The 72,089-nt window shown below is 36.0% G+C and overlaps 1 protein-coding gene and 2 long non-coding RNA genes across 6 annotated transcripts; all 3 read left to right on the top strand.

The window, feature by feature from the left end:
• Positions 1-22,900: 22,900 nt before the first annotated feature.
• LOC131622994 (uncharacterized) lies at positions 22,901-26,098 on the top strand. The gene is made up of 5 exons (XR_009290066.1): positions 22,901-22,973; positions 23,157-23,309; positions 25,083-25,365; positions 25,719-25,819; positions 26,012-26,098. It is a non-coding gene; the product is annotated as an uncharacterized LOC131622994 (long non-coding RNA).
• A 21,117-nt stretch (positions 26,099-47,215) lies between these two features.
• Positions 47,216-50,767, top strand: LOC131622993 (uncharacterized). 4 transcript variants are annotated; one of them, XR_009290063.1, is made up of 9 exons: positions 47,216-47,241; positions 47,942-48,018; positions 48,753-48,828; positions 48,912-49,007; positions 49,363-49,422; positions 49,524-49,602; positions 49,711-49,841; positions 49,949-50,171; positions 50,334-50,767. It is a non-coding gene; the product is annotated as an uncharacterized LOC131622993 (long non-coding RNA). The 4 variants fall into 4 exon arrangements; XR_009290064.1 differs by lacking the exon at positions 47,216-47,241 and adding an exon at positions 47,475-47,842 and having other exon boundaries at positions 47,948-48,018; XR_009290065.1 differs by lacking the exon at positions 47,216-47,241 and having other exon boundaries at positions 47,891-48,018; positions 50,089-50,171.
• Positions 50,768-51,769: 1,002 nt separating this feature from the next.
• Positions 51,770-53,132, top strand: LOC131623083 (uncharacterized). Its single transcript, XM_058894107.1, has 3 exons — positions 51,770-52,057; positions 52,160-52,469; positions 52,747-53,132. Exons 1-3 carry the CDS (start codon positions 51,770-51,772, stop codon positions 53,130-53,132), a joined length of 984 nt encoding a protein of 327 aa, XP_058750090.1.
• The last annotated feature ends 18,957 nt before the right edge of the window (positions 53,133-72,089 follow it).

Below are 72,089 nucleotides of genomic sequence, written 5' to 3'. Positions count from 1 at the left end.
GTTGTATTCTGTTGTCAAGATCTTTGGGATCTTGTAAATGAAAGGATAGAACCGCTTGCAGAAGGTGCGAAGGAGGAAGAAAAGGCCGCACATAAAGAATTGAAGAAGAAAGATTATAAAGCCCTCTTTATAATCCATCAATGTCTGAGTCCAGATAATTTTGAAAAGGTTAGTGATATAGAATCTTCAAAAGAAGCTTGGGAGATTCTTGAAAAATCTTTTGGAGGTGCAGAAAAAGTGAAAGAGGTGAGGTTACAAACTCACAAGAGAACATATGAATTGCTTCAGATGGAAGATAGCGAAAGCATAACTGATTTCTTCACTAGGGTTACGAAACTAGTGAATCAAATCAAGATATGTGGAGAAGTGTTAACAACAAAAGCTGTTGTTTCGAAGATATTGAGGTCTTTGGCCCCTAAGTTCGACCACATCGTGGTAGCCATAGAAGAGTCGAAGGACTTGTCGAAATTGACAAAAGAAGAGCTTCAAGGGACGCTTGAATCTCATGAACAAAGAATGGCTGAAAGAGCTGCGGGCAAGTCGAAGAGCGATGTGGCTTTGCAGGCTCAGTCAACAAACGAAAAGAAAGGTAAAGGAAGCTGGACTGGAAATAAAGGTAGAGGTGGCTACAACAATTCGACTAGTCGAAATCAGCAAGAAGGAAATTGGTTGAATCAGAGAAAACCCTCATATCAAGGCAACCAGAGAGGTGGTGCTGCAGGTAGAGGAAGAGGTGGTGGTCGAAAGCCTGACAAGAGTCACATTCAATGTTTCAACTGTCAGAAGTATGGTCACTATTCGACAGTTTGTCCAGAAAAGAATAAAAGTCAAGAAAGTGATGCAAAGCTTGCAAAACAAGAAGAAGAAGAGATGTTGTTGATGGTCACAACAAAAGATGAAGATAAATTCAAGGACCAATGGTACTTGGATTCAGGATGCTCATCACACATGTCTGGAAGAAAAGATTGGTTTGTCAACATAAGACCCTCGATGAAAAATATGGTGAAATTTGCAAATGACAATACTCTAGCAACTGAAGGTATTGGTGATGTAATGATTACGAGGAAAGATGGAAAGAGGTCAGTAATTTCCAATGTGTTGTACACACCAGGCATGAAGAGCAACTTACTCAGCATTGGGCAGTTGGTCGAAAAGAACTACAAGGTTTCGATCGAAGATAAGATGATGAGAGTTGTTGATGCAAGTGGGAGGTTAATCTTGAAGGCTCCTATGTCACAAAATAGAACCTTCAAGATCGAACTCAATGTGATGGAGCACGAGTGCCTTACAACTGCAGCTAGCAGAGATGAATGGATATGGCACTATCGACTAGGCCATCTCAACTTCAATGACATCAGAGAGTTGAAAAGAAAGAATATGGTTTCAGGACTGCCAGAAATCGACATTCCAAACGAGGTATGTGAGGAATGTGTGCAGGCGAAGCAGCACAAGAATAGCTTCAGCAAGGATGCAGGAAGCAAGTCGAAGGCAATCCTTGATGTCATATACTCTGATGTATGTGGTCCTATCCAGGTGGATTCGAATGGAGGTAACAAATACTTTGTTACATTCATAGATGATTTTAGTCGAAAACTATGGACTTACCTGATCAAGAAGAAAAGTGAAGTGATCGAGGTATTTGCCAAGTTCAAATCTATGGTCGAAAGACAAAGTGGTCGAAAGCTCAAGGTTTTGAGAACTGATGGTGGTGGAGAATATGTGTCGAAAGACTTCGACATGTTATGTGAAAAAGAAGGGATTGTGCATGAGGTGGTGCCACCCTACACTCCACAGCAGAATGGAACTGCAGAAAGGAAGAATCGAACCGTCATGAATATGGTAAGAAGTATGTTAAAAGGCAAGCATTTACCTAAAGAATTTTGGGGAGAAGCAGTGTCGACTGCAACATACATTCTAAACAGATGTCCGACAAAGAAGCTAGAAGGAATTACTCCAGAAGAATGTTGGTCTGGTGTGAAGCCTAACTTGAGCCATCTGAAGGTATTTGGATCTATAGCACATAGACATGTGCCAGATCAATTGAGAAGAAAACTTGATGACAAGTCGAGGCAAATGATACTTATAGGATATCATTCGACTGGAGGATACAAGTTGTTCGACCCAGTGAACAAGCAAGTAGTGATCAGCAGGGACGTGATCATAGATGAGCTTAAAGAATGGGATTGGACTGAAAATGTCAAGAAGGATTCAGTGAGAATTCTTTATGACGAACCAGCTACTGAAGTCGAAAGAGAAGAAGTTCGACAAGAAGAAGTTAGAGGTGATGCAGGCTCAGGCAGACCTCAGAGAACAAGACACATGCCTGCAAGGTTGCAAGAATGTGTGATTACATCAGATGATGTAGTCAATGATGAAGGTGAGCTGGTACATTACGCTTTCTACGCAGATGTCGAACCTGTCAATGCAACTGAGGCATTGAAGGATTCGAAGTGGGTGAAAGCTATGAATGAAGAATTGAAGTCCATCGAAGACAACAATACTTGGTCACTTGTCGAATTGCCTCAAGGCAAGAAGGCAATTGATGTGAAGTGGGCATACAAGGTGAAGTGTAATCCCAAAGGTGAAGTGACTCGATACAAGGCAATGCTTGTGGCAAAAGGATTTCTTCAGAAGGAAGGAATTGACTTCGATGAGGTCTTTGCACCTGTTGCCAGGATCGGAACGATCAGGTTGGTTGTTGGTCTGGCGAACATGAACAATTGGCACATGTGTCAGATGGACGTTAAATGTGCATTCCTGAATGGACCCTTAGACGAAGAAGTCTATGTTGCACAACCAGTTGGGTTTGTGAAACATGGCGAAGATAGAAAAGTGTACAAGCTGCATAAAGCCCTGTATGGGCTGAAGCAAGCTCCAAGAGCTTGGAATAAGAAGATCGACAGTTTCCTAAGGGAGAAAGAATTTGTGAAGTGCACAACTGAACATGGGGTATATGTAAGAAGAAGCAAGAGTGAATTGCTTATACTATGTCTCTATGTCGATGACTTGTTGATAACAGATAGCTGCAAGAAAGAAATCGAAGGCTTTAAAGGTGATCTCTGCAAGGAATTCGAAATGTCGGATTTGGGCGAAATTTCATACTTCCTTGGCATCGAATTCTACAAGAGTAGTAGAGGCTTGATGATGCATCAAAGAAGATATGCAAGTGAAATTCTCAAGAGATTTGAGATGGAAGAATGCAATTCGACTTCGACACCTGCTGAAACAAGATTGCAACTGTCGAAGAACCCAGATGAAGAGGATGTCGACCCAACCCAATACAGAAGACTTATTGGGTCATTGAGATACCTTTGTCACACAAGGCCTGACTTAGCATACAGTGTAGGTATGATAAGTAGATTCATGCAGAAGCCAAAGGTATCACACCTAGCAACGACGAAGAGGATACTGAGGTATCTGAAAGGAACTCTCGACTATGGCATTCTATTTCCTGCAGCTGATGAGGGAAAAGAATGCAAATTAGTGGGTTACACCGACTCGAGTTGGTGTAGTGATGCTGAGGATCGAAAATCCACAGCTGGTTATGTGTTTATGCTAGGTGGTGCACCAGTTGCTTGGAGTTCGAGAAAGGAACCAGTAGTGGCACTATCATCATGCGAAGCAGAGTACATAGCTGCTTCTCTTTGTGCATGTCAAGCAACGTGGATGGTGAACTTGGTCGAAGAAATAACAGGTAAAGATCATGGAGCAATTACCATGAAGATCGACAGCATGTCAGCTATCAATCTGGCGAAGAACCCGATAGCACATGGTCGAAGCAAGCATATTGAAATGAGGTTCCACTATCTTCGAGAGCAGGTAGCTAAAGGGAAGATGAATTTGGAACACTGCAGAACTGAGAATCAGATTGTAGATATAATGACAAAGGGAGTGCTGGTTGAAATATTCAGAAGACTAAGAGCTATGATGAATGTAGATAGCTTAGACACAATGAATTAGGTGGTGTGTTAATTTGTAATTCCTTGTGTCGAAGCTGTTACTCGAACACAAGGTGTGTCGAAGTGTGTAACAGTTTGTTACACAAATAGTGTGTAACAGTTTGTTACACATAAGTTTGTTTTTAAATCTAGACTAGATAGATTTGATTTAGATTTAAAATAGATTAGATTTGATTTAGTTCCAAAATAGGTATTTTGAGCTTTTATAGTTTTGGGCTTTGGCTTAGGGAGAAGGCTAACCTAAATCTATAAATAGGGAGTAACCCTCATTATTTGTAATCAAGTCATTAATCTTGTATTCACAGAAGTTGCAGTTGCAAGTGAATAACAGAATTTCCACAGTTTGTGGGCAGAGAGAAACTCTGCAGAAAATACTTTCTTCTTCTCTTTTAATATTTCCGCAAACCCTAATCCTATTTTTCTTCATTGTCATCTTTAACGATAAGGAATTACTCAAAGGTTTGAGAGTCTAATTCCAACAATAATAATAATAATAATAATAATAATAATAATAATAATAATAAATATTTGATTATTTAATTTTATTTTAAAATTCACCTTGTGTTTTACAAATTTTAAGTTGGTCTTTGAGTAGAAAGGAGTGAGTGACGGATTAAGGTGAAAGTTTAATTTGTTTATTTAGGAGATGCTTCATTCATCTAAATCCATCACCTAAAAGACTTTTTTATTTATTTTGAAAAAAGTGAGTGACAGATTTAGGTGAAACCCTCTCCTAAATTACTTATATAACAATTTGATCCCTATATTTGAACTTTTGTAAGTTGGCATCCATATCATTTAAAAATTTAAAAATTAAATAAAAAATCACAAGAAATGTCACCTCTTTTTTTATTTTGTTGTTTAATGAGGGTCAAAATAGAAGAATTTTTATAACATAAGAAGCGAATACAAATTTTTATCAGAGGATTTTTTAAATTTCACGTAAATACTAAAGAGAAATTAAAGGCAAAATTATACGCAGGGTCCTTTATCTTATTTTTTTGTAACAAGGTGGTCCTTTAAGTTTATTTCGCTACAAAGTGGTCCTTTATCTTAACAAACGTTTGCACCGTTTACCTTTTCCACAAACTCCGTTCCAAAAACGCTTATGTGGCAGTAACCATTGCTGATGTGTCATTTAACTCTGGTGAATAGATATTTGTCACATGCAAAAATAGGATTATCCCTAATTTCAGATTAAACCTAATTTCAACTTGGTGACTGAACCCAGAGCTTGAAGACGAAGACGACAAAGCGACTGGAGACGAACACGAAGCGGCTGGAGACGAACACGAAGCGACTGGAGAATCATAACTCGTGTGAGCAAACGAAGCTGACCTAGGTAAGAAAGCTGCATTTTAAGTTTTTATTTTGTGTGTTTGATTGTATGTTTAGGTGTAATGTTACGTTGATAGTAGCTTTGATGTGTTGATGTTAGGGTTTGTTGTTTATTTGATTGTTGGGTCTGGAATTTCGTACTGTTAACAGGTAATGGATCGGTTCAAGAAAGGGGCTGCCAAACAAGTGCTCAGTATGTGGTATGTCTGGACACAACAAAGCATCTTGTCCAGCTGCTCCAAGGCAATCCCAAACTGCCACCAATGTGGAATCCCAAACTGCCACCGATGTTGAATCACAAACTGCCACCAATGTGGAATCATAGACTGTCCAATCTCAACCAACCCAAAGAATGCAAACAAGACAGTCATCTTTAATCCAGCCCCAAGTTGGTGAAACCCCAACAACAAGAGTTCAGAAACGACAAAACATCACAGTTGCTCATTTGCTTGCAATGAGAAGGGCAAGACAAGGACCAACTGCTGCATTTCAGCCACCAACAAGCCAGAAACCAAAGCTGGCCATAAAGAGAAAGGGAAAATAGAATCTTGTTGGATTGGTGTTACTGCATTCTGTTGGATTGGTGTTACTGCATTCTGTTTATTTTGTGTTTTTTGGTGAAAATTGGTGTTGCATGATATCTTTTGAGCTGGTGTGTTTGAGGTGTAATTTGTAATAGAAATGCTGTACTGATGTAATCTTGTTGGATTGTTACTTTGTATTTTGGATCTAATCTTGCTGTACTGATGTAATCTTGTTGTACTCATGCTAGAGCTTTAATTTTGAATATATGGTTCTTATTTTGGAGTTTGGTCCTAATATGGATCTAAAACATATATGATTCTTATTTTGTATTTTGAGTACTGTATCAATGTATTATGGATCTACAACATTGTGGATGTGTTTCAATCTATTAAGTTCTTCTTTAGGTTATTTTTGAGGTACCAAATATATGAAAAAAACCTGGAAATTATATTTAAGATTGTAACAAATCAGGACTATTTGTTTTAAATTTGTAACAACCAGGTCCTTCTACTTATATTGTAGTAACATAATTCGTACATTGGTCAATGCAGAATGTTATACAAATACAACACAAAATATGCAGAATTGATATAATCATTAGCTTCATGTTTTACACTGCAGTACAATTTGGTTATTCATTCACCATTGCTTGATCAAAATAAACATCAACCCTACAACAAGCATAACTAAAAACATAATGACATAGACTTGTAGCTTCATCATTTTTATCATATTCTTCAGCATCTCATTGTCATCCTTTGCAGAGGCCCTTCTAAGCATCTTTATTTCTACATCTTTTTCTTCACATTTGGAACATTTGGAAATTACTGAAGCATGAATCCCTGGATTGGTTTCATCATTGTAATAGTTCTCATACCACTCAAAAAAGTTGCACCCAACATTATCAGGTTCACTCTGTTAAAAAAACATGAACAAGTCAAGAAAATAAGTTAAATATGACTCAAGAAAATAAGTTAAACTTACCACAAAGTATCTACATCCCCAAAATAGCTTCCCAAGGTTCCTTCCTTTCTTCTTAACTGTTCTAATAACTGCTTTGGCTCCACACGAACAAGTGGGTGCAATTTCATATTGAGAAGCACCTGAAATGAATGTATTAGAGCTCTGACTTCTTCGATTTGGACCGCTGCTACCATATGAGGCCATTGATTGAATTTGGGGAAGTTAGGGTTCTAAGCAATTTGAAATTGGGGATGTTAATGCTACGTATTTCAGTCCTAATATAGAATAAATATTATAATTTATGCTTATTCAGCACAGTTAAGTGACACATCAGCGACGTTACTGCCAAATAAGCGTTTTTGGAACGGAGTTTGTGGAAAAGGTCAAACGTGCAAACGTTTGTTAAGATAAAGGACCACTTTGTAGCGAAATAAACTTAAAGGACCACCTTGTTACAAAAAAATAAGATAAAGGACCCTGCGTATAATTTTGCCGAAATTAAATGTCAACCTTAATTATAATAATAAAAATTTTAATATAATATATTAATTAATAAATTTTAAATATAATTTTATGGTATCTAAAAATAAATGAAGTGACAACCACCAAAAAGTTAACTAAGATTAGGGCTGTTTTTGGACCATTGGAATCGAGATCCACCCGAGAGCCGGTCCATTGGACCGACCGAAACGTGATGTGGTCCGAGAATGGATAGTTTTTAAATCTGATAACCGAATTAAGAATCGGCCCAATTATCTAATAAGTAACCGAATGCATCAATATAAATTCTATTTTTCTTTCATTTCCTCACTTTTTCTCTCTCCTTCAATCACTCTCTCCATGTCTCTTCCTTCCCCGCCTCCGACGAACTCCTCTTCCCTTCCCTCTTTTCGATCAAGCCAAAATATTTAGATTATCGTAAATGTGTGATTTTATCTGTTCTTGAATCTTGGTTGTGTGATATTATTTGATAGAGACTTAGAGTGAATCATTCAAGCCAGAATCTTGTAATGTTTTCAACCTTTATTTTTTATTTATTTTTGTTATAGTAATATTTACCATGTTTGCATGTTTGAGTTGTTGAATCGTTATATATTTTGTTTCAATTTTGACCTAACTTTTGACCTAAAATGTTATTTTACATGTTGTGAACTAAATATATTTTGATTGTTGTGATGCATGTTACAAATTTGACTTGAGTTTTGCGTTTTGACATTTGATTAACAATAATAAAGAGGTTGTCTTATGTTGCTGAGTTTTGATTTTAATAAGGATTCGACTTGGGTTTTTAATTGGGGGTATTATATAATAATTGCCAAGTATTATGTTCATAATAAAGAGTAGAGCTTGTGTTGCTGAGTTTTGTTCTTATTTCATATTACATTATTGTTTGATTGATATTGGATTTTCTTTCATGTCTTTTCAAGATTCCTCACTGACTCTAACCATGGATGATCTTATTGATATTAATATGTTGCTTGATGGGATTGGGGAAGATGAGACAATGGATGGAGGAAACATAGAGGTTGGCGAGATGATTGATTTGGAGCTTCCAGTTCCAACTAAGAACACTACTCAAAATACTACTACTACTCAAAATACTACTACTACTATTACTAATGGGTCAACCCCTCCAGGTGACCAAAAGATCAGAGTTCTCAAAGTCAGAGAAATGCATTTGGTAAACCTCCTGGTCCCAAAAAATTTGTTGTTCATAATGAAATGCTACTTATTAAACAACCTGGTGGCATTAAGAAGTGGAAGTATAAATTGTGTGGGGTAAGCTTTATACTTATGATGTGAACCGGAAAAGTACAATGGAGGTGTTGAAAAAATTATTCAATAGTTGAATAGTTGCAATGGAGTGTTGAATGAAGTGTTGAAAATGATATGAATTAATTTGTGTTGAAAACATTCAACATGTTGAATGAGGAGGGAGTGGGGGCCACTATAATACTATGCAAAATCTTATTGGTTGTTGTAATTGTTTAGATTTTTATCTCACTTTAATTATTTGAAATTAATTATTTTCTTTTTAGTCAATTTTTTATTTATTTTTATTTTCATCAAAATTTATTATTTTTTCCTCTATAAATAGAGACTTGGTTTATTAGATTTGGACACGGAAAAAATTGAGATTTTTCTCTCTAATTTTTCTGTTTAGCCTAAAGTAAAATCTTGTTTGTAGCACTAACAATCTTTTTAGTAAAATAGATCCCCATAATAACCTTTTAACACCTAAAATTCTACTAAAATATAAAATTAGAAAAATAAAATTCAAATAAGTTATTAAATTAGAAAAAAAATTATTTAACTCTTAATTATTTTAATTTAATTTCAATTGATAATTGTTATTAATATATAATTACAAAAATAAAAAACATAAAAGAAAATATGAATATGAAATAAAAGTGGTGGGGTAGGGTGTTGAATTTTATTAAACAAAAATCATTGTAGTGAGTAAAAGTTGAATGGATGTTGAATTATTAGGTGAAAGAGAGAGAAGATGATGTGGAGTGTAAAAAGTGAAAAATTAGGGTGTTGAATCCATAAACCATTGTACATAGTCTAAGAAACATTTAGAAGCTTGTATTCAGAGAAAGTTAAGGTTGAAAGGTAATAATAACAAAGAGGTTGCACAGTCTAGGTTAAATATGGGTGGTAGTGATAATACTCCTATTTTGGCAACTTGGACATATAACCATGCTAGGGTTAGAGAAGTTGCAGCACATATGATTCTTGGTCATAAATTTCCTTTTTTTGTTAGGGAAGGTGTTATCTTTAATGAGTTTTTAAGAGAGATTTATCCCTGAGATAAAAAGATTACTAGGCAACAGGTTAAATTTGATTGTGAGACATTTTATGAGGCTGAGATACTTAAGATGAAAAGTCTATGTCTTTGATTAATAAGACCAGTCTTACAACTGACTTGTGGTGATTTGGTGAACGTAAAAATAGGTTATATGACTGTGACTGATCATATCATTGATTCAAAATGGCAACTTCGAATTTTTACATATATGCCATGTTTTGAAATATAATGTTTCAATATGCCACATTCTGAAAATGAATTTCCAATATGCCACGCTATGATGTTTTCGTTCGGCCATTGCATGGACGAGCTCGTGATGAAGAAAACGTGTCGTGTAGGCTCGGCCAATGGATGGTCGAGCGCATGAAGAAGCAATTTTTTTATTTTTTATGAATTTAAACATTTTAATTATTATATATTTTATTTTAATTAATATTAATATTTATAAAAATGGTTTTTAATATTTAAAAACTTTAATATTATTTAATAATTATAATAAATAATATTTTAATATAATATAATAATATTTTAATTAATATTTTTAATTGTCTTCTTGTTTGAATATTTTAATAAATATAATATTAAAAAATTAATAATATTTTTTACTTGCACCTAGATGTTCGGTCATTGTTTGGCCGCATGGTTGTCAAACTCGCGAGTAGACTCGTACAAGTTTACGAGTCTAGGAAGAATAAACGAGTAGACTCGCACATAGAATCATTTTTTGATAGACTCGAGTAGACTCGGGTAGACTCGCCTATGTAACACCCTTCTAATACCCCGCATAAATAATAAACAATAATCAGAGTAAACATGAAAAAGGGCATTACAACTTCCAAATAATTAAACAATAATACTCATGTCATGCCATAAAAGAGAACGTCAACCAAATTTATTCAGATCATCATGTTTATCACAGCGGAATTATCTTTAACATCTGAATAACAAACAGCCAAGTCACAGACTTAAAGCATCAACATAAAAATCCATCCGAAATAAAAAGAGTTTAACAAGTAACTCTAAACGATGCCCCCAGTGTTACACGACCAGAGCATGACACGGACCCAACTGACTCTAACGAACTACTTGACGAGCTAATCCTCACCAAGTACGAGAGCTACTCCTCAATCTGAAAAATAACAACAGTAAGGGTGAGTCTCATTCACATTTAACTAATGTTATAAGATATAGATAATAAAATATCATTTCACATGCCATTCACCCAATCACAGTTATGATCAGATTCAAACCATACAATCAGCAAGCAACAACCAAATTAACACATATTATAACATTGGACAATCTTCCATTCGTGTTATAATAGCAAAACAGCCTAATGCAATGCAACTACATGCATGTGGTACCAAAAATCTGGGATAACCCAACTCACCGACCCACCATCGTCAAGGATACGGTAACACCCACTCACTAATTCCACACAATGGGAATTAGCTACCACTGATCCACCATCGTCAAGGATCAGCCACAAAATGATTATGAATGCATGCATCAACCATAACATGCTCATCACCCACATACATCGATCAATGTCATAATCATCAATAAAACACATATTTCATACCAACAATACATGTATAATAAACACCAGTTATAACCACATCATCATACAGGTAAGACATTCATTAGTGTACCTATAAGCATATCCCACCACAACAAATAAGATCGAGTGTTTTAAAAATAATTCAAGCCACAACTCAAAACACCATTTGATTATATAAATTATTTGATTAGCTTCACTGTACTCGAAACGGCACCAAAATCCGGCTTACGGTTTAAAAGTTACACATTTTTAAACTTTTCAAAACGGCCTGTCGCAACAACTAACAGCACGCGGCGCCACACACATTCGCGGCGCGGAACGAATCGGAACAACGCCTTCGCGGCGCAAACAAGGTTTCGCGGCGCGGAACGAGAAGAAACTACGCCTTCGCGGCGCGGCCATACTCTCGCGGCGCGTACTGAGCACAACAAGAATTCATGGCCTTCTGCCAAGCAGTTCGCGGCGCCAACTCCTGGACGCGGCGCGAACTGGCGATTTCCAGCGCTCCGAATAGCAGAAAACAGCCTGCGATTTCGTCCCTCTTTCACCGAATCACTACCAAACCAAACTCACTCCAACCAGATTTCGCATACAGTGAAATAACACATATTATAACACATTTATAATACATTCAACCATCCAATTATCACCATACATGATCAATACAATTCATTATAAATCAATTCTCCCAAAAACCTAACATTTCCACAATCTAAGCATAACCCAATTGATCCGAATAACACGATCAAATTCTATCATACCACCTATAATCCCATAATAGAAGATAAACGGAAGAGTCCCCCCTTACCTGAAGGTTGATTATTCGCTCTTCCTCGCGTCGCACTTCTTCGCTCTTCTCCTCTTTTCACGTTCAGACTTCTTTTCCCCAAAATGCTGCAACCTTCTCTATTCCACAACTCCTCCTATTTTATTAAAATTGGAATAAAATTGTTTTAATTAGTAATAGGGCCTACCAATGCACCCCCTTCCTTACTAACCACAACTCAAGCCCAATTGCTCAATTCCTCATAATCTTCCATGATTCCAAATAATTCTCCATAATTCAATTAAATTAATTAAATTAAATAAAGAATTTTATGGGGTGTTACAGCCTAAACTCGTATAGACTCGCGAGTCTATCATGAGTTTACGAGTCTATAAGTTTTTATTTATTTATTTTTAAACCAATAAAGGTCCAAATTCCCCTAAAAATTTTATTTTTTTATTTTTCTAAAAAATTCTTATTTTGTTTTGGTTGTACAAGAATTAGAAAGTCTCTCTCCCTCTCTCTCTCTCTCTCTCTCTCTCTCTCTCTCTCTCTCTCTCTCTCTCTCTCTCTCTCTCTCTCTCTCTCTCTCTCTCTCTCTCTCTCTCTAGTATGAGATTTTTATGGGAATATGACTCCAGATTAAAGAGGTTTGCAATTCGTGTCCAAAGCTTAACTTCTAGCTCCTCTGGTTTTGAATGGAATTGGAGTAATTGTTATTTGTTTGTTTCTAGACTTATTTTTTATTTTTTAGAAACGTTGAGTTGAATTAATATTTACTTTGCAATTTCATTCAAAGAGAAGAAATATGTTGCATGAAAAGATATTCATTCAGATGATGAGTGGATAATTGAAGATCCTGATGAAGAAAATGTGCAAACTGCAATTATTGTTGAGCAAGATGATGTTATTGTTAACAATGTTGTGTATGATGGTGTTGTTATTATTAATGTTATGCAGTGGTGGGGTGACAATGTTGAGTTAGGTGAAAGTGGAACTTGAAGCAATCCAACAATGGTTAATGATGAAGTTGATTCATCTGAGGTAGAGTTTGATAATGATACTCAAGATACCGATGAAGAAGATGGTGATAATATCCGTGATGATGATTTCACTAGAACTTTCGATGATTGAAATTATTAGCATATCTGTTTTGTGATTTTTTATTGCTTTATGTAGTAGCCAATTAAAAAGATATTAGTACTTTAAGTCTTTAACTACATACTCTACTATTTTATTTGTTTTATTTTTGAGTTTTTTGCTAAGAAATTTGTTATAGAGTATGAAATTTAAATTTTAATGTTAATTGGTGTTCTATTTTATATATATATATATATATATATATATATATATATATATATATATATATATATATATATATATATATATATTTGTGTCATATATGAGGTATTTACAAGTGTAAAAATTTAGGAGTGTGTCATATATGTGTCACCTATAGGTTTTTGAAAGTCATTTTATATTTTTCATAGACTCGTACGATTTTGCGAGTCGAGTCTACGAGTCGAGTCTATGGACCCTTTACGAGTCTGAGTAGACTCGCGAGTTTGACAACCTTGTTTGGCCAGCAGTTGTAACCAAAATGCCACACTTTGAAAAAATGTTCAGAGCATGCTAGACCATTCATTGGACGAGCAGATTAATATTTCATTAATTTTTTGTTGTCTATAAATAAGAATGTTTTGCTCATTTGGTAATCACATAAGTTACATCCAAAATCTTCTTTTAACTCTTGAAGAAATGTGCAGGCACCTTTCCAACGTTTCCAGTTATGAAAAGAGATGCAAGACTATTTTTCCGACAACAAAGTCTCTATTTATGATCAAACTCTAGAACCCACAGGCATTCGATCATTTTCAAAAGCACTTAACTGTTGGCTAGACAGAAACATTCTTGATTGTGAAAAAGATAACTAGAATTGACAGGCAAGTTACGATGTCCAACCCAAATGAAGTAACTCGTCCCTGGAAACTCGTGACAAATGACGTTGGTGTCCTTAAGATGATGCTTGTACCAAATGATATTGTATTGATGGTTGTAATCTCCTAGATATGTTGATGTGTTTAGTCGTTTTATTAGTCTATCGTGTTGTTGTTTTATGAGTGGTTGGCTTTATTTCGATCTACTCAAATATTGTATTATATTTTAAAATTGAAAACAAAGATGACTTAAAAAGACATGATATGGCCTATTTCACGATGAATTAAAAAGACATGATGTAGCAACCGGCTTAAAATATGAGAGTCGCCACCATTACTTTTTATCCTAAGAGGAAGGGAAGGTAACAGATAACCCTAATGGTTAGAGATTATAAGTCCTTAAGTCTATTAAATAAAGGGAAGGTGTTAGTCACCATTTATTTTCCTTGTACTCAAGGGGACCCCTCTAGGTTTAGGTTTTAATGAGTTTTAATTTAAGTAATCTGACGATAGACGCTAAGTCGACCAATCAATTATTCAAGGATACGGTGAATGTAAATCCACCTATATCTAAATATTTTGAAAAAAGGGTATTGGGTTATTAATGTTTTGATTTTTATTATGTTAATTCCATGTATATGTAAATGGTTTAATTTTCTGATTATGGGATGAGGACTATGCTAGACGTTAGTTTTTTGTTAGGTGACTCGTCTTTGATTTTGCAACCGTGTGCCTACGTATCTTCATCGAGAGATGAGAGAAATCAGAGCCTCGTAGTTCTACTCAAGGTTTGTTGGTTGATTTTAGTTTATGAAAATATTATTGACTTTATTAAGTTAGTAAAAAATAGTTCTTATTAGTTAGGCGAATTTTAAATGTTTGACTTGATTGTGAAAAAAATTGATTGTGAAAAGAATTTTGATTTATATACAAGATTTTGTTTTTGTTCCATATAGATTATTGACTTATTTACAAGTGGTGGGAATAATTTAATTTACAAATATGATGAATGCTTAGATTTAACTAAGACAAATCTACAATTATGTACAAAAGGAATTAAGAGCATATTTTGGTGTTTTTGATATTTAGATAAAAGATTCACATATATAAATAAAATGAAATAGCTAAATTAAATAAAATCAATTAAGCAACAAGGAGAATTAACTAAAATAATCTAAGTGAATTAGAGGGGAATTTAAAAATTATGTACAAAAAGGCTAGTCCTTAAAAGATCACAAAAAGAGACGAGTTGGCTAAGCGAGGTGTTATTACAAGTGTGCATAGTCTTGTTTGTCTACTTTATTTTGGTCTAGAGGAATCTCACTCTCATCCATTTCTTTAATGCTCTATTGTAATAGATGTTTAATACTGTATACTAGACTGAGCTGGTTTGCATAGATTGAGTCGTTAGATTGATATTTCTGATCATCTGCTACTTTTTGACTCTCCCATGCATGGATAATCGAAGAAGAACCTATGAATTCTCATCTAACTTGGTTGTTGTTAGGGTGGCTTAACCTAAGACTTTAGCTTGAGACTAGTTCAGAGCTAGATATAACAATCATTTTCTTTGCACTAAGGACAATTTGTCGAAAAAATCCCTAGGTAGTTTGTACTAACACATTATATTCCTTCCTTTTGTATTACGGTTGGGTATCCGTTGTACTCACTTTAATATAATCTTTGCTTATAAAAAAATATTAACAATCCTAAGCCCTCTAACAATGAGATTAAAACGAAAAATATGGTAGAAATTCTAAAAAAATAAAAATTTCATAAGACTATTAAGTTCTAAGAATCCTCTCCATTTATTAAAAAAAAAATTTGAAGATGTTCATTACTAATATTTTGAATGTATAAAATTTTAAAAAAATATGTGCACTGATTTATTAAAAATATTAGTAAAGAATCTTTTAAGAAACGGAGAGGGTGCTAACATCTAAACATTAATACTCCCTCCAATCATAATTATAAGAAAAAATAATTATTTTTACATTGATTAAGAAAATTAATTAAATATACGTAATTTTTTATTTCATTTACAATTAAAGTAAAATTTATTATATTATTATTAGTTATATTTGATGAAGAAAATTTCTTCACCCACCTCCTAACCTTCTTGCTCACTCCTGGTGAATTTACAACATTACCCTTTGTTTCGGAAGTTCATTTCCGAAACGGTACTTTTTTTTGGAAAAAAGGTGTTTTCGGAAATGAACTTCCGAAAACGTGTTTTTTTTAATATAAAATATTGGTTTCGGAGATGCATCTCCGAAATAAAGTTACATTATCAGAAAATGTGGTGTTTCGGAAGTTCATCTCCGAACGCACCCCCATGATGGAATTCGGAAATGAACCTCCGAATTTATGTCTGGACAGAAGAAAAATGAAAAACAACAACGATTCGCTTTATTTAATCGGGTGAAGATTACAACGATAATATTACTGAAAATTAAAGTTACATATTGTTGAACACGGGTAGGTGGGGATGAGTCAACATTTTGATAACGTCGTCCGCCGATCTTTGAAGTTTGGCGTCCAACTCGATCGGGCCTTTCGAAGAAAATCGGTCGAACGTTGTCCACATAACCGCTAAATCTTCGTCGTTCTTGATCTCAAAAGGTGTGAACTTAATGCCTCCCTCGTCGTTAAGCGATGGCGAGCGGTACTCGAGCTTGACAACCTTTCGATTCTCGGGATAGCGCAAAAGCGTGTTGAGCGACGGTATCAATTCCGCAAACGGCGTGTCGCGCGAGAAGCGAAATTGGAACGACATCGAGTAGCCGGTTTCAAAGTAGACGAATGCTAGGTGGGGGTAGGTTTGTGTCATTTGTGTTTTGTGATGTGAAGAGGATGAAGAAGAGTGTGTAGTATTTATAGACTTATTGGAGCATTGATGGCCCAACAAACCTTATCCTGCCTCAGGGGACATTTCGGAAATGAACTTCCGAAAATAGGCTCCAGACATGTATATTTCGGAAGTTCATTTCCGAATTATGCAGAAACAGAGGTGAATTTTGCATTTTGTGCATTGCATTCTGTTTTGTGTAAACAATACCAAAAGCATACAAAATAGGCATAAAATAGGCAATGACAACATAAAACATACTTATATTATATATGTATTGAATCGGTCCGATTTTACATGATAAACAACAATACATACAAAAAATGATCGTTACAAACAAAAACGATCCGGAACGAACTAAAATTCACCGAACCAATCGGTGGATCCTAAGTCCAAAATAGGCACGTTCTTCGACCGCTCTCTATTTTGCTCGCGCTCTTTGCTCATCATTTCTTCAAACTCCGCCATCCTCGAAACGAACGGATCCGGCCAAGTCTCCGCCTCATTTGAACGATGTGCCGTCCATTGATAAGAAGTAGCCGGTATAGGACAACCCGGTTTCAAAAACACTTGAACGAAGTGCCGCGATCGTAGATACCCGATGCATATGATGCGGCCCGACGCGTCCAACGGCGGTCGACTATGAAGTGGAAAGAAAGTCTCACTTAGTCCAAACCTCGTCAAATCGATACACACCATATCATACGCACTTGCTATTAGATGACCCATATCGGGGAATGACATCCACTTCGAAACCGGAGCGATACCGGTAAGTGATGGAACAAGTGCATCATGAATTTTTGCAAACTTTTCTTGATTTTCATATAGTCGGCCGTAGATGTCCCGATACGAAGTCAACTCCGCAATGAGTTCCCGTCGGACTAAAGTGTGATTATTTTCCCCTTTACCGAGCAAACCCGCAACGGCCCGATATCCACAATTGCCGTCGCCTCCAACATCAACGATGTTATCGATATATTTGTGCATAAAAAGTGGCATCTCATCAATGTAGACAATTGGTGATTTTTTGATCGGCGGTGTACGAGGTGGCTTCGAAATACGGGCTCCTTTGTTACCACTACACTTAGACTTCGGTGTCTCATGAATTTCCGGGAACGATGCATCAACATGTTCAAAGTAGGAAGGAGATCGTTTTGTTGACGTGTCATCTTGTGTAATTTTGGACTTTTTCGGTGCACCTTTCATTTTAACCGGTTGAGATGGCGGTTTCAAATCGGTGGTCTCCGGAAATGCGATCTTTCGCAATTGTTCTTTTATGTGCATTTTTGTTGTGTCGTCCGCTTTAGCAAACTTCTCCATTATACTTCCAACTCGTCGGAGATGGTGATTTTGGAGTCATTTTCTTTCGGCGGGTCAAAATTATCAAAACGAAGCTTCTTCCAATGGTCGGCTACCTCATCCATGCGTATTGGTGAATTCAACTTCTTCTTTTTTGCAAGTATACAAGCACATGGAAGGCCGTATGTCTTTCTAATGGTGCACCCACATAATGAACTATCGGGCCCCGTGGTCTCCGACCGCTTAGCTTCATGAAACAAAAAATTCAAACCCGTTCGAGATATGTTGTAAATCAATTGGGAGAATAGAATTTGGCCCTTATACCGGTGTTCCATAACCGTCTTGCTCCGACCGAACGATGTTTGAATTTCATTGTGTTGATTTTCAAGCATTTGGTTCACGGTGTCCCATCCCCGACACAAATCTCCCTTGCTATCACCCAACCACCTCTTGAAGACCGCATGTGCGGATTCAACACGGTTAGTCGTGGTGCAACCAAGATGTCTAACTCGATTTGTCCAAGCGCACACGACTTTTTCTCTAACTTTGTCAAGAATGGTGGATTCGACGTAATGACAAAATGTCCTAATGGAACCACACAAAGACCTAAAGTGTACCAATTTCTCGGTATACATCTCTTCGGAGTGTGCATCCAAAATTTCCTTCCATGCCGACATTATCCTTTCAACCACAACACCGGCTTTGACAACTTTACCGTTTTCATCCGGCCTATCTTTTGTCCCAACCGCGGGTTTCAACTTGCTTCTCACGTTGCAAGTTATGTGATACCGGCAAAGTAACGCGGTCGATGTCGGGAAGACGGTATCGACCGCATTCATCAAAGCATTGTCTCGATCGGTGACAATGACGTTTGGCATAACCTCTTGATCAACTAACAAAGACTTGCAAATTCCCAAGGCCCACGTAAAGTTTTCTTCTTTTTCACACTCCAAAAAAGCAAACCCCACCGAATAAGTCTTGTCCGTCGAGGTCACACCGACGATCTCTAGAAGAGGAAGCCTATACTTGTTTGTCTTGTACGTCGAATCCATGACTAGAACGGTTGGAAATGTGTTGAACAATTTGATACTTTCGGGATGAGTCCAAAAAATATCACGCACGGTAACTTTGTCCTCGGAGGTTCGGAAGCTTGAAACATAATTGTTATCGCCTAGAAGTTTCAAAAGTTGTTGCATTTCCGACCGAGGGCCCATATTCAAAACCTTGAGATTGTGCCGTTCATTGTAAACTTGCTTGATATTTTAAACGCTATCCGGTTTCTTACGCTTCAAATCGGCAAGTATGTTGCGAGGCGCCACTTTGACTATCGTTAGGTCCGATATCACATTTCTCTCTTCGCGGGACAAACGAAACGCCATTGGATGCCCGTGTAACTTGACATCCAAGGCATGATTATGCATTCCACAAATTACGGTTAACCGCCACAAATCATCAACCCTCCGAGTGGCACGCAACTTAAACGGACACCCGCACTTTCTCGATCCCGTGTCCTCGTGTTTTAGCACCCGGTTTGATTGTACATATCTACCACCCCGTTCGCAATTCAAAACAACGAAAGCTTTCCGCCTACTATTTCCGTTGTCCGACCTTAAAATAACAATTCCAAATCCATGTTTGTTAGCTTCCTTCCGAACCCAATCAATCAATTGTTCTCGACTACCGAAACTCTGATCATTTGTAAAATGTTGCCGAACATTGACCGCATTGATCATGGGAGTAGCGTCAATAACCGGATCGTTATTAACGTTGACAATTTCCGGATTTAATACTCCATCGTCTTGCACAATGTTGTCCGGATGCACCATACCTAACAAATGCAAAAATTAGCAAAATTGGCCAAAACTGTTTTTTTTTAACTGCCAGGGCATACTTCGGAAGTTCATTTCCGAAATTTATTAGGTGATATACTTCGGAAATGAACTTCCGAACCATATCAGTTTTCAGCATAAATTTGTTGAATCAATGTAGTGAAATAGGGGATGAAATGAGAGATGTTTACCTGAAATTGTAGCTTTCTATGCTCCCTTTAACGTGATCAACGGTTTGAAACTTGATTTTAGGGCGAAAAATTGATGGAGATTGATTGGGTTTTAGAGAGGGTTTTGAGAAGTTTTGGAGAAAAATGATGAAATAGTGAAGGAGGGAAATTTGTATATGCAGAAATATTTTCGGAAATGAACTTCCGAAAATATTCACGGTTTTGAATTTTTTATGACTTCGGAGATGCATCTCCAAAAATACCAAAAAAGTGGTGTTTTCGGAGATGCATTTCCGAAGTCAAAAAAAATCAAAAAAAAAAATAACTTCGGAAGTTCATTTCCGAAGCAGGGGCAGTTTTGGGTTTTCGCTAGGGGTGACCCCCCATAGGGAGGTGTGTAAAGAAATTTTCTTGATGAATCAACTACCACCATTAAATATTTTTGAATTAAATTAAGTGTATAATAGTAATACAAACATTAATTAGTTTATAAATTATTGACTTTTGGTTATAATAGTGATTAAAATTTAAAGTCATATTTTAAACTTATAATGTGATTTGAAGGAATATCAATTAAAGTAATTAAATCTAAGTATTCTAAAACTTTTAATTTATATTTTATTTAAAAAATAAATATTATATTATTATAAATATAATATTTAATTTATAATATAAAATAATTGGTCGACCCAACACACAATCTTACCAATAAACTTTGGGTTGTAAAGTGTCAAAATAACTTTCAATGTAAGACAAATGTAAGAAATATTCAAAATAGGTAGAATTCCTTTCTTTCCTTTTTTGAGAAATAATTTAAAATATTTTTATTTTCTCTTATTTAAATATAAGACAAATGTAAGAAATATTTTTGTTTTAGTTTAATGAATTATCTATATAAACAACAATTAGGATTCTTCAATGTATTAAAAATCACTTGTCTTTCATCTTCCTTGCTCCCTTTCACATTCTAATTGCACTATTCTCTTCGAGGTAATATGCAAATCTCTCTTCCTCGTATCTATTTCTTTCGTATGACTCTCACATTTTCATATTCTCTTATCAAAATATTATTTTCTTTTCTTTTTTGGATTTTTTTTTTTGTCTTAGGGTGCTCCTTTGAAGAAAGTTATAAGAAAGGTATCATCTTTTCATAAATCTACAATAATATTATCAAAATAAGTCATTACATGAAATAATGATAGTTGGTTTTTGAAAATAATGGAAATTCTTCTATGTTGGCTACGTTCAATTTTCATGAAACATATTGAAAATTTTATGTGATATTTGTGTGTAGTTCTTTTTTCATTTCTTTTATGGTATTTATTTTTAAGAAAAATGTTTTTCTTTTTAAAACTAGACATTTTGAAATTACTTTTGATTACAAAGTTCTTTTGAAAACATTAAGACTTATTATCTTAAAATAGGTTGACAATTAACCTTTACATTTATATCAAAGTAAATATTTTAAGATTTATTTTTGTTTCAAATTAAAATTATAAAAGAGATTAATTTTAATGCACTTTAAGTGCTTTTTCTTTCTTATACAACCACTAAAGAAAAATAATATCTTTAAGACGGTTTTAATTAAAGTTTAATTGGTCAAACATCTCTTTTTAATAATATATCATAATAAAATATACACAATGGCATAAGTACATTTTATAAATAAAAATGATGGGTCAATAAAAATGTTATATCAACATCAATAAAAATATATTACATCTTCATTTTTTAGTGAAAATTTGAGAAATAAATTAAATTGAAGTGATTTTAAATGTGAGATTGTAGAGGTCTCTTCCAGTTTAACCAGTAGTTTTGAGATTGAGATTGAATTTAACTTTAGACATGTTGTAGTGTTAAATCTCTTGAGAAAAAGCTTTATCGTTTATTATAGTCCTCCTAACTGAAGGGTTAGTCTCTACAGTTGCCCGGAAATCTTAATTATATACAAGTAGGGGATTGAAATGATAATTCAACTTATTAATTAAGATATTTATATTATTATTATAATATTTAAAATTAAGTTAACATTTTAAGTTTTAAATTATATTTTATAATTTAAAATAAAACTAATTATAATATTACTTTATGAAAAAGTCTATTTTTTCTAATAAATAAAAAGAAATCCATAAATATAATTGATTTTTGTTTAATATTACTTTCTACTTTAATATTTATTTTTTAAAATATTTTATGTATAAAGATATTTTATTTTTAATTATTAAAATAATAAAATGTATCTATCTATCTATCTATCTATCTATTTATCTATATTATTATTATTATTATTATTATTTTATTACTATTATATTATTATTATTATTGGCGATTTTATATAACACACACACACACACACACATATATATATATATATATATATATATATATATATATATATATATATATATATATATATATATATATATAAAAGAACTCTGTAAAAAATTAGTTTTAGTTAGTGTAAATATAAATATTTTATGTCGCTAGTTTTGGTTTGTGTATATTATTTTCTTTAAATTTTATATATATTAAAGTTAGTCTTTGTAATATTTAATTTATTAATTATTTTAAACAATTAAAGTTAAATATTTTACATATTATCATGATCAATTATTCCAATACAAATAAATTTCATAGTAATTGAAACAAAAACACCAGATACCAAAACAAAAATGTGGTAGTACATTCGTAAGAATTACAAACAAAAATATTTGAGGTATACCAAAAAAACTACATACATGTGAAAAAAAAATTAACTTCTTTACTTGAATATTTTTCCATACTTAAAGATATAGTTGGAATTGCTTTATCTTTTAATATAGAAAACTTTTGGATTATTTTATAGAGTTTATGGTATATCTTGCAAACAATTTTAATTAAAGTTGACCAATGCAGCCCTAGTAATTACAACTTGTAAGGTGTGTCCTATCATGTCCAACGATGCTAAGGAAAGTGAGGAATCTAAGGTATGTATTCTATGTTATTAAATTTATCCAGTTAGGTTTATTAAATTTATCTAGTTAGAACTCTATTCAATCAGATAAATGTAGTAATATTATTACATGATCATACAAATGAAGAAATATATGCTTTTTCTTTCTAAAACCATATGCATTTAATTGATTTTGATTCTCTTTTTGAATGTTTAGAAGAAAGCATACCTAGTGTTTGAACTTGAAGATGGTTCTGTTGAAGAGATAGAGGAGGAGACTCTGTTCAAAGAAGTGAGTCGTCGTATATTAGAAGAACAAACTCCTGAGGAGATTTCTAAGATAATTGATATGTGTAAAAATATCAAAAAGGTATGTGGTGATATTATTTTCCAATTTTAATTTTATTATTTTTTTAAAAGCTTGTGTAAGGTAGTTGGAAATCAATTGTGAAAAAATAAATGAAATTCTATTTAGTTACTGTTTAACGATGTCAAATATATTATTTAGTTATGATTTAGCAGTAATAAATTTTAGACTCTATGTTGTATACTTTTAAAGACGGTCATAATATTTTAATATGTAAATGGAAATGAGTGTTTTTTATTGATTTTAAGGAGGAAGACTCTTCTGACTGATTTGTGGATGGTATTTATAGGAAACTCGGTTAGAGTTACAAACCTTTTTTTAGATTGATCATTGCGTCGGCAATATTCTCCTCATTTAAGCGTATGTTTGGTTCTGCGGTGCAAAAAATTGATTTTGAGTGAATTAAATATATAAAATTGATTCTGGATAAAAGTGAATTAAAAGTAAACTGATTTACATTTGGAGAAATTTTTACAAAAGAGAGTTGAACAATAAATTTCAGTGTAAAATCCACGTTTAAAAATCACGTTTGATCAAAAGCTATAAATCCTAGCTTCAAGTAAAATCAATTCTGAAAAGCATAATCAATTCTGCTCGAGATCAACCAAACACGTCAAAATCAATTCTAGACATCCAGAATCAATTCTAGATGCTTCAAACGTGAAACCAAACGTAGATTAAGACTTTTGGTGGATGATGCATTTCTTTGTTCACGAAAAACCTATTGTTGTTGATTTCTTTTCGGTCATTCGAGGTCATATTTTTTTGTGGAGAAAGATAAGTGGATTTAGAAGTTTTTTAGGATGAAACTTTCTCAGTATTCTCTGCTTATCACTATCCTTTGAACTCTTTAAATACTCTAAATCTCTCATCTTCTACTGGATTTACATCTCTTCCTCTTATTTGGGGCAGCTAGGCTCCTTCCAAGGTGATTGTTTTTTCCTAGTAGATTCTATTGGATAGTTTTTCTTGTAGAGAGAACTTATTCAAGGTAAAATTAATTCTCAACCCTGTTCTTATTGTTTATCCTTTATGTGGCGATTTTCCCTTACTTGTGATTTAGTCAGTAATATTTGATATATGATTTTTAAATAGTTTGGGTTATAGACCGTCCTTCCTAGGAATCCTAGTTTTCTCTTCGAGAGTTATTTTTTTACGAGGTAGGGCAAAGTCTAGAGTGAAAGGGGAGGAGGGAGAGTTTCTATGATCTAACATGCAGTGATCTAGGCCATTTGGAAGGCTAACAAAGAGATTAAGTGTTCGGATACTATGAACGTGAACAAAGTGGAGGATAAACATACTTTTTTGATTTGAAAATAGTTCTTTCAATGATTAATTGAGAATTCGTATTGGTTTCATAATCTTATCATTTAGATTAATCAACAAATAGATAAAAATTTTGACCTTGTTTAGAATGACTATAACCCTTTCTTCTTTCTTTAATTTGGTGGTTTCTGATCATGCGGTGGTAGTCATGTTGGCTTGTGATCTAGTGCTCCTCTTCTTTGGTATAGTCCTCTATGGGGTGGTGATAGAATATGTATTACAAGTGGTGCTTATTTTAGAGTTTCTTTTTATTTTATTTTTTTTGTAAGCAAGACTTGTTAGTCTTTGGTAGTGTAGTCTTTGATATAGTCAATTGTATTTTCATTGAATACTTTTTATTATTATTATTATTTTTATTATTATTATTATTATTATTATTATTATTATTATTATTATTTTGTCTTAAAAAAATAGTTATTGGTTGACTTAATTTTTGTGAGTTTTTCACAGGAGGAAAAATTGGAACCGGACGTAAACAAAGTTACTGATGATCCACGTATGAGACTTCTCAATAAGTTACATGCTAAGAAAGAGAAAGAACTGAGGAAGAAATTTAAGGTATACTATATTGCAATAGTATTTCACCTATTAATAAATAAGTAGTAATTTTCTTAATTTTTGTATATATAAAATTAGCTTAATGCGTCTAAGGATGATGAAGTAGTAAAAGAATCAAAGGAAGAACCTTCAGTTGATGAGTTGCTTTCATTTATTAATGGCAATGACGGAGAAGGTACGTCTTTTGCTCTAACTATTTTTCCAAATTTTATTAACAACTTTTTTAACTTTATTTTTAATATATGAATTTATTTAATTTTTTAATAATGAGGTACACGATTTTTGTAGTAAATAATTGTGATTTGGGAAGAGGAAATGTTAACTTTGAATAATTAATTATTGTAAAATGATAAAATTATTTTGATATTATTATTGTTTCAAAAAAATTCACACAATTTTTCATTTCAAAAATTTATTATATCCTGTTAACAATTTGAATTAATATAAGATTTATAAAATAAGTAATTTTAATTATAAATATTGCATTTGTGATGAAAGATTCAATCAATTTGTGATGTGATTTGGTAGATACAAAAGGGGCTAGAAGAAACAAGAAAAAGAAGAACAAAGGAAGGAAAGACAATACCAAATGTCATTCTTCAAAGAATGCAAATGAAGATTATAATGAGGTTAGACTCTACAAGTATATATTTTTTAAAAGATTTATTGAAAATGTTTGCATGAAATGTATATTTTCATTCTCATGCCTTAATTAAATGACCATTATTTATTAGTTTTGATATTAAGATTTGTTTTTATGATGTTATATTTTTTCAGAATATTTTAATTTCATGATGATATTTTTTTATTATGCCTTATAGATCTCTACTTCTCAAGATCATGCTACTACTCTTGAGGAACTTATTGAAGATGATTTTGATCCTGTATTGAAGGAAAATCTTGATAGGTTAGAAACATTTACTTTCTTTAACTACTTGAAAATTTGATTAAACCTATGAATATTTCTAATATGAACCTCTAAAAAAAATTATGAATGAATGTTCATATGTCTACTAAAATTATGATAAGGATAGAGTTGTCCATTTAATTGTTGAACATATTTTTCTCTTTAATTTTCCTTGATTAATTATGTTTGTTTTTATACAGGGAGGTGGAAGAATTTGCAAGAATATTAAATTTAGATTGGTCTGAAAGGGTAAAAATGTTTACCTAATTTGGGACAAAATAAAAGACTTGTACCAGTATCAATGAATAACATGTTGTAAGTTTCTACAACATGACAATGGTTCAATATGTAAATTAAAAGAAGGGATAGCTACTTAGAGTTTGGTATTTTCTGAATATCTCTCGAGTGTGATAGCTTCCTTGTAACTTGCAATTAAATTGTCAAACTTATTTCTATATGTATTTTTTTCAATTAAAATTGAATATAAGAGATTCCAGTAAATTATTCAACCTTTTGAAATATTCTGCAAGAAAATCAAGGCATTTTTTATTTCAAAACAAAGGCTTGATAAAATATTATATAAATGATGTCATTTCCAAACCAAAAACCATGTTCTTGTCCTTCAAATACTTCACATTATCTGAAGTATCCGAAAAAATCAAATTGTTTAAGAACTTTCAAATAGACTAAGAAAATTTCTTTACCCACCTCCCTATGGGGGTCACCCCCAGCGAAATTCCCAAACTACCCCTGCTTCGGAAATGAACTTCCGAAGCGCTTTTTTTTTAAAAAAATTTCCTTGATTCGGAAGTTCATCTCCGAAAACACCTCATGGGGGGTGAATTCGGAAGTTCATTTCCGAATTATGCAGAAACTGTGTTTTTTTTATGTTTTTTCTTAAACGCAACCGCATTTTAATTAAACGTTACCGGCAAATAAAATAAACAATAGATAGACTGAAAACACTAATATGATAAATAAACAAAAAAAAATACTAATATGAAAATATTATATACAAACCGAAATAAATAAAAATAGTGTGCTAAATATACAATCCAAAATCAAAAAATGAATAAACCCCACCACTACTGGGTGTGCCTAACCCGCTCACCCTCCTCTGCCGCCTGTACCCCGCCGCACGGCCCGCATCAGTGACGATGATCTCCATCACGGCGACTGCCTCTGGTCCGCCCTGATGAATGACACCTCGATCCAACGCGTCCCGCCCAAGCATCTCTATCCGCTGGCAGATCGGCATGAGATCAATGGCGTGGTCATCCTCGGCCTGCCGGTTCTCCAGGATCTCCTTGTGTGCTGGCCTAGGAGCGCCGGGAACGTCGGGTCTCAGCAGAGGATGGGACACCCGGTAGAACCATGTGACGTACCCCTCCACACTGTGCCAGTCCTGGGTGACCCGCATGCGACGGTACTCCTCCGGTACCACATGATGCTGCCACTCCTCCCATATGGCAGTGAGCTGCACTCTGGTCACTGTGTCAGGAGCAGCCTCGAAGGGTGACCTGGGTATGATCTGCACGAACCCAAACTGCCGCATGCACCGCTCCGGGAGATACCGGACCATGATGCCGGTCCCGCATGCCAACCAGCCTGAATATAGAGCAACCCCGTCGAAGGGGACAACCTGAGCATAGTCGGCGAACGGCCTCCAGGTGACGTCGTCGTGCATCGTGCGGTCCAGGTACAGGCGGTATGGTCCCACCGCATCGTTCCCCCTCTGGAGGGCGTATCTGGCGGCCCTGGGCATGGCGTCAACGTACGCAGGATCGATGTGGAAGCCGTGGATGCAGGAGAAGTAGGAGATGATCCAGCTCTGAAACACAAATACGATAATGTATTAAAAATAAATACGAAACATAAATAAATAAATACGAGAATGTGTTAAAATCAAACGTACCGTAAGCAGAGTGCAGGATCCGACCAGCTGCCTCGTCCTCCAGTTGGAGGCCTCATTCAGCTTCTGGTAGAGATATGCCAGAGTAGCTGCCCCCCAGTTCCACTGGTGAACGGTATCCAGGTCCATGAAATAGCGGAGGTAGGTCACGTCGACGTACCTGGCGCTCTTGTCCACAAAGCATGCAACGCCTACCACATGCATGTACCAGCACCGAAGAGCGCAGCCGCGGTGATACTGTGTGAACAGCTCGTCACCCGCAGCCTCGGCCTCGGCAGCCGCATCCAGATGGTGGTCAAAATAAGTGCTTAGTGTGGTGAACCGGACATGAGGCCCAGAAGTCGTGACGCACTCAAAGTGAGCAACCTCGTGCTCCATGCCTAAGTAGAGCGTCATCCACTCAATGGCCTCCACCCTCTGGATCTTGGAGTGGGTCAACAGCGGCCCCCTAATCGGCAGGTGGAGAAGACACTGCACGTCATGCAAAGTGATCGTCATCTCCCCAACCGGCAAGTGGAAAGAGGACGTCTCCTTGTGCCAGCGCTCCACAAATGCCCCTTGCATGCCGGTGCTGATGGTGGTGTACCCCGTCATGCAGAGCCCGCTGAGCCCTGAACCTCGCACATGGTCGTTAAACCACTCAGCTGCTGGTTTAAACAGACTGAAAATCTTGCGGGCGTGGTTCACCATTTTCAGCGGCTCTCTCTCCTGTTACAAAAAAAAACAAATAAGCGAGAAATAAACGGTAAAATTATAAAAAATGGTGACAAATAAACGGCTAAGTTAAAAAAAATACCTCTCCCTCCCAGATCCGCCGAGCGACGTGATCCTGGTAGTGAATCAGCAGGGAAGTGTCAAAAGGCCCTCCCGGAAAGCTATCCACCTCCTGCTCCTCCTGCTCCTCCTCCTCCCCGACTGGAGGGTCAACATCCGGTATGACCTCCTCCTCCTCCTCATCCTCATCCTCCTCCTCTCGCTGGCGGGAAGAAGATACTCGAGCCAGCCTACTCCTAGAGCCTGAAGCAGATGAACTCTCCACCAAGTCTTGTGGAACGCGGACACGGCGTCCCCGTCCCTGCCCCCGTCCCTGGGTCGACGCCAGATGCGCCGCCGCCCGCTCGCGTCTAGCCGACGCAGTCTGGGACTCTCTCCCCTGTCTGATGCGTGCTGGCTGGTCTGACATGATCCTGTAAACAATCGAAATCGATTAATATGCGAGACAAATGAAAAAACAAAAAAAAAATGAACTTCTGGTACAGTTCGGAAGTTCATTTCCGAAAACTGGGATGGAGGTGTTTTCGGAAATGAACTTCCGAAACACCCCCACGCAGAGCTTCTCTGCAACCTCCAATGGCAGACCCAAAAACCTAAACCAAATCCATTTTTTTGCCTACTAAACATCCTAATATCAGTACTAAGCTATCTTAATGTCATTTTTTCAGATTCTAAACACCCTAATATAGTTTAATCAAATAGATCTAAAACTTGAAAAAACAATGATAAACTTACCAATTAGTGTTTAATGATGAGTTTGGTTGAGTTTGGAAGAAGAGTTTGGCTACTTCACACTTGCTTCTGCAGAAATTTCGCCTATGGAAGTGTTTGATGATGATTAGGGTAAATGATTTGGGGGAGGGGAAGAGTTCTGCTTAATCTGCAGAACGCGTTTTATTTCGGAAGTTCATTTCCGAAATTGTAGTTTCGGAAATGAACTTCCGAAATAAGACATTTTTTTCAAAAAAAAAGGCGCTTTCGGAGATGAACTTCCGAAAACACCTTTTTCATGCATTTCGGAAGTTCATTTCCGAAGTCAGGGGTATAATGGAGTTTTCACCAGAGGTGGACTAGAATATAGGGAGGTGGCCAAAGAGCGGCAAACCATCACTAAACCTCCTCTAATCTTATGCGATCCAACTAAACTAAAAAAAGCCTCAAAAAGCGACATGATACCCTTAGGAAAAACAAAAGACCATCATAATCACCTAAAATTCATATACCACAAAACTAATACTATCTCACAGGTGACAAACAAATGAGGAACTGACTCTGCAATACTCCCACATAAACAACAAGACATCTTATTCGGGTCCAAGAAGACCCCATACTTAAACATGTTCTCTCTCGAAGTGAACTTACCAAGTAGAAGTTTCCAAGAAAAGAAAATAACTTAGGATTGAGCCCAACAAACCCAAATGTAAGACAAAACTCGATCGACTCTATTCTAAGGGAGAAAGATCTAGCTTAGCCCTCAAATAGGGAGCTATAAGCCAAATTAATAGAGTAAGCCCAACTTTCCCACCCCTCAACCACAAACACTAGTCTCTGGAAAAAAGGTTACCCCTATGCAGGACTAGAAGAAATCTATCCACAAACTATTACTCATAAACAAAACAAAATCGCTCCAACTAAAAATTCTACCCAACCAAACCCTAATCAAACACCATTATAAGTGCCAAAATATCGTTATTTTGTGTATGTAATTTGGGCCGCTTATCGGTTCTTTATGTTAATATTGTTTGAACAATCTCCTCTTTGTTTGTAAATACATTTACTTTTTGAATAATTGTATTTTCATGTAATTATGTACCGTTTGATAGTTTTAATGTCTTTTTGTAGGTATTGTTGCGTATTTGGAGCATGAGCAATAAAGGTGTCGAAGACACAACTGCAAATGCACAAGTTTTGAAAGAAGAATAAAGTTCTGGTATAGCGCGCTTAGCGCGGTCTGGGAGAAAATCAGAAATGTTTGGCAGAGTGGAGCACCCGGCGTGGGGTCTGGAGAGCGGTTTGATCTTTTAATGAAGGTGTGCTCAGCGCACTAGTTGCGCTTAGCGCGGTCTGCGATTTCACATTTGTATATATGTTATAAAATCAGATTTTGTTAGTTTTTATCATCTCTTCTTTGACAAAATTGAGCTTTGATCCATTCTCTGTAGTTTAGAAGTTTAAGCAACATCATTGGGTGGTCATCTTGTCGTTTGGTTGCGGGTTGTCTCCGATCGCACCGACAACACGAGAAGTTTCCACTTGCTCTCATTCTTTCTTGTGACACATTCCAATGGTGGGTGTTGTATGGATATTTTTCTCTCATTGTATGTACATTTGTCGATCTTGGGATCATATTTATATTTTCTTTACAAATCATTATCGATGTTGTTCTCGATCTTTTTGCTTTCAGATTTGTGTTGTCATAGACATATGCTTCATAGATCTTGATTAAGATGATATCTATTATTTTCTAAAGTCTAAACATAGATTCAGGGATGATAATCTTCGTGGGTATCAGAGCTTAATGCCGCTTCAACACTACCCTAATGGAAACCTATAAGATAAAGCCTTTGAAAACTATCTCTTAGGAGAATACGCTCCACCCAAGGATTATCCAAAAAGAAGTAAGGAGAACAAACCAAACTTTCCTCTGAAGACCCTCCACAAGTCAGTCATAAGGATTTCCTACATTACACATCAAGAGAGAGAGAGAGACCCCTTTCAACAAGATGAGGCAGAGAAAAAGTTGCAGGATCTTCATGTTGGACAATTGACTTCAAACACAAGAGGGGAGGGGTGAATTATGGAATTCAAAATTCGTGATTAATTTGAAGGTTTTGTTACTTAAGAAACGAATTGTGTTAGTAATATTTAAGATCGAAGTAAATTGAACACAAAAAAAAACAGTTAAGTAAATTATAGAAATTAAAAGATAAGAGTTTAGAGAGATAACACCAGTGATTTATTCAAGTTCAGCAGAACGTTGACCCACTCTTATCCCCAAGAGATCTTCTTAAGAATTAGATTATAAGCTTGAGATTTTATAAGTTATGCCCACAAACCTTGATACAATCTAATTTTGAGATTTTACAATGGTTTACCCAAAACAAAAATTAAATTTTTTACCCAGGTTGAGCAAACAAACCAATTTAGAGATTTCCAAGTTTATCTCAATAACCAAACAAATCTTTTTTCGGCAAAGTTCTAGAACCAAAACAGAGATTTCATGGCTGGTTTATCTCAAGAACCAAATCCAATTTCCCAAGAATATTGCACTCTTGAGAATTTTAACAACAAACAAATATAATTTCTTCCTCACAAGAAGTTTATCACTCAAAAGAACTAAGAAAACTTAAGTGAAGAAAATATTTCTAGAGAGAGGGGAGGAAAATAGGGAAATAAATTCCCAAGAAACATGAAACTTCGGAGATTTGGTGAGAAATGAGAAGGAGAGACACCTTATATATATGGTGGAAATCTAAAAAAGGAAATGATCCATGAGCATTTTTAATGACCCAATCGATTGGCTCATCAACTCAATCAGTTGGATGAGCAAAATAATCGATTATTCTAGCCTATTTTAGATATCTTTTGTTAGTAAAAAGAGAAAAAGAGAAAAGAATAAACAAGAAAAAGAGAAGAAAAGAAAAAGATAAGAGAAAAAAAAGGAAAATTTGGAAGAAGAAGAAGAAGAAAGCTTGCATCAACAAGGATTTCAACTCAATTTCATCATCAATTTTCTTCCTAGAGATTGATTCCTAGTTAGACATAGCTTTGGTGGGGAAAAATTCATGATTTGGGAACTAAGATTTTTGTGTGAAACTTGATATAGTGTGAATTAAATGACGATGCATGTTTTACATGTTGTTTTGTATGATTCACATCATATGTTATGTTTTTTGGTTGATTATTGATGTTGTGGTGATGTCATGAAACTATGTTTTTATTGTTGCTTCTTGATGATTGAGAGATGTTGATTACATGAATTGTGTAGTATATCTTTGTGTGTATATTATGATTCTTAATTCTACAAGTTATTCTCGTCATTTCACACTTATATGTTTGTTATATTGTGATTTAATGCTAAAATGTATTAAAATTATTATGTGTATGTGCTTTGAATAAACTTATTATATGTATGTGTGACTAGTGTTCGTGCAGAGTTGTGATAAAGTGTGTAGCATTCATTGTATCATGCCATCTGTGCGTTTGTTTTTTTATTATTATTATTATTATTATTATTATTATTATTATTATTATTATTATTATTATTATTATTATTATTATTATTATTATTATTATTATTATTATTATTATTATTATTATTATTATTATTATTATTATTATTATTATTATTATTACTATTATTATTATGTGAGTTTTGTAAAAATAAGTGTGTGAAGCTGTTATAGTAATAAGTTTTGCATTTTATGTGCTATGTTCTTTTTGTAATCTGAAAAGTTCGTTGTGCGTGTTTGAAAATTGATACTAATATCCATTTACTATGTATGTATTACAACTTGACCTTAAACATGTATTGTTAAATAATGTGTTATATTATAGTATCATGTTATTTAGCAATACTCATGTTGCGAATAATGTTAATTTCTTGATATGAAATGCTTTAGTATGTTATGAAATGATTGAATATAGTTTGGATGGTTAAAGGTCGAAGAAGAAGGATTTAAATGTGAGACTTAGGGGATTCTGTCCTATCAATCTCGCTGAGTGACTGAGATCCTCGCCTAGCGAGATTTGTTGATATGAGAAATTCAACAATATTAAAAATAACGTATCTTAAGTTTCGTAACTCGAAATGAGATGTGGTCAGATGCGTTGAAAATCTCATTGATCCACTGTCGCGCGCGGATCAAAAACGAGGAACCTATGGCCTAAACGCACAAACACTTAACCTAAGACTCTAAAATTAGTTAATAACGATAAGAATCCCCGGCAACGGCGCCAATTTGATCCGCTGTCGCGCACGGATCAAAAACGAGTATTTTGTAAACGTAATATAGCGACAATGACTCGAGTCGTATCACAAGGATTCTTGTTTTGTTATTAACTAATATAAATAAAATTGGGATTTATGGTTTTAGATCGAGTTATGAACAATAGAGAAAATAAGTGATTAAAATAAGTGATTAATGAAATAAGTTGTTTTGAAAAAGTGATTATAAAATTAAGCCAATCTACTGTTTTCGGTTCCGGCTTATCATGGGTTTCTACCTTACCAATTCCCTAAGCGGCTTCGATCTCTATTCGATTTCAATATCAATTGACAAGCGCAAAAGATATTAAACAGATTGGATTCCTATTCCGAATTAAGCAAACGGATTAATACAATCGCGAATTAAGCAAACACGATATAGAAACGCAATTTAACGACGAAGCGACGTAAACAACGATTAACAGTTAGGAATACAATCATACGAAATTAATCAAAATATTCTACAAAATAACAGATTAAGCAAATGCAAATTTATAGAATATAATTGAAAGAGAAACGAAATTGAATTGATAAAATAAAAACCTCAAAGCTTTTGGAATTCGATTACAGTAGATCGACTCTGGATGTTTAGTTCTCCATTCAAGCGTACAGAGCAAAAGAGTGGAAACAAAATTGTGAATAGTAAAACGTGATAAACAGTAACACGGCTGCTAGACCTATTAGGAATCAGCCAAAAAACGTTTATGACCCAACTGGGTCGAATGACAAAACCAGGCCCACTACTAAACGACCCAAAAACTGAAAATAAAATAGTGCTGCAGCTTCAAACGCAATTCTGGGAAATATAGGTTCCGATTCTGACTTTGACTCCAACATAAAAGTTGTAGCTCTTTCTCTTAGCTTTCCGGCGATTATTAGAACGCCTCAATCGGACTTCCGGAACTCCAGTTATGATCGTTTCCGTGCAGACTGCTAAAGCTGAAAAATAAATACGAAAATCAAATAACAATAAAAATAATTTAAAATATAAAAACATTATAAAATACAAAAATAAGACAAGCAAACCATGGAAATGTATAAATACAACCGTAGAGGAATGTGCATCAAAATGCACTGATCACTCATCGAGAGATCTATCCCATAGTGTAATAAGATAATACTTGTGTACACGTTTTGTGCTTATGATTATCTTATTCCATGCTTATGTTTCAATTATTGGTTGAATATTAATGAGGAACCTTTATTCTGAAAGTCCTATTTGATGAAGAACCTTTGTTTCAAAAGTCCTATATGGCGAGGAACCTTTATTCCAAAAGTCTCATTGGTGATGAACTATTATATGTGTTTCATGTATCATGTTGTGATGTTGTGATGTGTATGCGTGTGAATTAACATGTGTGTATCATGAAACATATTATGGATTGCTTACTTTTGTTGAACATATAAATAATTGAATTAATCCTATGATGTTAATTGAAACTAAACCTAGGTTTTTAACTAGGTGAATAAATTAGAAAAATAGCTTAGGTTAATGGTAAATAACTTAAGTTGCAATGCTCTAATAAAAGAGGTGTTTCAGTGTGCATCCATGAATGATTAGTTGATAGAGATGGATCGTTTCACTTACGAAAAGTGTCAGATGGCATGGATGGTTAACGATGATCCAATTTTGATTTGAACCAACTTGTATAGAAAATTTTATGTATGATTATTATGAACTAATCACATATTGATGATGAGAACGAATCACATATTCAGAAATAAGCCCTACGCATGTTCGTCCCGGTTACGATGCTTATGTAAAGCAGGATTGGGATATACATACTATTATTTCACATTTCTCATAAGTGGGTTCGAGTCCCATAGAGAAGAGATTGCCTCATAAGTGAGTTCAAGTCCCATAGAGGAATATACATCATAAGTGGGTTAGAGTCCCATAGAGGAGTGAATGCTCATAAGTGGGTTTGAGTCCCATACGAGCGATGGTTCTTAAAGTGGGTTCAAGTTCCATGGAGAATCTAAGTTCGCAATGAAAGTCGAATCATGGTACAAAGATCTATGACACGTGTCCATAGTCTTAGACGTAGGATCAGCGGGGGAAAGATGCTTTGGTACTTTTCCGAATAATGATTTATTGAGTTGATGAACCCATGTTTACATTTTTCCATACAAAACTTAAATTTCCTTAGATGCTTAAGTACTTGTTCTATTGTGTAAGTATACACTAGTATGACGAAGTTGAATGGCTTAAGTTAAGAATCAATAGTAGATCCCTTTAGCATCGAGGGGGGCCATAGGATAGGTGAGCTCACTAAGAATATCATCTCACCCCACTATTATTGTTGTTTTTAGGTGATTCTTTACGTGTAATTAAGGGGAATGACAAGCTTGTCTGATGATGTTTCGAAGATTTTTGTTATCGTGATCTTCTGTTGTGGACTATGTGCAAATATGGATATTGTACTTAGATCTTAGATTTTGTTTTGGTACTCTTGTATATCATGTGCCATGGCTGTATATTTTCTTTTTGACATGGATATATAGTGATGTCGTAAGGCACTTGTGTTGTATTAGTACTAGGGGTGGAAAACGGGCCGCCCGCCCGCAAAAAAATAGTAGGGCGGGCAAGCCCGCCAAGTGAAAAAGGGCATAAAAATCTAGCCCGCCCCACATACTTGGTGGGTGGCAGTCTTGCCCGCCTATTTTCTTATTTATTTATTTTAATTTTGTAAATAGATTAATAGGCTTTTTTTACCTTTAAATTGTAATTTTTACTTATTTTTTAAAATAATTTTTGATAAAGCATCTTTTTAACAAATTTTTACTTAAAAAAGTATTACATATATTCACAAAAAATGTATAAAATAAAACCATCAAGAATTTGAATTACTAGAATTAACTAAAAAATGGCGGGCTTAAGGCGGGACAAACTGAACGAATAGGCGAGATGGACTTTGGCGGACGGCGGGTTTTGGTGAGGCGAGGTTTGGCGGTCAGAGGATTTTGGCAGAGCGGGCTTTGGTGGGTGACGGGCCCAAAATCTCAACTCAACTCTCCATTATTTGGCAGGTGCGCGGGCCGACCCGACAAATCACAATTTTTTTATCACCCCTAATAAGTACCAATTAACACTACATATAATGTATTTTCTTGATGTATATTATACGGGATATTAGAGGAGGCTATCCATCGTAAATCTTCATCCACATACCGCCTAAACCATTTGAATAAATATTGATTTCCCACCTCAAGTGTTGCGAGTTGCGAGGGGTAACCCCTTCTATACTTGTTTTTTTATATGCTCTATTCTGAGGGATAATCCCTTGTAATAGTGTTTTTTTAAACTTATTTTCTATTTTTCTAAGGTTTCAGCAAAACACATTTTTTTTAGTGAGGAGTTAATCCCACATAAATAACTCTTAAAAATAGACAAACTTTCTAGTAGTGATAATAATTTCGAGGAAACATAGTTTAGATCCCTTTGAGATTGGTGTGTTGAAATAATAATTCTGATAGCTTTTATTTCCTTCTCTTTGTAACTGATTTGCCTTTAGCTTTAGAAGTTGCAAAGTTAGTTAGGAAGTTGGTTATTTTCTGTTAGTTAGTTACAATTTGTTTGTGGCTCTTTCATTGATTCTCAAGCAACTATATAAGCCTAACTGTACTGAAACTTTCACCAAGCTGATTAATTCATATCAAAAGCTTCAGCCTTTCTTCCATCTTCTTCTCTTTTCCTTCGTTTATCCATGGCTGCCATAATGCATTCATGGTGTTTGTGATTTCTAACATGGTATCTTGAGCCTGTGCGATCTACCTGAGATCATGCCTCCACGTCTAGCTCCTATTGATCCGCAATTGGATTCAACCAGTCCCTATTATGTTCATCCTAGCGATGGGCCCTCCACTGTTAAAGTTACACCGATTCTTGAAGGATTCAACTATCATTCTTGGGCCTGATCGATGCGTCGCGCTCTAGGCGGGAAGATGAAGCTTGAATTTGTGGATGGATCCATACCAATTCCCGATGATGACTTTGATCCTTCTTTTCGCGCGTGGAATCGATGCAATATGCTAGTTCATTCATGGCTCCTCAACTCAGTTTCAGAATCGATTGCTCAATCCATCGTGTTCATGGAAAATGCGCTCGATGTTTGGAATGATTTGAGGGAACGATTTTCACAAGGAGATCTGGTACGCGTTTCTGAGTTACAACAAGAAATCTATGTCCTCAAACAAGAATCCAAATCTGTCACTGAATTCTACTCAACCCTGAAGATTCTTTGGGAAGAATTAGAGATTTACATGCCTATTCCCAATTGTGTGTGCAGGGTTCGATGTTCGTGTGATGCTATGAGGCAGGCTAGGAAGAATCACAGCCTGCTGTATGCTATCAGGTTCTTGACAGGTCTGAATGAGAATTTCTTTGTAGTTAGGTCACAAATCCTTCTTATGGATCCACTACCTCCTATGAACAAGATCTTCTCAATGGTGCTCCAACATGAGAGACAAGGCAAATTCGCACCAGTTGATGAATCTCAAGCTCTAATCAATGCTGTTGGATATAAGAGGTTCAATCCTAAGCAAGGTAATCATACTTCTCAGCCCAATACCTCTAAATCTAAGGTTTGCACTCATTGTGGTAGGACTGGCCACACTATAGAAGTGTGCTATAGAAAGCACGGTTTTCCACCTCGTTTTGGCAAAAATTCCACTGCCAATAATGTTGCTGCAAGTGAGAATGATGACGGTGAAGAAGTTGGTACTCAGCAAGCTGCTTCTACCAGTAGTGCTTCTCATATCACTCAAGATCAGTTTGAAAAATTGGTGCACCTAATTCAGAATTCTTCTCTTCATCAAGCTTCCACCCGTGCCACTTCCAACCAAGTTGGTTCTACATCATTTACAGGTCATTCTTCTGTAAATCACAATGGTAATTCCTACTCTTTTGCTTATAAATGTTACATTTCCAATTCCTGGATCATAGACTCTGGTGCAAGTGACCACATATATTCTTCTCTGTCTTGGTTTCATTCCTATAATGCCATCACTCCTATTAGTGTTAAATTACCTAATGGACAATTCGCTTCAGCTAAATATGTTGGTACAATTGTGTTCTCTCCCACCTTTTTCATCACAAATGTGCTTTATATTCCTGAATTCTCTGTCAATTTGATATTTGTTTCCAAACTGTGTCATAATTCCAGTTACCAAGTGAATTTTAATGACACTCAATGTTTTATTCAGGATCAGCAATCAAAGAAGATGATTGGTTTGGCTGAGAAGCATGAGGGATTGTACCACCCAGTTCTTAAAAGGGAGAATGAAGCTAGCTCCAACATCAACAATACCTCTACATGTTCAATACCTAAGAGTGCCCTATGGCACTTCAGATTAGGACATTTGTCACATAGTAGATTGCAATCTTTAAGTCAAACTTTTACTTTCATTGTTGTAGATCAAGGAGCTGCTTGTGATGTTTGCCATTTTGCCAAACACAAAAAGCTCCCTTATCATTCTAGTTTCAATAAAGCATAAAATCTTTTTGATCTTGTACATTTTGATGTTTGGGGCCCTTTGGCCATAAAATCTTACTATGGTCATTCATACTTCCTTACAGCTGTAGATGACTACAGTAGGTATACATGGATTATCTTAATGAAATCCAAAGCTGAAACTAGACAGAATGTCCTCAACTTTGTTAAAATGGTTGAAGTCCAACATAAATCTCAAATTAAGGTCATAAGAAGTGATAATGGACATGAATTTATAATGCCAACCTTCTATGCTTCTAAGGGCATTCTACATCAAACTAGCTGTGTTGAGTCCCCCCAACAAAATGGGAGGGTGGAAAGAAAACATCAGCACATTTTGAACATAGCTAGAGCTCTCCTTTTTCAGTCCAATACTCCTAAAAAATTTTGGAGCTTTGCTGTCAATCATGCAGTTTACCTCATGAATAGAGTCACTAGCCGTATTTTGAACAATAAATCACCTTACTACCTTCTTTTTAATGAACTACCTGATCTGCAAGCTTTAAGGGTTTTTGGAACCTTAGCTTATGCCTCAACCATCCAATCTCATAGGACAAAGCTTGACCATAGAGGTAGAACGTGTGTTTTCTTAGGTTTTAGACAAGGTGTTAAAGGAGCTATTCTCCTTGACATGAATAGCAGTGAAATCTTCTTGTCTCGAAATGTGGTTCATCATGAACACGTTTTTCCATATCAACCTAATTGGCAGTATCACACTAATTCACCTGACAAGTCCCTTCCTGCCATTACTGAACCAATTTCACTAGACCCTACTATTTCACAAAATTCACCAGCTACCCACGAATCACCATCATCTCCTAACTCTGTACCTGAACCACTGTTACCTGCTATCCATCATGACCAAAATCATCGACCAATTAGAAACAGACATGCTCCTCACCACCTTAAGGACTATGTGTGCAATTCTTCACATTCTTCAGCTCAATCATCATCTTCAGGTACTATTTATCCAATTTCCTCGTTTCATTCCTTCAATTCTTTATCTTCTTCTCATAGAGCTTTCAGTTCTTCTGTCACAAGTGATTTAGAGCCAAAATCCTATGAAGAAGCTTGTAAGAATGACCATTGGGTGCAGGCTATGAACTCTGAGTTAGAAGCCCTTGCTATCAATGGAACTTGGAAATTAGTCAATCTGCCAGAGAATGTTAAACCTATTGGCAGTCGATGGGTTTACAAAATTAAGCATAGAGCTGATGGCTCTATAGAAAGGTATAAGGCAAGGTTAGTTGCCAAGGGTTACAGCCAAGTTGAAGGTCTCGATTTCTTCGATACTTTCTCTCCCGTTGCTAAACTCTCTACTGTCCGTGTTCTACTGGCTGTAGCATCCATCAGGCACTGGTATTTACATCAGCTGGATGTGAACAATGCTTTTCTGCATGGAGACTTAGAAGAAGATGTATATATGAGTGTGCCTCAAGGGATTCAATGTGCTACACCAAATCAGGTTTGCAAGCTTGTTAAGAGCCTTTATGGTTTAAAGCAAGCCAGCAGGAAATGGTATGAAAAACTCACCCCTCTTCTTTTACAACTTGGCTATCATCAATCCAACTCAGATTATTCTATGTTCACTCTTTCTAAGAATGATCAGATCACAGTTCTGCTGGTTTATGTTGATGATGTGATTTTGGTTGGCACTTCCTTGACTGAGTTTGACAGGATCAAAGGCATAATGCATAGCAAGTTTAAAATCAAGGACCTAGGGATTTTGAAATACTTCCTTGGTCTTGAGGTGGCACATTCGAGAGAAGGCATTGTCATTTCTCAAAGGAAATACTGCCTAGATTTGCTACACGACACTGGATTGCTTGCTTCTAAACCAGCTACCACACCTTTGAATCCCTCAACAAAATTATATCAAGATGATAGCAAACCTTTCGAAGATATCACAACATATAGAAGGCTTATTGGAAGGTTCTTGTATCTGAATAATACAAGACCTGACATCACCCTTGCAACACAACAGCTGAGTCAGTTTATGCAGAATCCTACACAGATGCACTATAACACAACATGTCGTGTAATCAGATATTTGAAGCAGCATCCTGGAAAGGGCTTGTTGTTTCCTAGATCCTCAAATTTGCAGATTCTAGGATATTCTAATGCTGACTGGGCAGGATGTGTCGATTCTAGAAAATCCACATCAGGCTATTGCTTCTTCATCGGGTCTTCTCTTGTATCGTGGAAAGCCAAGAAGCAAACAACTATTTCTAGGTCATCCTCTGAGGCGGAGTATAGGGCTTTAGGATCAGCCACGTGTGAATTAATTTGGCTTCTGTATATCTTGAGAGATTTGAACATCACATGTTGCAGACCACCGACTCTATATTGTGACAATCAAAACGCCTTACACATAGCTTCTAATCCTGTTTTTCACGAAAGAACAAAGCACCTTGAGATTGACTGTCACCTTGTGAGAGAAAAGGTTCAAAAAGGTGTCATGAAGCTGCTCACTATATCCTTCCAAGAGCAACTGGCAGATTTCCTAACAAAGCCTTTAAATCCTAGCAAGTTCAATGACTTCATATCCAAGCTTGGCATGATAGAAATCTATCATGCTTAAGCTTGAGGGAGGCTGTTGAAATAATAATTCTGATAGCTTTTATTTCCTTCTCTTTGTAACTGATTTGCCTTTAGCTTTAGAAGTTGCAAAGTTAGTTAGGAAGTTGGTTATTTTTTGTTAGTTAGTTACAGTTTGTTTGTGGCTCTTTCATTGATTCTCAAGCAACTATATAAGCCTAACTGTACTGAAACTTTCACCAAGCTAATTAATTCATATCAAAAGCTTCGGCCTTTCTTTCATCTTCTTCTCTTTTCCTTCGTTTATCCATGGCTGCCATAATGCATTCATGGTGTTTGTGATTTCTAACAAGGTGTAAAATAAACTTTAAATATACTTTACAAAAGGTTTTAAAAAAATCATTATATTTAATGTTATTTTTTATTTAAAAAAAAGTTTAAAAAAACCATGTTTGTGATTATATTTAATGTGAAATGTGTTTGGTTAGCATGATTATATGTTGAAACTTCAATTTAAATATTATTTTATCTTTACACCAATTTTATTTCATAACAATATCACTATTTTTATATGTTTCATAACTATTATTCAATAATTTGTTTTTTCTTGTTCATGAATACTACCTCAGTTTCTTATAATTTATTTTTCTAAATTCAATGAATAATTAAGTAAACTTGTTATGTATAATTAATGTTGTCATAAGTTTACTATGACCTTTAATAAATATAATAAGATAATTAGATCAATGTTTAAAAATCGGATCGGAGATCGAATCTGTGAAACATTTAATTTAGAATTTAATTGGTTCAACCGATTAAATTTATGGTCAAACCGTTTATTAAATAAACTAATAATATGAAACTAAACTTTATAGATATGTCACACGCAGTCATATGTTCACAACTTAATAAAATAGATATTTCAAAAATCCATTACAAATTTAATACAACAATATCAATAGTACATATAATAACACAATATAGTTATACAGTTAATTTCAACATTCATTTAAGAATAATTTGAACAAATTAAAGAATTACAATAAAATAAGTTAAACTAATTCAAACCAAAATTAAATTAATAGAATATAATAACTAAAATAAAATTCAAATAATTTAGAATACCTAAATTAAATAGGATATAATTATTAAAAAAAATAAAACTTATTTAATTGAACAACAATAATCAAATTGGAGTTGAACGACGACAAACAAGTCCTAATTAACAACGACAAACAATATAGATTTGAACGTCAATCAATATTAAGTTGAACATCGTGACTATGTTTGAAAGAGACGATATGATGATGATGATGGAGTGTGGTTGAAAGAAAAGATATAACGGATTAATAGAATTTAGAAGTTTGTATGGTGGTAGAAAAAACAAGAAATTATTTTTTGTGATTGAAATGTTTTAAGTTTTGAAATTAACATATAAAACTTTTTTTTTATTTTTTTTATTTTAAAAAGGACCAATTTGATACAACTTTTGAACCGAGCGCTTTAAAACAACCAGCTCTGGTTCTTTGGTTTAAACGGTTCAATCTATTTTTTTAATTTTACTTCAGTTTTAACCCACTAACGGTTTTGAAAGGTTAACCAGACCGAATTCACTCTGGATCTTGATTCAACCGGTTAAATTGTACCGTTTGATCTGATTTTTAAAACATTGATTTAGATGCTTATTAATTTTTTATTTTAATAACAAAAAACTCTATTTATTTAGTTTTTATAATTTAATTTAATATTAACCTAGTCAACAGTACATATACAAATATACATTTATGGTTAAAGAGAAATATGTTGACCACATAAAATGTACACAGTCACACCACTAGGCTACGATACAAAATATGTTTTCTTAATAAATATAATTAATAAAATAAAGAAATTTTCAAATAATTTATTTAAATTTTTATTTAATTAAATATTAATTAACTTTTTGTCTAATACTTGTGATAGTTATTTATTTCATAATTTTATTTTTATATAGTGTTATTATTTATAGTATTTATTATTATAAATTTTTATTTACTTAATATTTTTTTATATTTTATAAAGTTATCATAAAATAATAAATTTTACAACTTTTTAACCCAAGTAATAAATTTCTAATAATATTATTAGTATTATCTTTGAAAAAAAATATAAATTTCTTCATATAATTAATAAGAATTAATATAAATTTATAGCTATAATAAATTATATCTAGGCCATAATCGATTATAGACGGGTCTTAAGATTTTTCCGTTGTTTTCTTTTTGCAAAATCTTATGACAACTCAGCTATATAGAAAGCACTGATAATCATTTAAAAATCACAGCAATCACAAAATCTTTATAAAAAAGCCTTCTCCTCTTTCTCCGTTTTTACATCAATACTTATATCATATACACTGTTTACTGTATTTACACGGTAAATATTATTTTTTAATAAAATAATATTATTTTAAAAATATATATATTTTTGAAAAAAATATTTGCTTTTAAAATTTATTTTATAACACAAATATAAAATTGTGTCATTAATCAATTTTATAATTGTATTAACTATAAAAATATAAGTCATTAACCAATTATTTTACTAACTCATTAGCCACTTTCACTATTTCATTAATCAATAAAATATGTACTATTAATCATGTTTAGACAATAAATTATAAATGTATGAACCAATATTTACACTTCATTAACCAACTTTATTTTACTATTAATTTTGTTTTACGTTTGAGAATTCATTAACCAAGTTATAAATTGTATTAACCAACTTTATAAATACGATTAACCAAAATATGTACTGTATATATTAATTTTTTTATGTCAAAATATATATTAACCAAACTTTGAATTGTATTAATCAAGTTTTAACATTTTATTAACCAAAGTAGTTTTAAAAAAAAATGTATTAAAAATGTCAAAATAAAATGAAAAACATTATTCACGTATTTGTGAACAGTATCTACAGTGTACTTTAAAAATTTGATGTAAGAATATCATTTTTCATTTTTTTTATTGTCATATTCTTCACTTATATATTTTTGTACTGCAAAAGAAACCACTATGTAGAAATTTGTGTAGCAAGTGATGTTACTCTTATCTAAAACTATAAAATAAGAGAGTTTTGTTCTCTTCAACTTATAAGATAAAAGTTGTTGTAAGTTGAATATGTGATGCTTCCTCTGCTCTTATTTATAAGAAAGAGTTCATCTTTTAAATACATTGAATGATTAATATATTTAGACAAAATATTGTCAAGATACATTAGTTATTAAAAATATTCAATATTTTTAAATAATAGATTTTTTTTATAAATAAGATTAGAGAGAGATAATAAAAGTTTGGTGTAAAAGTTGCATGTTGAAGATGTGATGAAATATATTTATAAAGTTTGTTTTGATATTGGAAAATCTCAATATGCTATCCTTAAAAACTAAACATAGGTCTTGTAGTTTTGAACCAAATTAAGATAAATTCTATGTGATTTTGGTATCCCTTATATCTTTTATTTATTATGTTCATTGTTAGTATTATTCTCTTTCTTCTTTCTTCATGTATTATTTCTTACTATTTCAATAAACTTTTTTAAACCACAATTCATCTCCTCCCCATAATTGTCATAATTTGTTCAACAGTTACCTCAAAGTACACTACTAGAAATACACGTATTACCTGCGGAATATATTCCGCAGGTATACCTGCGGATTTTCCTGGGACTTTCTTAAATAAAATAAATTTTCCTACGGTTCAAGAATTGGCAGAAAATTCCGCAGGAATACCTGCGGATTTTGCTGCGGTTTATATATTTCAAACATAAAACGAAAATATAATGCAAAATTCGCAGGTAAATCCGCAGGAAAGTTTCCTGCGAATTTTGCTGCGGATATCAATTTTATTAAAACCAAACAATTATACAAAATCCGCAGGTAATTCCGCAGGAAAGTTTCCTGCGGATTTTGCTGCAAATTTAACTATTTTCTAAAAGTAATAGCAATTTTTGTCATTTTTTTTTTAAATTAATCATTATATTTAATTGTTAATTATTTAATATATTAATTAATATTTTATTGTGAATTGTGTTATTTTTAAATTTTCACCTTAATTTTTTAATGAAATTAAAGTTATAAAAAATTTGAAAAATAAAATTAATAAAAGGTATTAAAATTTTTGAGAATGGGTATCGAAGATTTTTTTATAATAATCAATTTTTTTAAAAAATTTATAAGTAACTCATATTTCAAAAATATTACCTCAATAACCATGTTTGACCATTCTATATTGCGCCTCCTTTTTTTTTTTTAATTCAATAACCCGTAGATTTACTGTTACCTACGGATTTGCCTGTGAATTTACTTGCAGATCAGATATTAAAATATTAACTATTTTTTTAAAAAGTAGGTGGCGCCATATGGAATGGCGACTACATGAAAAATACCTCCAAACATGGTGGACAATTTCTCAATGCATCCCATAGATTTTTTAGACACCACGCAAAATTTCATTTATACACCCAACTTCCGCAGATGCATCTCCGGAAGTACCTTTTTAAAAAAAATCTTCGTGGGTATCAATTAAATATGGTTGAATAATACTCAAGTAAATTCTATTTGAAAAATAAATATTAGTTATGTAATAATACTATTAACCATTAAGCTAATGGTGATTATGTGTCAAAAATTAAAAGCTAATTGCGATTCCAGTTAAACAATACTAAAAATAATTTCTCAAATGCTTCAAGTTGAAACGATAGAACAAAAACGCCTACATACTTCAACTCAGCCTTACCCTTACAAACGTATGGAGTTCGCTGAAAACAAAACCTTCGTAAAAGAGAAATCTCGAAATCGCTCAAACATCGTTCACGTTTGGAGTTGACAAAGCCATTACTCATTCCACCACGACCATTCTTCTTCACAACTAAGTATACTTTTAAATCTCTTGTTAGTTGTAATTGTAAATTGTAAATATATATTAAAAGTTAAGATGGTGTATTTCTTATTGTTTTTAATTTTATTGATTTATTAAAAATAATTATATATTTAATTGTTTATTTTGAATTAAAATAAATGATATAAATTATTTAATTACCGATTAAACCTAGTTATCCTCTTTTTGTTCTTCTTCACCCGATAAACCCCAATTAGTTTAGGGTTTTCATCTTCATCGTTACCTCAGAAAAACTTCTCCAAATTCTAGCAATCCGATTCGAATTTCGCATACAATATCACGAAAACAGCACCGTTTTGGATCCATGTGTTGATTTGCAGATTCGAAAATGACACGGGCTTATACTATGAAGGGGAAGAAGCGAAAGAACAAGGAAGTGCCAGGGAAGTACAATCGTGAAGAAGATGAAGAAGAACAAGTCCAATCAAAGAAACCAGCGATTCAGAGAAGAACCAACGTCGGTAGTTACAACAACTGAGGAAAGTAGTGAACTTGCAGGTATTTCAATTGCTCCTTCATTTGAAAAACCAATGATAAAGTGGGTGTTATTTTCATTCTAATCTTTTCATATTGTTAAATGTGTTTAAGAATTACTTCTAGGGTTAGATATATGATTGATTGTGAACTATGAAGCACAGACACAAATTAAACATAATCACAAGTGTGTTGTGCGGTTTCGGTCCGCGACACTGACACATTTTTTCAGAGGTGTCGGTGCTAGATAGGTTTACATCAATGGATATTTTTCTCTAGCTAAGTTATTATACTTTTTGATTTAAGTTCTGATATATTTAGCAGATGCTGCAGTATAACTACTGCAAGGAGGTTAATTTCTAAATTGTACTTCAATGCTAATTTTTCCAGCATTTTGTATATTTTGATAGTCCTAGTTGTATTTGTTAACAAAATCCAACTACACAATCTTCGGGTCCTCGTCGTCGGCCGAAACAGGTAAGTCAATTCATCTCTACACAACTGCCTCTAACACTGTCAGTTATAATAACTCTAATCACGTGCGTGTGTGTGTGTGCGTGTAACAGAGAAAAGGTGAAGCTCTCGTTGTTTTTTTGGATGACCGGGTTTAAGATTGGTGATATTCGTTAAGTGTTGAATTGAAAAAGTCAGCTTTGGAGTTTTGTGTTTTTGATAATATTCCAGGAGAGGACTCTTCTAAAATTCTGCAATGTCCTTGTCTTAGGTGCAGTGCAGGGCAGACTCACTTTCAATTGTCTTCAACACTAACCTCTTCATCCTCTAAACCACTCATGTTCCCAGGTAAGTCATCTTCAGGTGTGTGCATTACATCATTAACTGGAGCCATCTGCATATATCAAATACAATTTCCTTAAATATTTTCTAACATCTTTTTAGCATATACAAAGTTTCAATTTCAAATCACTTTAATGATATTACCTTCACATTGGAAAGCTGCTGAAAAAAACTAGAATGTTGAAATGAACCTTTCTTCTTTTATAGTATGAAGAAATTTTCATAATTGTTTATAGAATAACTTTCTATAATGGGTAGGTTGTTAATAGATATTGTCATACCTATTCTTATCCTATGTCTATTATGAATATCTCATTCACACCAAGACAGTGTTGTCCTCACCCTTGTGTATATGAATCTTAATTATTATTGCCTCTCTAAGATTAAATGGTTCTATTCAAACATTTCACATGAATAACTGTCGAGATCCAATAAAAAAATGCATGGACAAAACTTGTGGGGTGCCTTGTATCTAATAAAAACATGCGGATCTTGAGTGCATGAGTTTAAAATAAATATAATGATTGAGGGTATGATTAACTAGCATATGACCTTAGACTTAAAATAAATATTCTACAATTATGCCTGTGATGCTTGCGTGATGCTGCTCGGTTTCAGTTATTGCATTACGTTTGATTTACTCAGTGCGTCGATGTGAAGCTGCGAACGAAAACTTAATGCGTTGATATTGAACCATGGCTTGTTGCTGAATCTGATGTTGTTCGAATCTCGTTTTGCAGGTCTGAAGCTTGAATGGATGTGGTTGAAAGTTGTTATGATGCTGATCTGAGTTGTTGTGAATTTGTGATGATGAAGGTTCTAATTTGTGAATTGTTTTGTGTGTGTTGGTTTGATGTTAAATTTCGGGCGGTGTTGCTTACAGCTTTATTCTGTTGTAGGAAATGGAAGCTACCGTTGTTGACAGCGGCAATGGAACCGAGACTGGACATATCATTGTGACTACTATTGGTGGTAGAAATGGTCAGCCAAAGCAGGTATACCCCCTTAATTTGGAAGCTATCAATGGTTTTGAATTAGGAATAGCTGCATTTCTCCTTGAAGTTAAGTATTGAAAAAATGAAACAAATCTTAAACATTTTGGTATTATGCCTGTTCAACTTCCTGCTGACTAGAATCTATTTACATTGATTAGCATATGACCGATTTCATATGTCTAGTGATTGGCAAGTATCTTACTAATTGTTAATAAGTGATGATGAGATACCTATTGAAAAGGGTGACAATTTCATATGGTGTGGTTTTATCCTTTTATCCTTAATTGTCGATATTCTTTCTCAATTTTGTTGAATTTTTACATTGAATAGTTTTGTATATTTCTTAATGTTTCAGACTATAAGCTATATGGCAGAGCGTGTTGTAGGACATGGATCATTTGGAGTTGTCTTCCAGGTATCAACATGGATCCTGTTGATTCAATCATGACATGTGTTACTTTTGTCACTTCAACATAGTAGCATTTCATGGCTTACACGGTACTATGTTTTATGCAGTTGTTTTCTAGGTCAATGAAATGAGAGATAGACCTTCATGCAAAGTTTCTCAATGTTGAGAATGTACTTGGCTTACACGGTACTATGTTTTATTACAAATACAAACGTGATAGATATACTTGTTGTTTCACTCCATCAATTGTTCAATTTCTAATACAAGATTCTTTCTTCGGCTTTGTTGTTGCAGAGGCTCTTCGGAGATAAATAGTAGCTTTGATGAATGTAGAAGGAATCAATAGGGAACTTGTTGCAAGCCATATCCACATTACATTTTCTTTAATATTGTTATTTACAAATCTGTTGTTGCTAAAGCAGCTGGTATAATCCACTTCTAACCCTTTTTTAAAATTATTTTTTTCTTTGAATTTTTTTCTGAAAATTATAATTCTTTCAAATAATTTACCCAAATTTTGTATTATTTCAAGTTGCTAAGTTATATGAGTGAATAAAACAGTGCATCTGACAAACTGGCCTTAAAGTGTGTATACCAACCTTGTTTAGTTGATTAACTTGAAATTTTGTATAGCTTTTGATTTGGCTGAATATGAGTATTTGTTTTTGGCAGTATGTTTGGATGGACCATTGCCTGCTTATCATTTCAACCGTGGATTCGGATCGGGAGCAAACAGCTGGCTTGTTAATTTAGAGGTATCTCATGATCTTTCATATTATTATATAATAGTATGGTGTTTCTTATAGGTTTCCTCTATATGTTTGTATTGTATACCCAGATAAGATCTCATATAGAAAAGTTTAAAAGTGTTTTTGGGAACACATGTTTGATGATATTTATGTGAAATTCGGTGGCAGGGAGGTGCGTGGATCATCAAATTTCATGGAGAAGGCGATTCCTTTTATGGGAATAATGAGCAATAATGCTCAAGAGAATCCAGATTTTTCATCATATAAGTTTCCTACAAAATGGCTGGCCATCAATCTCACTCAGAATTATGATTATTGTTGTGGTGGTTTGGAGGCCAGATACCCGGTGGTACCGTATCTTACTGTTTTAATCTGAATGTGAATCAAGCTAGCTCTGAGGTGAAAAATTCTGTCTGTTGGGGATTTCTCATAATCCAACTATTCCGGGAGAGGACGAAGCTAGTAGTCCAGTAATGAAAGTGATCAAACAAATGAAGTTGGCGTCGATGAATTAGATGAAGAAGACCTTAGTAATATAATAAATTCTGATTTGTACTGTTTTTCTTGTTGACTTGGTGTATCTTTTTAACTTAGGTGGACAAATGATCATTAGTAGCTTGGTTCTTTGAGTCATTTTTAGTAATGTGACTATCTAAATTCTTGTTACTAACTTTGTAGCAATTTTTATAGTAATAAGTTGTATATGAATTTGTCTTATTTAAATTCAAAGTATTTTAAATTAAATTTTAATTTTTATATTATGGTTATTTTAGTATACAATTAATAACATTTTAAATGAAAAATAACATTTTTAGGTTTAAATTTTCATGCTGATTTCCTGCGGATTTAGCTGCGGAAATTTCCTGCGGATTTAGCTGCGGAATTACCTGCGGAATTTCCTGCGGAAATTATTACCCACGAAGGTTTTAGCTGGGGACGAAAAGTCGCAGGAAAATCCGCAGGTAACGTGTTTCCTGCGGAAATTGAGCTAAAATCCGCAGGTAAATCCGCAGGAAATTCGAGTTTTTTTAGTAGTGGTATAACGTACTGTTCTTGGGTGACAAAAGAGGGCCACACTAGATTAAGAGTTGAAAGCTTTAAAAGGAGACAATAATGAGGAAACAAAAAAAAAACTATTATTTCTATTTACAAACACTAATTTATTACCTTGTAGTATTCTTAGAGTCTACATTGATCCCCTTGAAATTTTCTTAGAATCAACCATATTGTATCTTGTGTTTATATAAGTGAACACCATACAAAGTATATATTGAGAAGACTACAATATAGCTACCTTAATAGTACTATAATCAGGTGGTTTAATTTTTGTAAATTTAGTGAAAAAACCTCCAGATTGAAGGGACTGAAGTCGTTATCAGAATAATCTTTCACATTTCTTTGGTTTTATATCCTCTGCTTTGTATAGGATATGAAAAGTCTTAATGCTGAAGCAAACCATTTTTTCTCCGCCGTCTAAATCTCCGTCTCCGATCATTATGAAATCATCCATCAACATCCCCTGGTCCTGTATGAGCTCTAGCGACGATGCAATTCCTTCTGATCAACATCCAATCCCTAAACCTACAAATAAAACCTTCGCCCAAATGGTCAACAACATTTGTGATATTCCCACAAGTCAGTTACCAAAGCCTTTGATTAAGGGTGATATAGACTTGCAATTACTATCCCCAAAGATGAATATCTGGCTGCATTGGAAACCACTAAATCTTCATGGTAGAATCATTTATCCCAAAGGTGATACTCCGCTCAAAGTCGATGACTTGTGTCTCAAGCTTTCCAATTCCTGGAAATCTCTAGGCAAATGGGGTCTTATCTCTCTGGGTAAAGGCTACTTCAAATTCACCTTCTTCACTATTGAAGACCTCAAAACGGTTAGAGCTTCACCCTCTTGGAACCTCTCCCCTGGTATTTTGAAACTGTTTGCTTGGACTAGGGATTTTAGCCCTATGACATAACATCAATCAACTGCTCAGGTTTGGATTCGAATATCTGGTCTAACCCAAGAATATTGGAGACCTCGTATTTTGTTTGCAATTGCTAGTAGTATAGGAACTCTATTTTGTATGGATGAAGCCACTAACAAGTATATGTTTGAGAGGTCTTATGGTCACTTTGCTCGAATTCTAGTTGACTTAGACCTTACAGGTAAAATTAGAGAAAACATTCTGGTGGAAAGAACAAACTTCGCCTTCTTTGTTAATGTTGTTTATGAAAACCTGCTGGATTGTTGTGATCACTACAAAATCATTGGCCACAATGTTGGAAATTGTCGTAGAATCAATGGTAACTAGCAACTTCAAAGCAAGAAGGAAAAAATTCTACTTAGTTAAACCAATTACTGAGAACATAATGGATGAACCGGTTCCTGTCCTTACAACTCCAATTATTGACCCCAGCTCTTCCCAAGCCTCTGGCCAAAGGAATGCTAGCAAATTAGTATCTCCAAACCCTTCCCAAGAAATAGAACAAGTTGAGAACAATCAAGACATTGGAACCATTAATACTGCACCTCCATCCCAGAAATAAAATCTGCTTGATCAGGGCTGAGCTTTGGTTTTAGGTAAACCCAGGCAGTCTGACAGTGACTCAAGTGAATCTGATTTTGTTGATGCTTCTCAGCAGCATAACTTAGAGGATGAGCTCTTAGGAGATCAGGATCCTTCATTGAACAAGGCATTGGTGAGGATTGATTCTCCAACACATGGAATTCCTTCTAACCCAAAGGTGAATGATGTGGAATTCCTCAAACAATCTTGGGCTAACATGGCTGAGATGGAGCAGGACAGAGATAATGAGGTGCACATAGAAGATGATATTGAGGAATTTGATGCTCCATTTCAACAAGTAGTACCGAAGCATAAAAAGAAGAAAATCAAAAAATTGGCTAAACCAAGTGGAAATCACAAAACCAGGGCAAAGGTGGAGTCTACTAGTACCACCCCATGATTTGTCTATCTTGGAACATTAGAGGTATTGCCAATGCCTCTTCCAAATTGGCACTGAAAAAGTTATGTTCTCCACACTCTCTAGACTTTGTCCTAATTGTTGAGCCTTGGATGGATAATTCTAGTTTCTCTAGGCCTTGACTGGCTAAATTAAACTATAAAATTCTAGCAGTCAATAATAGAGACCTACTACTACCCAATTTATGGTTCTTATGTAAATCTCACTTGAACCCTCAAGTAATCTCCTGCAATGATCAATCAATCAGTATGTTAGTAGAAGAAGGAGAGAAGAAATTTAGGATATGTGCAATCTATGCTTCAACAAATTATATTTCCAGAAGAAATCTTTGGAACTTCCTTGATTAGTTAGAAGCATATCATCCCATTCCTTGGTTCTATTTGGGGGATTTCAATTCTATCATTGACTTTCCCCAGCTAGAGTTCCTATGTAAGAGTTTCAAGCTTGGACAGATAGGAATTCTTTGGTTCATTTACCCACCAGAGGAGCTCTCTTCACTTGGAGCAATAGGAGACATGGTCCTTACCTTGTGGAAAGAAGACTGGATAGGGTAGTTTGTAACCAAGCCTGGCTTAACTGTTGGTCCTCTAATATTTGCTGTACCTTAACTAAAACAACCTCTGATCACTTTCCCATTTTGTTTGATTTTCACAACCATACCCCTTCCTTTAGCTCTTAGTTCAAATTTCTTAAGATGTGGGCTTTGCACCCGGACTGCAGCAATGTTATTGCTCAAAGTTGGAACTTCCCTATTGTTGGTTTCCCGATGCTAGTGATCTATAAAAAACTTAAACATCTTAAGGAGGTGCTTAAGAATTGGATTAAAACTAATTTTGGCAACATAACTGATCAAGTCCAACTAGCCAAATCCAATTTGGACACTATTCAATCCAACATTGATGCCAATGGAAGTTCTGATTTCAGTAGGAATTAAGAAAAAAAGCTCAAGTCTGTCTTGACAAAGGTCTGCAGGCTGAAGAAAGTTATTGGCATCAAAATGCCAAAATTAAGTGGCACTCAGAGGGAGATAGAAACACGAATTTTTTCCCAAATTGGCAAAACTCAAGTCTGCCACCAACAAGATTAATTGCATAAGGGATGGTGATCACATCATGACTGGTCCTATGGAATTTCAAGAATATATAGTTAACCAATTCAAACAAAGCTTCAGCAATAACAGTGAATTTCAAGATAATGGCCTTATTGATGAATCCATTCCATCTCTCATTAGTGACCAAGTTAATACTTTGCTTACTATGATGACTAGCAATGAGGAGATTAAAAGTGCAATTTTCAGCTTAAACAAATAAAGTGCCCCAGGTCCAGATGGTTTTGGAGCATTCTTTTTCCAAACTTTCTGGGATACTGTTTCTCATGATGTGATAAACGCTACCTTGCAATTTTTTAGAACTAGTTGGATACTACCTAACTATAACTCTAACAATATTGTCCTCATTCCCAAATCCAACAATGCAGACACAGTGGATCTCTTAAGACCTATTGCATTAGCCAATTTCAAATTCAAGGTTATTACCAAAATCATTGCTGAAAGATTAGCATAGGTGATGCCTACAATCATCTCTCCAAACTAGAGGGGCTTCATTAGAGGTAGATAAATCAAGGATTGCATATGCTTGACTTCTGAAGGTATCAATGTTTTGTATAATTAAGCTTTTGGTGGCAATTTGGCTTTAAAGATAGATATAAAGAAAGCCTTTAGCATCATTCAGCAGAGCTTTCTTCTAAAAGTTCTAAAAAAAATTGGCTTCAATGTCATTTTCTGTGGTTGGATAGAAATCATATTAAAATCAGCTAAATTCTCTATTTCTATAAATGGTAAATCAGAAGGTTTCTTTGATTGTCAAAGAGGAGTTAGTAAAGGAGACCCCCTCTCTCCTCTCCTATTTTGTATAGCAGAAGAAGTTCTTAGCAGGTCTATTTCAAACCTTGTTAATAGTGGTAATTTGGATTTAATCAAAGGCCCTAAAGGAACATTTGTTCCTTCCCATGTTCTCTTTGCTGATGATTGTCGCTACCCGCGAAAATTAACAGAGTCGCCACTAACATATTTATCCTGAAAAGGAAGGGAATGCCAGCAAACCACAAAACAAAACAACGGTCTCACGACCAGAGAAAAAGGGTAAGGGAGTCGGTTACGCGAGGGGAAGGTGTTAGCACCCCTCGCGCCCATCGTACTCGATGGTATCCACGCCTGTGTCTAAAACTATGGGTGTGTAATAAATCTATGCTAATCTGGACTAAAATGAATGCAAAATGTAGGGAAAAGAAAGGATTATGCTCGCACGGGCCCTACCCCGCTGCCTACGTATCTGTTTTGCAGAATCAGAGCTACCGTAGCTCGGCTAACTAATTTCTGTTTGTTTTGTGTTTTTTAGGTGAACGAGTTACATTCGCACTCCGCTGCTCGACCTTTGGAGACTTATGCTTGGGAATGGAGCGGAAATAACAAGCTCTTAAGAAAAGAAAATCAAAGAGTGTGGTTTGTGTTTTAAACAATGCATGAGGAAAACCTAAGCTAAGGGGGGAAGCTTGCTACCTAATGTTATCATACAAAAGGGTACAAGTCTAAGCTAAGCTAGCAACCTACGGGAGAAAAGGCGAAAGCAAACAATGAGCACACAAACGAGCATCCACTCGTAAAGCAAACAAACCAACGGTACTGACCGAATGGTAGAAAAGCGGTCCCGCCATAGCCAAGGGGAGCAACTCAACCCAAGTCAACCAAGCATTAGACCTCGTGAAAATGATCGGGCCATAGACAAGAGGGCGGACCCCTCTCAGCAACCAAGCCGTCACGGATCATAAAGGAAAACGGTGCGTGCGTACACCGAGCATCAACGTCGAGCGACGCGAGCTATAAGAAAGGCGGGGGTCCGGCTACATGAACCCTTTTCCTGACATACTCGATAACAAGATCTTGTGCAGGTTCAGAAGCGAGCAACGCGTAGCGTGCGCTTACTGAACAGACTCGATGAGACTAGGCGGGGGTTGATTGCTAACCCTTTCCGCGTGCCTTCCATGAGGACTTAACGGAGTGCCATATAGGACTTATTACACCGTGACTCCCTGCCGCAAAGCACAAATATAAACACACCAACAAAAACAGAGCCTCTTTCGAGGGCTTGGCCAGATGCATGTCTAAGTCCTACTTCTCATGTTAAAGGATGATGCGAGAAAGCGATAAAGTGCAAGAGAAATAAAATGAAACGGGAGACAATACCGAACGGATAGCAAATCCGCAATGAGCTAGCAGGCATAAGCAGAGAAGAAACTTCACGTAATCTAACATCCATCAAAGCCAGGAGTCCAGCATAAGCATCAAAGCGATGCGGTGTGAAAATAAATCACAACCGCTATGTAGTGCGTATCAAACACAACCACATAAGCAACCTGCAAGAGAAACACAATCCAGACAATACAGGAGTATACATCTCAATGAATGAGAGATCAGGTGAATCGCATCGGTAATAAGTTCGTGTCCCACAAATAAAGTGGAACACAACACAAGTCAAGTCGCACCGGAAGCGAGTTCGTGTCCCACAAATAAAGTGGAACACGAAGCAATCGAAGGCCCTCTCGAAGTACCTCGCACATCTCAACAACCAAATCAGTAATAACAAGGAAGCATGCACCGACCATAGAAAATAAGAGAAATTAAATTCTAAGTAAATCCTAAACAAAAGTCTAACAAGATTAAATTGTTTTTTTATGGCATTTTATCAAAGAATTAGAACTAAACTATGTAGCAAAACAATTAGATTCTAATGAGCAAAAGATATTACATGTTTTTATTCTTTTTTATCATCTAAAACAAATATAGAAAACAAAAAATCTAATTCTAACTAGAAAAGAGTAAATGTTTTTATTTATTTTTATCATGCAAAAGTCTAACAAAGATCAATGTTTTTACATTCTATTATCATGTCAAAATATAACAAAAACATCAATGATTTATTACACTAAGAGAGATAGAAAATAAACTAGTAAACAAAAAACTAATCTAAAATAGAAAACATTCTACACAGGGGGGTTTAATGTGAAATTATGGTGCAGAGTAGAAGCTTGGGCGCAGGGCCCAACAGATATTGGCCCACCAACTTGTTTTTTCTGAGATATTTTGGAAGAGAGGGTGCGTGGGCCAAGAGGGAGTGTGGTGCAGCAAATCTCGCATGAAGGCCCAAGGATCATGTATCAACATTCAGATTTCACATTCAGATTAATGATCCAGAGATTTTTCACATCATTTTTCAATTACCAATCAAATTATCCTACTAATATTCAAAATAATACTCCAATTAACAACAACTAATTAATTAAGTATGAACAAAGGGATTAGGGTTACTCTTGTGGCTATTCAGCTTTTCTTTGGACCGAGTTCCTCCTTACGAACGACGGCGCGACGGCGAAGACTTCGCTTCCGATCGGATTCGCGGCAGACTCACCTCCGAACAAACGCTCGTCTTCGTCCCGGTGCTCCGATTACGCCCTCAATCTTTTCCGTAATCTCTCTCCGATCGGTTCTCACTCTCAGTTTCGATTATCGTTGTTTATGTTTCATCACTTAGGCGATGATGATGAGGACGTTGCTTTGAAGTTGAATTTGACGAGGAAGATTGAAGCATTGATTATGGCGATTGAAGGAACGCGGAGTGAAGATTGAAAGATTGAAGAGGATTCAAGGTTTGCCGCGATGTGAGATTTCTGGTTTGTCTTCTTCCTGATTTCTTCTATCGTTTCCGATTCGGATTTTTGATGCGAGGTAATAACGACGTCGTTGTATTGTTGTTGTTGCGCAGATGAAGATGAAAAGTAACTGGCGATTTGATGATTGAAACGTTGATGAAGACGAGGATGATTCGAGATAATGATGATTAACGTGTGGTAATGGTGATGTTGATTGATGTGTGAAGCTCTTTCTGAATTTCTCCTCTGAAAATTCTATTACGTTCTTGTTGCGATTGCTCTTCTTCTTTCTCTTCTTGTCGCGCTTGATGATGGTGGATGTTGAAGCTGATTAGTGTTGTTGCTGTTGTTTCAGATACGGTGATGTATAGATGAAGGTTAGCTTGATGATGAAGAGCGAGGTGTGGTGATGAATTTTCAGAAGGTTGAATCCGTGAATGAAGATTTTCTGTTACAGGTTTTGTTGAGGAAGATGAATGAAGAGTCAAGTGTGTCGAAGATCTCGAGGAAGAAGCTTTATGGAATTGAATCTGGAGAAGGAGATTGAAGAGAGTTTGAAAGAGATTGAAGGTTTTGGAGAGAGAATCGTGAGAGAGTTCTTCTCCGAGTTTGTTACCATTCTTTTTCTTGTTCGCTATTTCTGAATCAGTTCCCCCTGATAATAAGTTCTCTCTTCTGTTATATGCTGCACTCTTCGAAATTGATTTTTATTTTGCTGAACCAGTTCCGGTTTTTCTCTCTTTTATTCAGTTTGTTGAACCGGTTTAACTGAGATTTAGATGAATTGTGCAGGCTATGCAAATTGATGTCTCTTTTCACATATGTTATGTCAAGGAAAACTGAAACCAGTCATGAAGCTTGGAGAGGGGCAATACTACAATGGCCATGAAACAATTTGATTCTAAATTCTTAAGAGAAAAATCATATCTTATGCCTGCAAATGAGAATGTTGCTGGAATTTGAATGTTGTAATGGACATTTTAGTATTTCTTTGTAATGGACCTGGGCTTGAATGAGAATATGGATATGGTGTAATACGTTTGGATTTTTTTTGTAATGAACATGGTTTTTTGTATGGATGACTTTTGGGCCTTTTGAATATTTTTGTAATCTTTGGACATTTGAATCTTGAATGATGAACCTTGTAAGGAATTACTTCGAATGATTCGAATGAATGTCATGACTTGAATTATAGAATCTCGTGTGCTAAAACTTTATGAATGAATCTTCCATTTTTGCAAGCTTGAATTAATTCTTGATAAATCAAAGTGCTTTGAACGAAGTTTGAATAATAGGATCAATTAGAACGTTAAATCAAATTCATCCTCCAATCATTGGGATCCTAATTCAATATCAATCCCTTAATTCAAACCTGACTCATATATTGAGCCACCAGTAAATCGAACGTATAATGGCGCCTTGAACACAACGCTCTCCTTAAGCTCATAACCTTGTACCATGACTCATTTCTTTTGCAACTCACCTCACAACCCTCTTGACTTAACAATCTCAAAACAATAGAAACTCTTTAATTATTTTCTTCCATTTTCGAATGACGAAATAAACGCCATCCATAACTTATAGCACATAAAAGAGGGCAAATTTTGGGGTGCAACAGCTGCCCCTATTCAAACTTCTTGAACCTGACGAGTGAGAAACGAAAGTTTCGAATCGTTGAGGTGGAAGGAGATTGAATACCAGAATGAACTCGAAAATTTGCACTCTTGATCAATAAAAGATTCCATCTTGTACTAAGAAAGAATGAAACACCCCGCAAGCAGGGAGAAAAAAAATCCAATTGATCTGGATAATTAAGTAGCTCCAACTTGCGATAAGAAGGAACAGGCAACCCCACAGGCAGGGGGAAAAACTTCAATTGATCTGGGCATCAAGTGAAGGAACATCTCGACTGATCTGGGCATCAGGCGTAGCAGATGTCTTCCGAACAGGAATCGGGGATAGATGTCTAAGTCGATCTGGGAATCGAAATGAGATATTCCGGCTGATCTGGGCATCAACGGGTAGTAAGTATCTCTGGTCTGGGCACCAAGGCGACATCTCCATCTGATGCAATTAAATCATCAGGCAGATATTCCAACTGATTTGAGTATCAGCGGCTTGCTCCTTCGTAAGATCGACGAGATCCGGAGGCGGTTCCCTCAACTGAAAGTCTGATTTATCAGGAATAGGAACAATATCTCTTCCGAACTGTGTACGCCGGGAAAGGAAGTCTTTAACTGATCTAGACTCGATGCTAGAAAATAAGTAGAACAATCCTCTTCTGAATGACAAAGTCAATCAGGTAGATATCTCCATCTGATCTGGGTATCAGTGGCTTGCTCCTTCGTAAGATCGACGAGATCCGGAGGCGGTTCCCTCAACTGAAAGTCTGATTTATCAGGAATAGGAACGGATATCTCTTCCGAACTGTGTACGCCGGGAAAGGAAGTCTTTGAACTGATCTAGGCTCGATGCTAGAAAATAAGTAGAACAATCCTCTTCTGAATGAAAAAGTCAATCAGGCAGATATCTCCATCTGATCTGGGTATCAGTGGCTTGCTCCTTCGTAAGATCGACGAGATCCGGAGGCGGTTCCCTCAACTGAAAGTCTGATTTATCAGGAATAGGAACGGATATCTCTTCCGAACTGTGTGCGCCGGGAAAAGAAAACATCTTCAACTGATAGTAAGCATCAGGACTGGGCAGATGAGTTCTTCTTCTGAACGAAAATAACTCGTCAGGACGTAGATATTTCCAACTGATCTGAAGCATCAGCAGGCTTGCTCCTTAGGAAGATCTTGGGAGATCCGGAGGCGGCTCCTTCAACTGAACTGGAATCAGGATAGGAACAAATATCTTCAACCAATCTGGGGACATCGGGAGTAAGCATGACTTTCATCTGACCTGACAATGTCAGGGAGAGGGAGACAAACTTCTTCTGATTTAGACATCAGGATAAGCGCCTGTAATGATTAGGCGAGTTGCTCTCTGGGAGGCATTTGTATCTTGATAACTTTCCTGCAGAAAGAAACATATATGATATGACTTATGCATGATGCATGTATGAATGTTTGTGGAATAACCTTCTTAAGAAGGAAGACGCTATGCGCTTAGAGAATGCAATGCGAATGATGCATGATTCGAACGTTGTTTAGGGAGACAACGGAGGAGCACTGAATTGCTGAAGAAGTCCTGGAGAGAATATGGAACTCTGCGGGGAGGACAAGATGAGTGACCAGAAGCCACAAACTGCGAGCTGGCAAAGATGGATCAAAAATCTGCTGGAGACGATCAAATCTAGATTCGAGCTCTATTTGGGGAAATAAATCCTGCTTGGGGATATGAACATCCCAATTGACTGCTTGGGGAATACCCTGGAAACTTCATAGGAGAAGCAAATTCTCGACATTCTAGGGATGTGGAGATAAAGGGCAAGTCATGGAGATAACTCTGATGGGGAGTGACCAACTTGCTTGTGTAGAACGCGTTCCGCTGGGGAAATCTTTGAAGGACACAAATTCTGCTGAGGATGCAAGTGAAACTCTACTGAGGAGAGACTCAGTGGGGAAGATGAATACTTCTGCATAATGGTCCACTAAGGAGATTAGAAATCCACTGGGGATAAGGAACTCGGCATAAGAACCTCTTGTTAAGACCACTCCACTGGGGAATAAGATGACTCTCTTGGGGACAACAGGTCAATCTGTTGGGGAGAGAAAAGCTCTACTGGGGAAAATGAGGCATTCGGGCAAGGAACCTCATTAAGAGCTTGCTGGGGAATCAGATACCAATCAATCATGATTCAACTGGGGAAAAGACATTCCACCGAGGAATAAGGCTTCTGAAGCACAGAGATTGCATTGAGCTGTGCTTTGCTGAGGAGATGAGAATCTTGGAACAAAGAAAACCTCATCTGGAAGCACCCAGCTGGGGAATGAGAATCTCTCGCTTGGCTAGATCCTCCAACGCATCGACATGATGCACTCGAAAGGGTGTACCCACAATGGGAAAATGCAAGAGCGAACAGAATTGTCAGACAACTGAGCTTTGAAACTTTCCCTACAAGCAATGGATTCAATGAGTTGACAAGCAAGCATTGATTAGAACACCAAACAAGTATCGGCCGGAGCATCAAACATGCATTGGTTCTACAAGAGAATGCCACCAAGAAGTGGGCTTAATGGGTCAAGCAAGTGTTGACTTCAAAGGGACCAAACAGGCATTGGCTTTCATAGTGTTCTGCATATTCGTATTGATTGTAAGGATGCCAACAAGTATTGAACTTCCAGCTTCTAACTGCTGAGGATGACGACCCTGATGGTTCTCAAGTTCATAAATTGTTTAGCTCACACCTGAACTTTAAACTGAACACCTCCTGATGAGGAGAGAATGCCAATGCATAGTGTTTTGCCCCAGCCTGTAAGGACTTTGAAGAGATTAGTCTCGTAAGGACCTTCTGTAAATATCAAACTGACTTGCCCCAGTATCAAGAATTTTGGCACCATGCCCCTGCTTGATCAGTGTTGTAGTTAGCTTCAAATGTGGTTGGATGAATGCCCCTGATTACTTAGCACTTAGAGAGATTCTTCGAATCTTGACCTGATTGCCCCAGATTGATTGAAAATTTCCTCGATAGAGTATTCAAATGCTTTTGTGCTCCTGAGGGTGATCAGACTTGAGATATTGCTGTCTCTACTCAAAGGAGTTCGGAAGACAACCTGTCCTTCGGGAGGATAAAACTTTTCATCTGAAGTTCACGATGGAAACTTTCTTGATGTTAAGCATTTGTTCACATGCAAAGAATGTTTATTATGAGAAATATAATCCTAATGCAAAGAGTATGTTTGTCTCGAAGTTTAAAGAAACTTTTTGAAAAGATGTCGTAACATCGTTTTTTTTTGTTAAAGAAAGATGGTGCGATACCAACTCAAGCGTTTAGCAAAACTCCTAGGAGTCAGCTTACCGTATTCTCATGTATAGTATGCTTTCGATTTAACCCATGCTTCAGTTAGGACTTTTCAGGGTTGTAACGTGGTCAGGTTCACGGTTTTTTTTAGAAAAAAGGATTTTTAGGCTCAAAATTATTTGGTGCCCACCCCCTTCATGATGTTCTCCAGTCCTAAGTTCAGTTAACATGACACGAGCATTCATCTTTCAAAAGGAGTCTGGAAATGATTGAGGAGTCAATGAGGTCTTCTGGACACGACAATCACTTTACCTTTTGTTTTTTGGTGTCTGATCACACGACCTTGTTCTTTGCTAAGGATCTTATTTTGTAATCCTTGTTTTGCTTTTGCTTTTGCTTCTTTTTTTTTTGTTTCCCTAATTTTTGCCTGGACAAATTCTTTTGAATTTTGAGTTGGATGTCCAGCGGGATGCCCTAACTTTTGCCTAAGTCACATGTTTTCAACTTGTTGACTTAGCGGGCTTTTCTTTTTTTTTGATTTATTCTTTTCTTTTGAACAAGTCGTGTGATCCTGAATCTCTGATTTGTTAGAAGTGATTGTGACTGCCTGAGTCCTTGATTGATGAAGAATTACCGTTGTGGTATCGTCATATTTTGACCTCCTGATGTGAGGGATAAACCACAACGGCTTTGATGTTGGTCTCGACCTCCTGATGTGAGGGATAAATCGTTGTGCATTTGAATTTCCCCAATCTTCTGAAGGATATCCATTGTTGTATCCTTAGATATGTGCTCCTGATGAATTTTGAACGCTCGATCAGGTTAACTGAACACTACCCGCCCCTGGGTTAAATGTGAGGGTTTTTTCATATAGAAAAGAAACTCCTACTTCGAAGGCTCAGAGGGGTTAACAAAGGTTTCACTCCCTTATATCTCCAGTGTTTAGGAATTTGAAACAATGCCTGTACATCATCAACAGGGTTTTACTCAAAAGCATACCATTTGAGGTTATTGGTATTATGTTCATCATTCTCCCTTCGGAGTTATCATGCTTTGTTAACAAGAGTTTAGTATCACAAAAAGCATATTAAAACATATATAAGAACAAAAGCGAATGGATTTTTCAAGACAAACATATTCAATGCATTATGATTATAGTTCAAAAACAAACAAGTTTTACATGCAATCAGTACTGAACAAAACAAGAAAACTTAAACATGAACATGCATGATGAAATAGGAATTGCCAATGTTGAGGAGATCCTCTCCGTATGGACTTATTGCTTCAGAAGATCCGCTGAATCGGAGGAGAACTTCAATTCTGTCCCTCAGGTGCGAATGTGATAGCCTTAGTCAATCAGGTCTTGCACCTTGTCTTTGAATGGTTGACAGCCTTCAATCAGATAACTAAGTGCCCCATAGTGAAAAACACACCAAGTAACAGCATATGTTCATGTAGAAAACTTTAGATTACTTCACGAAAGAAGATTTCGGCAAAGTCGTATAGAAGTTGCAAGTGTCCAGCTTTTAGGGATTTGAACCATGCAAGTGGTGCACAAACTCAAGATACAAGGCGTCTTGCTTATCCCTCGGTCGGGAGCCCCAAATATAACGACTGAAGTTTGTGAATGCTTTAGGGATTTGAGCTGCCAATGATGCAAACTCAAGAACACGGAGTCTTGCTTATCCCTCGGTCGGGAGCCCCAAATATAACGACTGAAGTTTGTGAATGCTTTAGGGATTTGAGCTGCCAATGATGCAAACTCAAGAACACGGAGTCTTGCTTATCCCTCGGTCGGGAGCCCTAAATATAGTTGCTGAAACAGAAATCACCATCAAGAATGGAGACACATTGTGTTACTATCGGCGAACAACAATAACCTCTGACGCTTGGCTATCAAAGTCATTACTTGGAACACACAATAGCTATTGTGAAGGAAACCTCTGGCAGTACCAATTGCAAGTGATTCTCATGAGTTACTTCCTTGAGGAAGAACAAACATTATACTTGCAGCAGATGAAATGGGATGACCAGTAGAAACCATTATGAATAAACTCAAACATCTCTTCATCGAGCAGTTCTGGATTCTTTGTACCTCAACACCTTGTAAGGCTTGACATTATGATCAGGGGCCTCGAGAATGGAAAACACCGAGTATTGTCATCGAAATCAGGAGAGCTATCTGTGGTGAGAAACACCCAAAGCATGAATCTTAACCAACTGAAATTCTAATAAGCAGGGAAGTAACTCAGATACAAGGCATTACGATTCTCATCAGCTTGTTTCTTACATTCTTTCTGTCTCTATTGACAAGCAAAGGCTACAAACAAGGAAACTCCAAGAGAGGAGGAGGTGACTCATAACATGGAGCAGAACCTTGAGAATGTGAGGTGCCACTGCAGAACACTCTTGATTACTGTCTGACGGAAGATTCTGGCAAAGTCACACGCAATTTGTCAGTGCTTTAGGGATTCGAGCAATGCAAATGGTGCAATGCTCAAGATAGACAATGTCTTGCTTATCCCTCGTTCGGGAGCCCCAAGCAACTTCAAAGACTTGAAGATCTTAACATCATGACCAGGTGCCCCAGAATAGAACTCACACCTAGTTTCATCGTCATCAAGCAAAGAATCTGTAGATATCCACACAAGAGCTTAACCAGTTGCAAATAAAGCAAGCATGGAAGCAAATGAGCATAAGACATGAGAATCAGATAGATTTGTCTTTCGGCCCTCTTCTGTCTTTGCCAAGAACATACTCCCAAGAGTCCTTGAGCATGGGTAACAACTTGCATGTCTTCATAAACAACCCCAACTGAGCTTTCTTCTCGGTAGAATCCCCACAAAGTTGTTCCATGACCCATCTTTGAACACACAATAAGAACAAATCAAGTCTCTGAATCTAGTGAGAGTACCAAGTCTGAATAAGAAATCCTCGACCCTGAACACCTGTTATGCATGAAATGTATGAGATGCATTATATAAATGCAATGCCATGTTCATTCGATTTCCAAGGAATCCCCGTGTTTTGATTTTTTTAGAAAGCAAGAGATGGAAAAGCTCGGCACGAGGCTTAAAGAAATGATTCCTTGGAAATGAAAGGAACATGTATGCTAGTTATTTTTTGTACATCATTTTTTCGAAAAGTAAATATGCAATGATGCAAAGTGGTGGGACTTTTGATGTCTCCCACCAGACATGTCTGGATTTCCTCAAAGTTACACGACTCAGGTTCAAAGGTTCGGCACCAATTCAGAACTCCCCGTAGATCACGGGCTATAATCAATAGAAACAGAACCATAGTCATCATAACAGGAACAAAACCACTCGAGCAAGAACCACAGTAACCCTTGAACAAGAACCACAGTAACCCTCGAACAAGAACAGCGGTAACCCTCGAACAAGAACCAAAGTCACCATCAATGTACCTGTTAAGCAATGATTGATTCCCGCCCCACTCACGGGTAAATCTAGGCCAGGGTAGGTCGAAAAGCCAACAGAGGATCGAATGTAGGCGCTATCATACGATATTGCCTCATTCCACCAAGCTCTGCCCGTGGATACGTGATCAGATCAATCAGGCATACGCCTTCTGTCCGTCACGGCCACTCTAGTCCTAGTTCCTAAGGTATCACTCATAGCCTGGGTATTGGGCCTTTTACCTCTTGAAACACCCACCCACAGATAGAAATCCAGACAGTCCAGAATATGATGCAGAAAAGTAAAAGCGCACATAGAATGCAATGCAAACAGGTAAATATGCAAAGCAGTAAAAACACCCAAAGATAAACACACAAGCGCTAGGATCGACTCGCTAGGTCCGGACCAGCAACAGGTCGAACCTATCCCCAGCAGAGTCGCCAGCTGTCGCTACCGCGAAAATTAACAGAGTCGCCACTAACATATTTATCCTGAAAAGGAAGGGAATGCCAGCAAACCACAAAACAAAACAACGGTCTCACGACCAGAGAAAAAGGGTAAGGGAGTCGGTTACGCGAGGGGAAGGTGTTAGCACCCCTCGCGCCCATCGTACTCGATGGTATCCACGCCTGTGTCTAAAACTATGGGTGTGTAATAAATCTATGCTAATCTGGACTAAAATGAATGCAAAATGTAGGGAAAAGAAAGGATTATGCTCGCACGGGCCCTACCCCGCTGCCTACGTATCTGTTTTGCAGAATCAGAGCTACCGTAGCTCGGCTAACTAATTTCTGTTTGTTTTGTGTTTTTTAGGTGAACGAGTTACATTCGCACTCCGCTGCTCGACCTTTGGAGACTTATGCTTGGGAATGGAGCGGAAATAACAAGCTCTTAAGAAAAGAAAATCAAAGAGTGTGGTTTGTGTTTTAAACAATGCATGAGGAAAACCTAAGCTAAGGGGGGAAGCTTGCTACCTAATGTTATCATACAAAAGGGTACAAGTCTAAGCTAAGCTAGCAACCTACGGGAGAAAAGGCGAAAGCAAACAATGAGCACACAAACGAGCATCCACTCGTAAAGCAAACAAACCAACGGTACTGACCGAATGGTAGAAAAGCGGTCCCGCCATAGCCAAGGGGAGCAACTCAACCCAAGTCAACCAAGCATTAGACCTCGTGAAAATGATCGGGCCATAGACAAGAGGGCGGACCCCTCTCAGCAACCAAGCCGTCACGGATCATAAAGGAAAACGGTGCGTGCGTACACCGAGCATCAACGTCGAGCGACGCGAGCTATAGGAAAGGCGGGGGTCCGGCTACATGAACCCTTTTCCTGACATACTCGATAACAAGATCTTGTGCAGGTTCAGAAGCGAGCAACGCGTAGCGTGCGCTTACTGAACAGACTCGATGAGACTAGGCGGGGGTTGATTGCTAACCCTTTCCGCGTGCCTTCCATGAGGACTTAACGGAGTGCCATATAGGACTTATTACACCGTGACTCCCTGCCGCAAAGCACAAATATAAACACACCAACAAAAACAGAGCCTCTTTCGAGGGCTTGGCCAGATGCATGTCTAAGTCCTACTTCTCATGTTAAAGGATGATGCGAGAAAGCGATAAAGTGCAAGAGAAATAAAATGAAACGGGAGACAATACCGAACGGATAGCAAATCCGCAATGAGCTAGCAGGCATAAGCAGAGAAGAAACTTCACGTAATCTAACATCCATCAAAGCCAGGAGTCCAGCATAAGCATCAAAGCGATGCGGTGTGAAAATAAATCACAACCGCTATGTAGTGCGTATCAAACACAACCACATAAGCAACCTGCAAGAGAAACACAATCCAGACAATACATGAGTATACATCTCAATGAATGAGAGATCAGGTGAATCGCATCGGTAATAAGTTCGTGTCCCACAAATAAAGTGGAACACAACACAAGTCAAGTCGCACCGGAAGCGAGTTCGTGTCCCACAAATAAAGTGGAACACGAAGCAATCGAAGGCCCTCTCGAAGTACCTCGCACATCTCAACAACCAAATCAGTAATAACAAGGAAGCATGCACCGACCATAGAAAATAAGAGAAATTAAATTCTAAGTAAATCCTAAACAAAAGTCTAACAAGATTAAATTGTTTTTTTATGGCATTTTATCAAAGAATTAGAACTAAACTATGTAGCAAAACAATTAGATTCTAATGAGCAAAAGATATTACATGTTTTTATTCTTTTTTATCATCTAAAACAAATATAGAAAACAAAAAATCTAATTCTAACTAGAAAAGAGTAAATGCTTTTATTTATTTTTATCATGCAAAAGTCTAACAAAGATCAATGTTTTTACATTCTATTATCATGTCAAAATATAACAAAAACATCAATGATTTATTACACTAAGAGAGATAGAAAATAAACTAGTAAACAAAAAACTAATCTAAAATAGAAAACATTCTACACAGGGGGGTTTAATGTGAAATTATGGTGCAGAGTAGAAGCTTGGGCGCAGGGCCCAACAGATATTGGCCCACCAACTTGTTTTTTCTGAGATATTTTGGAAGAGAGGGTGCGTGGGCCAAGAGGGAGTGTGGTGCAGCAAATCTCGCATGAAGGCCCAAGGATCATGTATCAACATTCAGATTTCACATTCAGATTAATGATCCAGAGATTTTTCACATCATTTTTCAATTACCAATCAAATTATCCTACTAATATTCAAAATAATACTCCAATTAACAACAACTAATTAATTAAGTATGAACAAAGGGATTAGGGTTACTCTTGTGGCTATTCAGCTTTTCTTTGGACCGAGTTCCTCCTTACGAACGACGGCGCGACGGCGAAGACTTCGCTTCCGATCGGATTCGCGGCAGACTCACCTCCGAACAAACGCTCGTCTTCGTCCCGGTGCTCCGATTACGCCCTCAATCTTTTCCGTAATCTCTCTCCGATCGGTTCTCACTCTCAGTTTCGATTATCGTTGTTTATGTTTCATCACTTAGGCGATGATGATGAGGACGTTGCTTTGAAGTTGAATTTGACGAGGAAGATTGAAGCATTGATTATGGCGATTGAAGGAACGCGGAGTGAAGATTGAAAGATTGAAGAGGATTCAAGGTTTGCCGCGATGTGAGATTTCTGGTTTGTCTTCTTCCTGATTTCTTCTATCGTTTCCGATTCGGATTTTTGATGCGAGGTAATAACGACGTCGTTGTATTGTTGTTGTTGCGCAGATGAAGATGAAAAGTAACTGGCGATTTGATGATTGAAACGTTGATGAAGACGAGGATGATTCGAGATAATGATGATTAACGTGTGGTAATGGTGATGTTGATTGATGTGTGAAGCTCTTTCTGAATTTCTCCTCTGAAAATTCTATTACGTTCTTGTTGCGATTGCTCTTCTTCTTTCTCTTCTTGTCGCGCTTGATGATGGTGGATGTTGAAGCTGATTAGTGTTGTTGCTGTTGTTTCAGATACGGTGATGTATAGATGAAGGTTAGCTTGATGATGAAGAGCGAGGTGTGGTGATGAATTTTCAGAAGGTTGAATCCGTGAATGAAGATTTTCTGTTACAGGTTTTGTTGAGGAAGATGAATGAAGAGTCAAGTGTGTCGAAGATCTCGAGGAAGAAGCTTTATGGAATTGAATCTGGAGAAGGAGATTGAAGAGAGTTTGAAAGAGATTGAAGGTTTTGGAGAGAGAATCGTGAGAGAGTTCTTCTCCGAGTTTGTTACCATTCTTTTTCTTGTTCGCTATTTCTGAATCAGTTCCCCCTGATAATAAGTTCTCTCTTCTGTTATATGCTGCACTCTTCGAAATTGATTTTTATTTTGCTGAACCAGTTCCGGTTTTTCTCTCTTTTATTCAGTTTGTTGAACCGGTTTAACTGAGATTTAGATGAATTGTGCAGGCTATGCAAATTGATGTCTCTTTTCACATATGTTATGTCAAGGAAAACTGAAACCAGTCATGAAGCTTGGAGAGGGGCAATACTACAATGGCCATGAAACAATTTGATTCTAAATTCTTAAGAGAAAAATCATATCTTATGCCTGCAAATGAGAATGTTGCTGGAATTTGAATGTTGTAATGGACATTTTAGTATTTCTTTGTAATGGACCTGGGCTTGAATGAGAATATGGATATGGTGTAATACGTTTGGATTTTTTTTGTAATGAACATGGTTTTTTGTATGGATGACTTTTGGGCCTTTTGAATATTTTTGTAATCTTTGGACATTTGAATCTTGAATGATGAACCTTGTAAGGAATTACTTCGAATGATTCGAATGAATGTCATGACTTGAATTATAGAATCTCGTGTGCTAAAACTTTATGAATGAATCTTCCATTTTTGCAAGCTTGAATTAATTCTTGATAAATCAAAGTGCTTTGAACGAAGTTTGAATAATAGGATCAATTAGAACGTTAAATCAAATTCATCCTCCAATCATTGGGATCCTAATTCAATATCAATCCCTTAATTCAAACCTGACTCATATATTGAGCCACCAGTAAATCGAACGTATAATGGCGCCTTGAACACAACGCTCTCCTTAAGCTCATAACCTTGTACCATGACTCATTTCTTTTGCAACTCACCTCACAACCCTCTTGACTTAACAATCTCAAAACAATAGAAACTCTTTAATTATTTTCTTCCATTTTCGAATGACGAAATAAACGCCATCCATAACTTATAGCACATAAAAGAGGGCAAATTTTGGGGTGCAACAGCTGCCCCTATTCAAACTTCTTGAACCTGACGAGTGAGAAACGAAAGTTTCGAATCGTTGAGGTGGAAGGAGATTGAATACCAGAATGAACTCGAAAATTTGCACTCTTGATCAATAAAAGATTCCATCTTGTACTAAGAAAGAATGAAACACCCCGCAAGCAGGGAGAAAAAAACTCCAATTGATCTGGATAATTAAGTAGCTCCAACTTGCGATAAGAAGGAACAGGCAACCCCACAGGCAGGGGGAAAAACTTCAATTGATCTGGGCATCAAGTGAAGGAACATCTCGACTGATCTGGGCATCAGGCGTAGCAGATGTCTTCCGAACAGGAATCGGGGATAGATGTCTAAGTCGATCTGGGAATCGAAATGAGATATTCCGGCTGATCTGGGCATCAACGGGTAGTAAGTATCTCTGGTCTGGGCACCAAGGCGACATCTCCATCTGATGCAATTAAATCATCAGGCAGATATTCCAACTGATTTGAGTATCAGCGGCTTGCTCCTTCGTAAGATCGACGAGATCCGGAGGCGGTTCCCTCAACTGAAAGTCTGATTTATCAGGAATAGGAACAATATCTCTTCCGAACTGTGTACGCCGGGAAAGGAAGTCTTTAACTGATCTAGACTCGATGCTAGAAAATAAGTAGAACAATCCTCTTCTGAATGACAAAGTCAATCAGGTAGATATCTCCATCTGATCTGGGTATCAGTGGCTTGCTCCTTCGTAAGATCGACGAGATCCGGAGGCGGTTCCCTCAACTGAAAGTCTGATTTATCAGGAATAGGAACGGATATCTCTTCCGAACTGTGTACGCCGGGAAAGGAAGTCTTTGAACTGATCTAGGCTCGATGCTAGAAAATAAGTAGAACAATCCTCTTCTGAATGAAAAAGTCAATCAGGCAGATATCTCCATCTGATCTGGGTATCAGTGGCTTGCTCCTTCGTAAGATCGACGAGATCCGGAGGCGGTTCCCTCAACTGAAAGTCTGATTTATCAGGAATAGGAACGGATATCTCTTCCGAACTGTGTGCGCCGGGAAAAGAAAACATCTTCAACTGATAGTAAGCATCAGGACTGGGCAGATGAGTTCTTCTTCTGAACGAAAATAACTCGTCAGGACGTAGATATTTCCAACTGATCTGAAGCATCAGCAGGCTTGCTCCTT

Source organism: Vicia villosa, unplaced genomic scaffold, assembly GCF_029867415.1.
Source record: "Vicia villosa cultivar HV-30 ecotype Madison, WI unplaced genomic scaffold, Vvil1.0 ctg.000048F_1_1, whole genome shotgun sequence".
In the NCBI taxonomy this organism is placed as follows: Eukaryota; Viridiplantae; Streptophyta; class Magnoliopsida; order Fabales; family Fabaceae; genus Vicia; species Vicia villosa.
This window is presented reverse-complemented; position numbering and strand designations above follow the sequence as displayed.

Excerpts from the sequence above, each read along its gene's own strand:
- LOC131623083 (XM_058894107.1), top strand. The coding sequence starts at position 51,770 with ATGGTCAACAACATTTGTGATATTCCCACAAGTCAGTTACCAAAGCCT. Across the intron at positions 52,058-52,159 it reads CTATTGAAGACCTCAAAACG|GTTTGGATTCGAATATCTGG; the intron begins GTTAGAGCTTCA and ends TCAACTGCTCAG. Across the intron at positions 52,470-52,746 it reads AAATTGTCGTAGAATCAATG|GTAAACCCAGGCAGTCTGAC; the intron begins GTAACTAGCAAC and ends CTTTGGTTTTAG.